A 68,831-nucleotide genomic window follows, 5' to 3' on the forward strand; every position below is an offset into this window, starting at 1 on the left:
TTGTAGCTTCAGTTGTGGTTGGTTCTGGTGTAGTTGATTGTTCTAAAGTAGTAGTTTCCGATGTGGTTGGTTCTGTTGTTTTTGATGTTTCCGAAGTCGTAGTTTCTTCAGTAGTTGATTCCGGTGTTGTTGATGGTTCTACAGTTGATGATTCCGCTGTGGTTGGTTCTGATGTTGTACTTTCAGCAGTGGTTGATTCCAGTGTGGTTGATGGTTCTAAAGCAGTAGTTTCAGCTGTGGTTGGTTTTGATGCCGTACTTTCAGAAGTGGTTTGTTCCAATGTGGTTGATGGTTCTATCGTAGTAGTTTCCGCTGTGGTTGGCTCTGACGTTGGACTTCCAGCCGTGGTTGGCTCCAGACTTGTAGTTTCAATTGTGGTTGGTTCTGGTGTAGTTGAATGTTCTAAAGTAGTAGTTTCCGCTGTGGTTGGTTCTGTTGTTTTTGATGTTTCCGAAGTCGTAGTTCCTTCAGTGGTTGATTCTGGTGTTGTTGATGGTTCTACAGTTAATGATTCCGCTGTGGTTGGTTCTGATGTCGTACTTTCAGCAGTGGTTGATTCCAGTGTGGTTGATGGTTCTAAAGCAGTAGTTTCAGCTGTGGTTGGTTTTGATGCCGTACTTTCAGAAGTGGTTGGTTCCAATGTGGTTGATGGTTCTATCGTAGTAGTTTTCGCTGTGGTTGGTTCTGACGTTGTACTTTCAGCAGTGGTTGGTTCCAGACTTGTAGTTTCAATTGTGGTTGGTTCTGGTGTAGTTGATTGTTCTAAAGTAGTAGTTTCCGCTGTGGTTGGTTCTGTTGTTTTTGATGTTTCCGAAGTCGTAGTTCCTTCAGTGGTTGATTCTGGTGTTGTTGATGGTTCTACAGTTGATGATTCCGCTGTGGTTGGTTCTGATGTCGTTCTTTCAGCAGTGGTTGGTTCCAGTGTGGTTGATGGTTCTAAAGTAGTAGTTTCCACTATGGTTGGTTCCGATGTCATACTTTTATCAGTGGTTGGTTTCGGTGTTGTAGTTTCCACAGTGGTTTGTTCCGATGTTGTTGATGGTTCAGAAGTAGTAATTTCTGCAAGAGTTGATTCTGATGTCGTACGGTCGGGAGTGGTTGGTTCCAGTGTGGTTGATGGTTCTACGGTTGATGATTCCGCTGTGGTTGGTTCTGATGTTGTACTTTCAGCAGTGGTTGGTACCAGTGTAGTATTTTCAGCAGCGGTGGCTTCTGGTGGAGTTGTCATTTCTGATGTCGTACCATCACCAGTACTTGGTTCCAGTGTGATTGATGGTTCTAAAGTAGTAGTTTCGGCAGTGGTTGGTACTGATGTCGTAATTTTAACAATGGTTGATTGTGGTGTAGTTGATGGTTCTGTAGTAGTCGTTTTTTCAGTGGTTGATTCTTGCGTTGTTGATGGTTCGACTGCAGTCGTTTCTGCAGTGCTTGGTTCTGATGTAGTAATTTCAGCAGTGGTTGGTTCTGATGTCGTACTTTCAGCAGTGGTTGGTTCTGGTGTAATTGATGGTTGTGACGTAGCAGTTTTGTCAGTGGTTGATTGCTGTGTTGTTGATGGTTTTACAGTAGTTTCTTCAGTGGTTGGTTCTGTTGTAGTAGTTTCAACAGTGACTGGTTCTGGTGTTGTTGATGGTTCTAAAGTCGTAATCTCCACTTCTAAAGTAGTAGTTTCCGCTGTGGTTGGTTCTGACGTTGTACTTTCAGCAGTGGTTGGTTCCACATTTGTAGTTTCAGCTGTGCTGGGTTCCAGTGTGGTTGGTGGTTCTGATGTAGTAGTTTCCGCTGTGGTTGGTTCTGATGTCGTACTTTCAGCAGTGGTTGGTTCCTGTGTGGCTGATGGTTCTAAAGTAGTAGTTTCCGCTGTGGTTGGTTCTGATGTAGTATTTTCAGAAATGGTTGCTTCCAGTGTGGTTGATGGTTCTAAAGTAGTAGTTTCCACTGTGGTTGGTTCCGATGTCATACTTTTATCAGTGGTTGCTTTCGGTGTTGTAGTTTCCACAGTGGTTTGTTCCGGTGTTGTTGATGGTTCAGAAGTAGTAGTTTCCGCTGTGGTTGGTTCTGACGTTGTACTTTCAGCAGTGGTTGGTTCCAGACTTGTAGTTTCAATTGTGGTTCGTTCCGGTGTTGTTGATGGTTCTGAAGTAGTAGTTTCTTCAGTAGTTGAGTCTGGTGTTGTTGATCGTTCCACACTTGTAGTTTCAGTAGTGGTTTGTTCCGGTGTTGCTAATGGTTCAGAAGTAGTAATTTGCACTGTGGTTGGTTCTGATGTCGTACTTTCAGCAGTGGTTGGTTCCAGTGTTGTAGTTTTAGCTGTGCTGGGTTCTAGTGTGGTTGGTGGTTTTATAGTAGCAGTTTCCGCTGTGGTTGGCTCTGATGTCGTACTTTCAGTAGAGGTTGGTTCCAGTGTGGTTGATGGTTCTGAAGTAGTAGTTTCCGCTGTGGTTGGTTCTGACGTTGTACTTTCAGTAGTGGTTGGCTCCAGACTTGTAGTTTCAATTGTGGTTGGTTCTGGTGTAGTTGATGTTTCCGAAGTCGTTGTTTCTTCAGTGGTTGATTCTGGTGTTGTTGATGGTTCTACAGTTGATGATTCTGCTGTGGTTGGTTCTGATGTTGTACTTTCAGCTGTGGTTGGTACCAGTGTAGTATTTTCAGCAGCGGTGGCTTCTGGTGGTGTTGTCATTTCTGATGTCGTACCATCACCAGTACTTGGTTCCAGTGTGATTGATGGTTCTAAAGTAGTAGTTTCAGCAGTGGTTGGTTCTGATGTCGTACTTTCAGAAGTGGTTTGTTCCAATGTGGTTGATGGTTTTATAGTAGTAGTTTCTGCTGTGGTTGGCTCTGACGTTGTACTTCCAGCAGTGGTTGGTTCCAGACTTGTAGTTTCAGTTGTGGTTGGTTCTGGTGTAGTTGATTGTTCTAAAGTAGTAGTTTCCGATGTGGTTGGTTCTGTTGTTTTTGATGTTTCTGAAGTCGTAGTTTCTGCAGTAGTTGATTCTGGTGTTGTTGATGGTTCTACAGTTGATGATTCCGCTGTGGTTGGTTCTGATGTCGTACTTTCAGCAGTGGTTGATTCCAGGGTGGTTGATGGTTCTAAAGTAGTAGTTTCCGCTGTGGTTGGTTCTGACGTTGTACTTTCAGCAGTGGTTGGTTCCAGACTTGTAGTTTCAGTTGTGGTTGGTTCTGGTGCAGTTGATTGTTCTAAAGTAGTAGTTACCGATGCGGTTGTTTCTGTTGTTTTTGATGTTTCCGAAGTCGTAGTTTCTTCAGTGGTTGATTCTGGTGTTGTTGATGGTTCTACAGTTGATGATTCCGCTGTGGTTGGTTCTGATGTCGTACTTTCAGCAGTGGTTGGTTCCAGTGTGGGTGATGGTTCTAAAGCAGTAGTTTCAGCTGTGGTTGGTGTTGATGCCGTACTTTCAGAAGTGGTTTGTTCCAATGTGGTTGATGGTTCTATAGTAGCAGTTTCCGCTGTGGTTTGTTCTGATGTAGTATTTTCAGAAGTGGTTGCTTCCAGTGTGGTTGATTGTTCTAAAGTAGTAGTGTCCACTGTGGTTGGTTCCGATGTCATACTTTTGTCAGTGGTTGTTTTCGGTGTTGTAGTTTCCACAGTGGTTTGTTCCGGTGTTGTTGATGGTTCAGAAGTAGTAATTTCTGCAAGAGTTGATTCTGATGTTGTACGGTCGGGAGTGGTTGGTTCCAGTGTGGTTGATGGTTCTGAAGTAGTAGTTTCCGCTGTGGTTGGTTCTGACGTTGTACTTTGAGCAGTGGTTGGTTCCACACTTGTAGTTTCAGTAGTGGTTTGTTCTGGTGTTGCTAATGGTTCAGAAGTAGTAATTTCCACTGTGATTGGTTCTGATGTCGTACTTTTAGCAGTGGTTGGTTCCAGTGTCGTAGTTTCAGCTGTGCTGGGTTCCACTGTGGTTGATGGTTCTGATGTAGTAGTTTCCCCTGTGGTTGGTTCTGATGTCGTACTTTCAGCAGTGGTTGGTTCCTGTGTGGCTGATGGTTCTAAAGTAGTAGTTTCCGCTGTGGTTGGTTCTGATGTCGTACTTTCTGTAGCGGTTGGTTCCAGTGTGGTTGATGGTTCTGAAGTAGTAGTTTCCGTTGTGGTTGGTTCTGACGTTGTACTTTCAGCAGTGGTTGGCTCCAGACTTGTAGTTTCAATTGTGGTTGGTTCTGGTGTAGTTGATGGTTCTAAAGTAGTAGTTACCGATGTGGTTGGTACTGGTGTTTTTGATGTTTCCGAAGTCGTTGTTTCTTCAGTGGTTGATTCTGGTGTTGTTAATGGTTCTACAGTTGATGATTCTGCTGTGGTTGGTTCTGATGTTGTACTTTCAGCTGTGGTTGGTACCAGTGTAGTATTTTCAGCAGCGGTGGCTTCTGGTGGTGTTGTCATTTCTGATGTCGTACCATCATCAGTACTTGGTTCCAGTGTGATTGATGGTTCTAAAGTAGTAGTTTCCGCAGTGGCTGGTTCTGATGTAGTAATTTCAGCAGTGGTTGGCTCAAGTGTTGTAGTTTCAGCTGTGCTGGGTTCCAGTGTGGTTGGTGGTTCTGATGTAGTAGTTTCCGCCGTGGTTGGTTCTGATGTCGTACTTTCAGCAGTGGTTGGTTCTAATGTAGTATCTTCATCCGTGGTTTGTTCCGGTCTTGTAGTTTCAGCAGTAGTTGATTCTGATGTCGTACTTTCAGCAGTGGTTGGTTCTGGTGTTATTGATGGTTGTGACGTAGCAGTTTTGTCAGTGGTTGATTGCTGTGTTGTTGATGGTTCTACAGTAGTTTCTTCAGTGGTTGGTTCTGTTGTAGTAGTTTCAACAGTGACTGGTTCTGGTGTTGTTGATGGTTCTAAAGTCGTAATCTCCACAGTAGTTGGTTCTCGGGTTGTTGAGTCCTCTTTAGTAGACGTTTCAACAGTGGTTGATTGTGATGTAGAACTTTGAACCGTGGTTGGTTCTGGTGTTGTAGTTTCCACAGTGGTTGGTTCTGGTGCTGTTGATGGTTGTGAAGTAGTAGTTTTAGCAGTGGTTGATTCTGGTGTAGTATTTGCAGTGTTTGGTTCTGATGTAGTACTTTTGATAATCGTTGATTCTGATGTTGAACTTTCAGTCGAGGTTGGTTCCAGTGTGGTTGATGGTTCTAAAGCGGTAGTTTCAGCTGTGGTTGGTTTTGATGCCGTACTTTCAGAAGTGGTTTGTTCCAATGTGGTTGATGGTTCTATCGTAGTAGTTTCCGATGTGGTTGATTCTGTTGTTTTTGATGTTTCCGAAGTCGTAGTTTCTTCAGTGGTTGATTCTGGTGTTGTTGATGGTTCTACTGTTGATGATTCCGCTGTGGTTGGTTCTGATGTCGTACTTTCAGCAGTGGTTGATTCCAGTGTGGTTGATGGTTCTAAAGCAGTAGTTTCCGCTGTGGTTGGTTTTGATGTCGTACTTTCAGAAGTGGTTTGTTCCAATGTGGTTGATGGTTCTATAGTAGTTGTTTCCGCTGTGGTTGGTTCTGACGTTGTACTTCCAGCAGTGGTTGGTTCCAGACTTGTAGTTTCAGTTGTGGTTGGTTCTGGTGTAGTTGATTGTTCTAAAGTAGTAGTTTCCGATGTGGTTGGTTCTGTTGTTTTTGATGTTTCCGCAGTCGTAGTTTCTTCAGTAGTTGATTCCAGTGTTGTTGATTGTTCTACAGTTGATGATTCCGCTGTGGTTGGTTCTGATGTTGTATTTTCAGCAGTGGTTGATTCCAGTGTGGTTGATGGTTCTAAAGCAGTAGTTTCCGCTGTGGTTGGCTCTGACGTTGTACTTCCAGCAGTGGTTGGTTCTAGACTTGTAGTTTCAGTTGTGGTTGGTTCTGGTGTAGTTGATTGTCCTAAAGTACTAGTTTCCGATGTGGTTGGTTCTGTTGTTTTTGATGTTTCCGAAGTCGTAGTTCCTTCAGTGGTTGATTCTGGTGTAGTTGATGGTTCTACAGTTGATGATTCCGCTGTGGTTGGCTCTGATGCCGTACTTTCAGCAGTGGTTGGTTCCAGTGTTGAAGTTTCAGCTGTGGTTGGTTCTGATGTACTTTCAACAGTGGTCGATCCCAGTGTTGTTGATGGTTCTGAAGTAGTAGTTTCAGCAGTGGTTTGTTCCGGTGTTGCTAATGGTTCAGATGTGGTCATTTCAGCCGTGGTTGGTTCTAATGTAGTACTTTCAGTTGTGGTTTGTTCCGGTGTTGTCAATGGTTCCGAAGTAGAAATTTCAGCAGTGGTTGGTTCTGATGTTGTAATTTCAGCAGTGTTTGGTTCCAGTGTTGTCGTTTCAGCTGTGGTTGTTTCCAGTGTGGTTGACTGTTCTAAAGTAGTAGTTTCTGTTGTGGTTGGTTCTGATGTCGTACTTTCTGTAGTGGTTTGCTCCAGTGTTGTTGATGGTTCAGAAGTAGTAATTTTTTCAGCGGTTGGTTCTGATGTCAATCTTTCAGAAGTTGTTTGTTCCAGTGTTGTTGATGGTTCTAAAGTCGTAATCTCCACAGTAGTTAGTTCTCGGGTTGTTGAGTCCTCTTTAGTAGACGTTTCAACAGTGGTTGATTGTGATGTAGAACTTTGAACCGTGGTTGGTTCTGGTGTTGTAGTTTCCACAGTGGTTGGTTCTGGTGCTGTTGATGGTTGTGAAGTAGTAGTTTTAGCAGTGGTTGATTCTGGTGTAGTATTTGCAGTGTTTGGTTCTGATGTAGTACTTTTGATAATCGTTGATTCTGATGTTGAACTTTCAGTCGAGGTTGGTTCCAGTGTGGTTGATGGTTCTAAAGCGGTAGTTTCAGCTGTGGTTGGTTTTGATGCCGTACTTTCAGAAGTGGTTTGTTCCAATGTGGTTGATGGTTCTATCGTAGTAGTTTCCGATGTGGTTGATTCTGTTGTTTTTGATGTTTCCGAAGTCGTAGTTTCTTCAGTGGTTGATTCTGGTGTTGTTGATGGTTCTACTGTTGATGATTCCGCTGTGGTTGGTTCTGATGTCGTACTTTCAGCAGTGGTTGATTCCAGTGTGGTTGATGGTTCTAAAGCAGTAGTTTCCGCTGTGGTTGGTTTTGATGTCGTACTTTCAGAAGTGGTTTGTTCCAATGTGGTTGATGGTTCTATAGTAGTTGTTTCCGCTGTGGTTGGTTCTGACGTTGTACTTCCAGCAGTGGTTGGTTCCAGACTTGTAGTTTCAGTTGTGGTTGGTTCTGGTGTAGTTGATTGTTCTAAAGTAGTAGTTTCCGATGTGGTTGGTTCTGTTGTTTTTGATGTTTCCGAAGTCGTAGTTCCTTCAGTGGTTGATTCTGGTGTAGTTGATGGTTCTACAGTTGATGATTCCGCTGTGGTTGGTTCTGATGCCGTACTTTCAGCAGTGGTTGGTTCCAGTGTTGAAGTTTCAGCAGTGGTTGGTTCTGATGTACTTTCAACAGTGGTCGATCCCAGTGTTGTTGATGGTTCTGAAGTAGTAGTTTCAGCAGTGGTTTGTTCCGGTGTTGCTAATGGTTCAGATGTGGTCATTTCAGCCGTGGTTGGTTCTAATGTAGTACTTTCAGTTGTGGTTTGTTCCGGTTTTGTCAATGGTTCCGAAGTAGAAATTTCAGCAGTGGTTGGTTCTGATGTTGTAATTTCAGCAGTGGTTGGTTCCAGTGTTGTCGTTTCAGCTGTGGTTGTTTCCAGTGTGGTTGACTGTTCTAAAGTAGTAGTTTCTGTTGTGGTTGGTTCTGATGTCGTACTTTCTGTAGTGGTTTGCTCCAGTGTTGTTGATGGTTCAGAAGTAGTAATTTTTTCAGCGGTTGGTTCTGATGTCAATCTTTCAGAAGTTGTTTGTTCCAGTGTTGTTGATGGTTCTACAGTAGTAGTTTCAGAGGTGGTTTGTTGTGGATTTGTAGTTTCAGCAGGAGTTGATTCTGATGTTGTATGGTCAGCAGTGGTTGGTTCTAGTGTAGTTGATTGTTCTGAAATAGTAGTTTCTTCAGTGGTGGTTTGTTCCAGTGTTGTTGATGGTTCAGAAGTAGAAATCTCCACAGTGGTTGGTTCTAATGTAGTGCCTTCATCTGTGGTTTGTTCTGGTGTTGTAGTTTCCACTGTGGTTGGTTCTGATGTCGTACTTTCAGCAGTGGTTGTTTGTGGTGTAGTTGATGGTTCTGAAGTTGTAGTTTTTTCATGAGTAGTTTGTTCCAGTATTGTTGATGGTTCAGAAGTAGAAATTTCCACAGTGGTTGGTTCAAATGTAATACGCTCATCCGTGGTTTGTACCGCTGTTGCAGTTTCAGCAGTAGTTGATTCTGATGTTGTCTGGTCAGCAGTGGTTGGTTCCTGTGTGATTGATGGTTCTAAAGCAGTAGTTTCCGTGGTTTGTTCTGGTGTTTTTGATGCTTCTTCAGTAGTAGTTTCAGCAGTGGTCGATTCTGATGTTGTAATTTCAGCAGTGGTTGGTTCCAGTTTTGCAGTTTCAGCAGTGGTTATTTCCAGTGTGCTTGATGGTTCTAAAGAAGTAGTTTCCGCTGTGGTTGTTTCTGATGTCATACTTTCTTCAGTGGTTGGTTGTTGTGTAGTTGATGGTTCCAAAGCAGTAGTTTCTTCTGTAGTTAATTCAGGTGTTGTTGATGGTTTTACAGTTGTAGTTTCACCAGTGGTTTGTTCTAGTGTTGTTAATGGTTCTGAAGTAGTTGTTTCTTCTGTGGTTGATTCTGGTGTCGTTGATGGTTCTGTAGTAGCAGTTTCCGCTGTGGTTTGTTCTGATGTCATACTTTTTTCAGTCGTTGGTTTCGGTGTTGTAGTTTCCACAGTGGTTTGTTCCGGTGTTGTTAATGGTTCTGAAGTAGTTGTTTCTTCTGTGGTTGGTTCCAGTGTGGTTGATGGTTCTGAAGTAGTAGTTTCCGCTGTGATTGGTTCTGATGTCATACTTTCAGCAGTGGTTGTTTCCTGTGTTGCAGTTTCAGCTGTGCTGGGTTCCAGTGTGGTTGGTGGTTCTGATGTAGTAGTTTCCGCTGTGGTTGGTTCTGGTGTCGTACTTTCAGCAGTGGTTGGTTCCTGTGTGGCTGATGGTTCTAAGGTAGTAGTTTCCGCTGTGGTTGGTTCTGATGTAGTATTTTCAGAAGTGGTTGCTTCCAGTGTGGTTGATGGTTCTAAAGTAGTAGTTTCCACTGTGGTTTGTTCCGATGTCATACTTTTATCAGTGGTTGGTTTCGGTGTTGTAGTTTCCACAGTGGTTTGTTCCGGTGTTGTTGATGGTTCAGAAGTAGTAATTTCTGCAAGAGTCGATTCTGATGTCGTACGGTCGGGAGTGGTTGGTTCCAGTGTGGTTGATGGTTCTACAGTAGTAGTTTCAGCTGTGGTTGGTTTTGATGCTGTACTTTCAGAAGTGGTTTGTTCCAATGTGGTTGATGGTTCTATCGTAGTAGTTTCCGCTGTGGTTGGTTCTGACGTTGTACTTTCAACAGTGGTTGGTTCCAGACTTGTAGTTTCAGTGGTGGTTGGTTCTGGTGTAGTTGATTGTTCTAAAGTAGTAGTTTCCGATGTGGTTGGTTCTGTTGTTTTTGATGTTTCCGAAGTCGTAGTTTCTTCAGTCGGTGATTCTGGTGTTGTTGATGATTCTACAGTTGATGATTCCGCTGTGGTTGGTTCTGATGTCGTACTTTCAGAAGTGGTTTGTTCCAATGTGGTTGATGGTTCTATAGTAGCAGTTTCCGCTGTGGTTTGTTCTGATGTCGTACTTTCAGCAGTGGTTGGTTCTAATGTAGTATCTTCATTCGTGGTTTGTTCCGGTCTTGTAGTGTCAGCAGTAGTTGATTCTGATGTCGTACTTTCAGCAGTGGTTGATTCCTGTGTGGCTGATGGTTCTAAAGTAGTAGTTTCCGCTGTGGTTGGTTCTGAAGTACTTTCAGCAGTGGTCGATCCCAGTGTGGTTGATGGTTCTAAAGTAGTAGTTTCAGCAGTGGTTTGTTCCTGTGTTGTTGATAATTCAGAAGTAGTAATTTCCCCAGTGGTTGATTCTGATGTAGTACTTATATCCGTGGTTTGTTCCGGTGTTGTCGTTTCAGTAGTAGTTGATTCTGATGTCGTACTTTCAGCAGTGGTTGGTTCCACACTTGTAGTTTCAGTAGTGGTTTGTTCTGGTGTTGCTAATGGTTCAGAAGTAGTAATTTCCACTGTGATTGGTTCTGATGTCGTACTTTCAGCAGTGGTTGGTTCCTGTGTGGCTGATGGTTCTAAAGTAGTAGTTTCCGCTGTGGTTGGTTCTGATGTAGTATTTTCAGAAGTGGTTGCTTCCTGTGTGGTTGATGGTTCTAAAGTAGTAGTTTCCACTGTGGTTGGTTCCGATGTCATACTTTTATTAGTGGTTGGTTTCGGTGTTGTAGTTTCCACAGTGGTTTGTTCTGGTGTTGTTGATGGTTCAGAAGTAGTAATTTCTGCAAGAGTTGATTCTGATGTTGTACGGTCGGGAGTGGTTGGTTCCAGTGTGGTTGATGGTTCTGAAGTAGTAGTTTCCGCTGTGGTTGGTTCTGACGTTGTACTTTCAGCAGTGGTTGGTTCCAGACTTGTAGTTTCAATTGTGGTTTGTTCCGGTGTTGTTGATGGTTTTGAAGTAGTAGTTTCTTCAGTAGTTGAGTCTGGTGTTGTTGATGGTTCCACACTTGTAGTTTCAGTAGTGGTTTGTTCTGGTGTTGCTAATGGTTCAGAAGTAGTAATTTCCACTGTGATTGGTTCTGATGTCTTACTTTCAGCAGTGGTTGGTTCCAGTGTCGTAGTTTCAGCTGTGCTGGGTTCCAGTGTGGTTGGTGGTTCTGATGTAGTAGTTTCCGCTGTGGTTGGTTCTGATGTCGTACTTTCAGCAGTGGTTGGTTCCTGTGTGGCTGATGGTTCTAAAGTAGTAGTTTCCGCTGTGTTTGGTTCTGATGTAGTATTTTCAGAAGTGGTTGCTTCCTGTGTGGTTGATGGTTCTAAAGTAGTAGTTTCCACTGTGGTTGGTTCCGATGTCATACTTTTATCAGTGGTTGGTTTCGGTGTTGTAGTTTCCACAGTGGTTTGTTCTGGTGTTGTTGATGGTTCAGAAGTAGTAATTTCTGCAAGAGTTGATTCTGATGTTGTACGGTCGGGAGTGGTTGGTTCCAGTGTGGTTGATGGTTCTGAAGTAGTAGTTTCCGCTGTGGTTGGTTCTGACGTTGTACTTTCAGCAGTGGTTGGTTCCAGACTTGTAGTTTCAATTGTGGTTTGTTCCGGTGTTGTTGATGGTTTTGAAGTAGTAGTTTCTTCAGTAGTTGAGTCTGGTGTTGTTGATGGTTCCACACTTGTAGTTTCAGTAGTGGTTTGTTCCGGTGTTGCTAATGGTTCAGAAGTAGTAATTTCCACTGTGGTTGGTTCTGATGTCGTACTTTCAGCAGTGGTTGGTTCTAATGTAGTATCTTCATTTGTGGTTTGTTCCGGTCTTGTCGTTTCAGCAGTAGTTGATTCTGATGTCGTACTTTCAGCAGTGGTTGGTTCGTGTGTGGCTGATGGTTCTAAAGTAGTACTTTCAGCAGTGGTTGGTTCCAGTGTTGTAGTTTGAGCTGTGCTGGGTTCTAGTGTGGATGGTGGTTCTATAGTAGCAGTTTCCGCTGTGGTTGGTTCTGATGTCGTACTTTCAGTAGCGGTTGGTTCCAGTGTGGTTGATGGTTCTGAAGTAGTAGTTTCCGCTGTGGTTGGTTCTGACGTTGTACTTTCAGCAGTGGTTGGCTCCAGACTTGTAGTTTCAATTGTGGTTGGTTCTGGTGTAGTTGATGGTTCTAAAGTAGTAGTTACCGATGTGGTTGGTACTGGTGTTTTTGATGTTTCCGAAGTCGTTGTTTTTTCAGTGGTTGATTCTGGTGTTGTTGATGGTTCTACAGTTGATGATTCTGCTGTGGTTGGTTCTGATGTTGTACTTTCAGCAGTGGTTGGTACCAGTGTAGTATTTTCAGCAGCGGTGGCTTCTGGTGGAGTTGCCATTTCTGATGTCGTACCATCATCAGTACTTGGTTCCAGTGTGATTGATGGTTCTAAAGTAGTAGTTTCGGCAGTGGTTGGTACTGATGTCGTAATTTTAACAATGGTTGATTGTGGTGTAGTTGATGGTTCTGTAGTAGTCGTTTCTTCAGTGTATGATTTTTGCGTTGTTGATGGTTCGACTGCAGTCGTTTCCGCAGTGGTTGGTTCTGATGTAGTAATTTCAGCAGTGGTTGGCTCAAGTGTTGTAGTTTCAGCTCTGCTGGGTTCCAGTGTGGTTGGTGGTTCTGATGTAGTAGTTTCCGCTGTGGTTGGTTCTGATGTCGTACTTTCAGCAGTGGTTCGTTCTAATGTAGTATCTTCATCCGTGGTTTGTTCCGGTCTTGTAGTTTCAGCAGTAGTTGATTCTGATGTCGTACTTTCAGCAGTGGTTGGTTCTGGTGTTATTGATGGTTGTGACGTAGCAGTTTTGTCAGTGGTTGATTGCTGTGTTGCTGATGGTTCTACAGTAGTTTCTTCAGTGGTTGGTTCTGTTGTAGTAGTTTCAACAGTGACTGGTTCTGGTGTTGTTGATGGTTCTAAAGTCTTAATCTCCACAGTAGTTGGTTCTCGGGTTGTTGAGTGCTCTTTAGTAGACGTTTCAACAGTGGTTGATTGTGATGTAGAACTTTGAACCGTGGTTGGTTCTGGTGTTGTAGTTTCCACAGTGGTTGGTTCTGGTGTTGATGGTTGTGAAGTAGTAGTTTTAGCAGTGGTTGATTCTGGTGTAGTAATTGCAGTGTTTGGTTCTGATGTAGTACTTTTGATAATCGTTGATTCTGATGTTGTACTTTCAGTCGAGGTTGGTTCCAGTGTGGTTGATGGTTCTAAAGCGGTAGTTTCAGCTGTGGTTGGTTTTGATGCCGTACTTTCAGAAGTGGTTTGTTCCAATGTGGTTGATGGTTCTATCGTAGTAGTTTCCGCTGTGGTTGGTTCTGACGTTGTACTTTCAACAGTGGTTGGTTCCAGACTTGTAGTTTCAGTTGTGGTTGGTTCTGGTGTAGTTGATTGTTCTAAAGTAGTAGTTTCCGATGTGGTTGGTTCTGTTGTTTTTGATGTTTCCGAAGTCGTAGTTTCTTCAGTGGTTGATTCTGGTGTTGTTGATGGTTTTACTGTTGATGATTCCGATGTGGTTGGTTCTGATGTCGTACTTTCAGCAGTGGTTGATTCCAGTGTGGTTGATGGGTCTAAAGCAGTAGTTTCCGCTGTGTTTGGTTCTGACGTTGTACTTTCAGCAGTGGTTGGTTCCAGACTTGTCATTACAGTTGTGGTTGGTTCTGGTGTAGTTGATTGTTCTAAAGTAGTAGTTTCCGGTGTGGTTGGTTCTGTTGTTTTTGATGTTTCCGAAGTCGTAGTTTCTTCAGTAGTTGATTCCGGTATTGTTGATGGTTCTACAGTTGATGATTCCGCTGTGGTTGGTTCTGATGTTGTACTTTCAGCAGTGGTTGATTCCAGTGTGGTTGATGGTTCTAAAGCGGTAGTTTCAGCTGTGGTTGGTTTTGATGCTGTACTTTCAGAAGTGGTTTGTTCCAATGTGGTTGATGGTTCTATCGTAGTAGTTTCCGCTGTGGTCGGTTCTGACGTTGTACTTTCAACAGTGGTTGGTTCCAGACTTGTAGTTTCAGTGGTGGTTGGTTCTGGTGTAGTTGATTGTTCTAAAGAAGTAGTTTCCGATGTGGTTGGTTCTGTTGTTTTTGATGTTTCCGAAGTCGTAGTTTCTTCAGTAGTTGATTCTGGTGTTGTTGATGATTCTACAGTTGATGATTCCGCTGTGGTTGGTTCTGATGTCGTACTTTCAGAAGTGGTTTGTTCCAATGTGGTTGATGGTTCTATAGTAGCAGTTTCCGCTGTGGTTTGTTCTGATGTCGTACTTTCAGCAGTGGTTGGTTCTAATGTAGTATCTTCATTCGTGGTTTGTTCCGGTCTTGTAGTGTCAGCAGTTGTTGATTCTGATGTTGTACTTTCAGCAGTGGTTGGTTCCTGTGTGGCTGATGGTTCTAAAGTAGTAGTTTCCGCTGTGGTTGGTTCTGAAGTACTTTCAGCAGTGGTCGATCCCAGTGTGGTTGATGGTTCTAAAGTAGTAGTTTCAGCAGTGGTTTGTTCCTGTGTTGTTGATAATTCAGAGGTAGTAATTTCCCCAGTGGTTGATTCTGATGTAGTAGTTATATCCGTGGTTTGTTCCGGTGTTGTCGTTTCAGTAGTAGTTGATTCTGATGTCGTACTTTCAGCAGTGCTTGGTTCCAGTTTGGTTGATGGTTCTGAAGTAGTAGTTTCTTCAGTGGTTGGTTCCAGTGTGGTTGATGGTCCAAAGGTTGTGGTTTCCATTGTGGTTGGTTCTGATGTCGAAATTTCAGCAGTGGTTGGTTGTGGTGTAATTGATGGTTCTGTAGTAGTAGTTTCTTCAGTGGTGGTTTGTTCCAGTGTTGTTGACGGTCCAGAAATAGAAATTTCCGCAGTGGTTGGTTCTAATGTAGTGCCTTCATCTGTGGTCTGTTCCGGTGTTGTAGTTTCCGCAGTAGTAGATTCTGATGTTGTGTGGTCAGCAGTGGTTGCTTCCAGTGTGATTGATGGTTCTGAAGTTGAAGTTTCTGCTGTAGTTGGGTTTGATGTCGCACTTTCAGCAGTGGTTGGTTCTGATGTCGCACTTTCAGCAGTGGTTCGTTCTGATGGAGTACTTTCGGCAGTGGTTGGTTCTGATGTTGTACTTTCGGCAGTGGTTGGTACCAGTGTTGTTGATGGTTCAGAAGTAGTAATTTTTTCAGTTGTTGATTCTGGTGTTGTTGATGGTTCAGAAGTAATAAATTCTGCAGTGGTTGGTTCTGATTTTACACTTTCATCTGTGGTTTGTTCCAGTGTTGTAGTTTCAGCAGTGGTTGGTTCTGATGTCGTGATTTCAGAACTTGTTGGTTCCAGTGTTGTTGATGGTTCTGAAATTGTAGTTTCGTCTGTGGTTGATTCAGGTGTTGTTGATGGTTCGACAGTAGTAGTTTTAGCAGTGGTTGGTTCTGAGGTCGTAATTTCAGTAGTGGTTTGTTCCGTTGTTGTTGATAGTTCAGAAGTAGTCATTTCTGCATGAGTTGATTCTGATGTTGTACTATCAGTCGTGGTTTGTTCCGTTGTTGTAGTTTCCGCAGTTGTAGATTCTGATGTTGTGTGGTCAACAGTGGTTGGTTTCATTGTGATTGATGATTCTGAAGTACTACTTTCCCCTGTGGTTGGATCTGATGCCGTACTTTCAGCAGTGGTTGGTTCCAGTGTTGTAGTTTCAGCTGTGGATGGTTCCAGTGTTGTAGTTTCAGCTGTGGTTGGTTCTGATGTACTTTCAACAGTGGTCGATCCCAGTGTTGTTGATGGTTCTGAAGTAGTAGTTTCTTCAGTAGTTGATTCTGGTGTTGTTGATGGTTCCACAGTTGTAGTTTCAGCAGTGGTTTGTTCCGGTGTTGCTAATGGTTCAGATGTGGTCATTTCAGCCGTGGTTGGTTCTAATGTAGTACTTTCAGTTGTGGTTTGTTCCGGTGTTGTCAATGGTTCCGAAGTAGAAATTTCAGCAGTGGTTGGTTCTGATGTTGTAATTTCAGCAGTGGTTGGTTTCAGTGTTGTCGTTTCAGCAGTGGTTGTTTCCAGTGTGGTTGAATGTTCTAAAGTAGTAGTTTCTGTTGTGGTTGGTTCTGATGTCGTACTTTCTGTAGTGGTTTGCTCCAGTGTTGTTGATGGTTCAGAAGTAGTAATTTTTTCAGCGGTTGGTTCTGATGTCAATCTTTCAGAAGTTGTTGGTTCCAGTGTTGTTGATGGTTCTACAGTAGTAGTTTCAGAGGTGGTTTGTTCTGGATTTGTAGTTTCAGCAGGAGTTGATTCTGATGTTGTATGGTCAGCAGTGGTTGGTTCTAGTGTAGTTGATCGTTCTGAAATAGTAGTTTCTTCAGTGGTGGTTTGTTCCAGTGTTGTTGATGGTTCAGAAGTAGAAATTTCCGCAGTGGTTGGTTCTAATGTAGTGCCTTCATCTGTGGTTTGTTCTGGTGTTGTAGTTTCCACTGTGGTTGGTTCTGATGTCGTACTTTCAGCAGTGGTTGTTTGTGGTGTAGTTGATGGTTCTGAAGCAATATTTTTTTCATTAGTAGTTTGTTCCAGTATTGTTGATGGTTCAGAAGTAGAAATTTCCGCAGTGGTTGGTTCAAATGTAATACGCTCATCCGTGGTTTGTGCCGCTGTTGCAGTTTCAGCAGTAGTTGATTCTGATGTTGTCTGGTCAGCAGTGGTTGGTTCCTGTGTGATTGATGGTTCTAAAGCAGTAGTTTCCGTGGTTTGTTCAGGTGTTTTTGATGCTTCTTCAGTAGTAGTTTCAGCAGTGGTCGATTCTGATGTTGTAATTTCAGCAGTGGTTGGTTCCAGTTTTGTAGTTTCAGCAGTGGTTATTTCCAGTGTGTTTGATGGTTCTAAAGAAGTAGTTTCCGCTGTGGTTGTTTCTGATGTCATACTTTCTTCAGTGGTTGGTTGTGGTGTAGTTGATGGTTCTAAAGCAGTAGTTTCTTCTGTAGTTAATTCTGGTGTTGTTGATGGTTTTACAGTTGTAGTTTCACCAGTGGTTTGTTCCAGTGTTGTTAATGGTTCTGAAGTCGTTGTTTCTTCTGTGGTTGATTCTGGTGTGGTTGATGGTTCTATAGTAGCAGTTTCTGCTGTGGTTTGTTCTGATGTAGTATTTTCAGAAGTGGTTGCTTCCAGGGTGGTTGATGGTTCTAAAGTAGTAGTTTCCACTGTGGTTGGTTCCGATGTCATACTTTTTTCAGTGGTTGGTTTCGGTGTTGTAGTTTCCACAGTGGTTTGTTCCGGTGTTGTTGATGGTTCAGAAGTAGTAATTTCTGCAAGAGTCGATTCTGACGTCGTACGGTCGGGAGTGGTTGGTTCCAGTGTGGTTGATGGTTCTGAAGTAGTAGTTTCCGCTGTGGTTGGTTCTGACGTTGTACTTTCAGCAGTGGTTGGTTCCAGACTTGTAGTTTCAATTGTGGTTTGTTCCGGTGTTGTTGATGGTTCTGAAGTAGTAGTTTCTTCAGTAGTTGAGTCTGGTGTTGTTGATGGTTCCACACTTGTAGTTTCAGTAGTGGTTTGTTCCGGTGTTGCTAATGGTTCAGAAGTAGTAATTTCCACTGTGGTTGGTTCTGATGTCGTTCTTTCAGCAGTGGTTGGTTCCAGACTTGTAGTTTCAGTTGTGGTTGGTTCTGGTGTAGTTGATTGTTCTAAAGTAGTAGTTTCCGATGTGGTTGGTTCTGTTGTTTTTGATGTTTCCGAAGTCGTAGTTCCTTCAGTGGTTGATTCTGGTGTTGTTGATGGTTCTACAGTTGATGATTCCGCTGTGGTTGGTTCTGATGTCGTACTTTCAGCAGTGGTTGATTCCAGTGTGGTTGATGGTTCTAAAGCAGTAGTTTCAGCTGTGGTTGGTTTTGATGTCGTACTTTCAGAACTGGTTTGTTCCAATGTGGTTGATGGTTCTATAGTAGTTGTTTCCGCTGTGGTTGGTTCTGACGTTGTACTTCCAGCAGTGGTTGGTTCCAGACTTGTAGTTTCAGTTGTGGTTGGTTCTGGTGTAGTTGATTGTTCTAAAGTAGTAGTTTCCGATGTGGTTGGTTCTGTTGTTTTTGATGTTTCCGAAGTCATAGTTCCTTCAGTGGTTGATTCTGGTGTAGTTGATGGTTCTACAGTTGATGATTCCGCTGTGGTTGGTTCTGATGCCGTACTTTCAGCAGTGGTTGGTTCCAGTGTTGTAGTTTCAGTTGTGGTTGGTTCTGATGTACTTTCAACAGTGGTCGATCCCAGTGTTGTTGATGGTTCTGAAGTAGTAGTTTCAGCAGTGGTTTGTTCCGGTGTTGCTAATGGTTCAGATGTGGTCATTTCACCCGTGGTTGGTTCTAATGTAGTACTTTCAGTTGTGGTTTGTTCCGGTGTTGTCAATGGTTCCGAAGTAGAAATTTCAGCAGTGGTTGGTTCTGATGTTGTAATTTCCGCAGTGGTTGGTTCTAATGTAGTACTTTCATCTGTGGTTTGTTCTGAAGTAGTAGTTTCAGCAGTAGGTGATTCTGATGTTGTGTGGTCAGCAGTGGTTGGTTCCAGTGTGGTTGATGGTTCTGAAGTAGTAGTTTCCGCTGTGGTTGGTTCTGATGTCATGCTTTCAGCAGTGGTTGGTTCCAGTGTTGTAGTTTCAGCTGTGGTTGTTTCCAGTGTGGTTGACTGTTCTAAAGTAGTAGTTTCTGTTGTGGTTGGTTCTGATGTCGTACTTTCTGTAGTGGTTTGCTCCAGTGTTGTTGATGGTTCAGAAGTAGTAATTTTTTCAGCGGTTGGTTCTGATGTCAATCTTTCAGAAGTTGTTGGTTCCAGTGTTGTTGATGGTTCTACAGTAGTAGTTTCAGAGGTGGTTTGTTCTGGATTTGTAGTTTCAGCAGGAGTTGATTCTGATGTTGTATGGTCAGCAGTGGTTGGTTCTAGTGTAGTTGATTGTTCTGAAATAGTAGTTACTTCAGTGGTGGTGTGTTCCAGTGTTGTTGATGGTTCAGAAGTAGAAATTTCCACAGTGGTTGGTTCTAATGTAGTGCCTTCATCTGTGGTTTGTTCTGGTGTTGTAGTTTCCACTGTGGTTGGTTCTGATGTCGTACTTTCAGCAGTGGTTGTTTGTGGTGTAGTTGATGGTTCTGAAGTTGTAGTTTTTTCATTAGTACTTTGTTCCAGTATTGTTGATGGTTCAGAAGTAGACATTTCCACAGTGGTTGGTTCAAATGTAATACTCTCATCCGTGGTTTGTACCGCTGTTGCAGTTTCAGCAGTAGTTGATTCTGATGTTGTCTGGTCAGCAGTGGTTGGTTCCTGTGTGATTGATGGTTCTGAAGCAGTAGTTTCCGTGGTTTGTTCAGGTGTTTTTGATGCTTCTTTAGTAGTAGTTTCAGCAGTGGTCGATTCTGATGTTGTAATTTCAGCAGTGGTTGGTTCCAGTTTTGTAGTTTCAGCAGTGGTTATTTCCAGTGTGTTTGATGGTTCTAAAGAAGTAGTTTCCGCTGTGGTTGTTTCTGATGTCATACTTTCTTCAGTGGTTGGTTGTTGTGTAGTTGATGGTTCCAAAGCAGTAGTTTCTTCTGTAGTTAATTCTGGTGTTGTTGATGGTTTTACAGTTGTAGTTTCACCAGTGGTTTGTTCCAGTGTTGTTAATGGTTCTGAAGTAGTTGTTTCTTCTGTGGTTGATTCTGGTGTGGTTGATGGTTCTGTAGTAGCAGTTTCTGCTGTGGTTTGTTCTGATGTAGTATTTTCAGAAGTGGTTGCTTCCAGTGTGGTTGATGGTTCTAAAGTAGTAGTTTCCACTGTGGTTGGTTCCGATGTCATACTTTTTTCAGTCGTTGGTTTCGGTGTTGTAGTTTCCACAGTGGTTTGTTCCGGTGTTGTTGATGGTTCAGAAGTAGTAATTTCTGCAAGAGTCGATTCTGATGTCGTACGGTCGGGAGTGGTTGGTTCCAGTGTGGTTGATGATTCTGAAGTAGTAGTTTCAGCTGTGGTTGGTTTTGATGCTGTACTTTCAGAAGTGGTTTGTTCCAATGTGGTTGATGGTTCTATCGTAGTAGTTTCCGCTGTGGTTGGTTCTGACGTTGTACTTTCAACAGTGGTTGGTTCCTGACTTGTAGTTTTAGTGGTGGTTGGTTCTGGTGTAGTTGATTGTTCTAAAGTAGTAGTTTCCGATGTGGTTGGTTCTGTTGTTTTTGATGTTTCCGAAGTCGTAGTTTCTTCAGTAGTTGATTCTGGTGTTGTTGATGATTCTACAGTTGATGATTCCGCTGTGGTTGGTTCTGATGTCGTACTTTCAGAAGTGGTTTGTTCCAATGTGGTTGATGGTTCTATAGTAGCAGTTTCCGCTGTGGTTTGTTCTGATGTCGTACTTTCAGCAGTGGTTGGTTCTATTGTAGTATCTTCATTCGTGGTTTGTTCCGGTCTTGTAGTGTCAGCAGTTGTTGATTCTGATGTCGTACTTTCAGCAGTGGTTGGTTCCTGTGTGGCTGATGGTTCTAAAGTAGTAGTTTCCTCTGTGGTTGGTTCTGAAGTACTTTCAGCAGTGGTCGATCCCAGTGTGGTTGATGGTTCTAAAGTAGTAGTTTCAGCAGTGGTTTGTTCCTGTGTTGTTGATAATTCAGAAGTAGTAATTTCCCCAGTGGTTGATTCTGATGTAGTAGTTATATCCGTGGTTTGTTCCGGTGTTGTCGTTTCAGTAGTAGTTGATTCTGATGTCGTACTTTCAGCAGTGCTTGGTTCCAGTTTGGTTGATGGTTCTGAACTAGTAGTTTCTTCAGTGGTTGGTTCCAGTGTGGTTGATGGTCCAAAGGTAGTGGTTTCCATTGTGGTTGGTTCTGATGTCGAAATTTCAGCAGTGGTTGGTTGTGGTGTAATTGATGGTTCTGTAGTAGTAGTTTCTTCAGTGGTGGTTTGTTCCAGTGTTGTTGACGGTCCAGAAATAGAAATTTCCGCAGTGGTTGGTTCTAATGTAGTGCCTTCATCTGTGGTCTGTTCCGGTGTTGTAGTTTCCGCAGTAGTAGATTCTGATGTTGTGTGGTCAGCAGTGGTTGCTTCCAGTGTGATTGATGGTTCTGAAGTAGAAGTTTCTGCTGTAGTTGGGTTTGATGTCGCACTTTCAGCAGTGGTTGGTTCTGATGTCGCACTTTCAGCAGTGGTTCGTTCTGATGGAGTACTTTCGGCAGTGGTTGGTTCTGATGTTGTACTTTCGGCAGTGGTTGGTACCAGTGTTGTTGATGGTTCAGAAGTAGTAATTTTTTCAGTTGTTGATTCTGGTGTTGTTGATGGTTCAGAAGTAATAAATTCCGCAGTGGTTGGTTCTGATTTTACACTTTCATCTGTGGTTTGTTCCAGTGTTGTAGTTTCAGCAGTGGTTGGTTCTGATGTCGTGATTTCAGAACTGGTTGGTTCCAGTGTTGTTGATGGTTCTGAAATTGTAGTTTCGTCTGTGGTTGATTCAGGTGTTGTTGATGGTTCGACAGTAGTAGTTTTAGCAGTGGTTGGTTCTGAGGTCGTAATTTCAGTAGTGGTTTGTTCCGTTGTTGTTGATAGTTCAGAAGTAGTCATTTCTGCATGAGTTGATTCTGATGTTGTACTATCAGTCGTGGTTTGTTCTGTTGTTGTAGTTTCCGCAGTTGTAGATTCTGATGTTGTGTGGTCAACAGTGGTTGGTTTCATTGTGATTGATGATTCTGAAGTACTACTTTCCCCTGTGGTTGGATCTGATGCCGTACTTTCAGCAGTGGTTGGTTCCAGTGTTGTAGTTTCAGCTGTGGATGGTTCCAGTGTTGTAGTTTCAGCTGTGGTTGGTTCTGATGTACTTTCAACAGTGGTCGATCCCAGTGTTGTTGATGGTTCTGAAGTAGTAGTTTCTTCAGTAGTTGATTCTGGTGTTGTTGATGGTTCCACAGTTGTAGTTTCAGCAGTGGTTTGTTCCGGTGTTGCTAATGGTTCAGATGTGGTCATTTCAGCCGTGGTTGGTTCTAATGTAGTACTTTCAGTTGTGGTTTGTTCCGGTGTTGTCAATGGTTCCGAAGTAGAAATTTCAGCAGTGGTTGGTTCTGATGTTGTACTTCCAGCAGTGGTTGGTTCTAGACTTGTAGTTTCAGTTGTGGTTGGTTCTGGTGTAGTTGATTGTCCTAAAGTACTAGTTTCCGATGTGGTTGGTTCTGTTGTTTTTGATGTTTCCGAAGTCGTAGTTCCTTCAGTGGTTGATTCTGGTGTAGCTGATGGTTCTACAGTTGATGATTCCGCTGTGGTTGGTTCTGATGCCGTACTTTCAGCAGTGGTTGGTTCCAGTGTTGAAGTTTCAGCTGTGGTTGGTTCTGATGTACTTTCAACAGTGGTCGATCCCAGTGTTGTTGATGGTTCTGAAGTAGTAGTTTCAGCAGTGGTTTGTTCCGGTGTTGCTAATGGTTCAGATGTGGTCATTTCAGCCGTGGTTGGTTCTAATGTAGTACTTTCAGTTGTGGTTTGTTCCGGTGTTGTCAATGGTTCCGAAGTAGAAATTTCAGCAGTGGTTGGTTCTGATGTTGTAATTTCCGCAGTGGTTGGTTCCAGTGTTGTCGTTTCAGCTGTGGTTGTTTCCAGTGTGGTTGACTGTTCTAAAGTAGTAGTTTCTGTTGTGGTTGGTTCTGATGTCGTACTTTCTGTAGTGGTTTGCTCCAGTGTTGTTGATGGTTCAGAAGTAGTAATTTTTTCTGCGGTTGGTTCTGATGTCAATCTTTCAGAAGTTGTTGGTTCCAGTGTTGTTGATGGTTCTACAGTAGTAGTTTCAGAGGTGGTTTGTTCTGGATTTGTAGTTTCAGCAGGAGTTGATTCTGATGATGTATGGTCAGCAGTGGTTGGTTCTAGTGTAGTTGATTGTTCTGAAATAGTAGTTTCTTCAGTGGTGGTTTGTTCCAGTGTTGTTGATGGTTCAGAAGTAGAAATTTCCACAGTGGTTGGTTCAAATGTAATACGCTCATCCGTGGTTTGTACCGCTGTTGCAGTTTCAGCAGTAGTTGATTCTGATGTTGTCTGGTCAGCAGTGGTTGGTTCCTGTGTGATTGATGGTTCTAAAGCAGTAGTTTCCGTGGTTTGTTCTGGTGTTTTTGATGCTTCTTCAGTAGTAGTTTCAGCAGTGGTCGATTCTGATGTTGTAATTTCAGCAGTGGTTGGTTCCAGTTTTGCAGTTTCAGCAGTGGTTATTTCCAGTGTGTTTGATGGTTCTAAATAAGTAGTTTCCGCTGTGGTTGTTTCTGATGTCATACTTTCTTCAGTGGTTGGTTGTTGTGTAGTTGATGGTTCCAAAGCAGTAGTTTCTTCTGTAGTTAATTCTGGTGTTGTTGATGGTTTTACAGTTGTAGTTTCACCAGTGGTTTGTTCCAGTGTTGTTAATGGTTCTGAAGTAGTTGTTTCTTCTGTGGTTGATTCTGGTGTGGTTGATGGTTCTGTAGTAGCAGTTTCCGCTGTGGTTTGTTCTGATGTAGTATTTTCAGAAGTGGTTGCTTCCAGTGTGGTTGATGGTTCTGTAGTAGCAGTTTCCGCTGTGGTTTGTTCTGATGTAGTATTTTCAGAAGTGGTTGCTTCCAGTGTGGTTGATGGTTCTAAAGTAGTAGTTTCCGCTGTGGTTGGTTCTGAAGTACTTTCAGCAGTGGTGGATCCCAGTGTGGTTGATGGTTCTAAAGTAGTATTTTCAGCAGTGGTTTGTTCCGGTGTTGATAATTCAGAAGTAGTAATTTCCCCAGTGGTTGATTCTGATGTAGTACTTATATTCGTGGTTTGTTCCGGTGTTGTTGTTTCAGTAGTAGTTGATTCTGATGTCGTACTTTCAGCAGTGGTTGGTTCCAGTTTGGTTGATGGTTCTGAAGTAGTAGTTTCTTCAGTGGTTGGTTCCAGTGTGGTTGATGGTCCAAAGGCAGTGGTTTCCATTGTGGTTGGTTCTGATGTCGAAATTTCAGCAGTGGTTGGTTGTGGTGTAATTGATGGTTCTGTAGTAGTAGTTTCTTCAGTGGTGGTTTGTTCCAGTGTTGTTGACGGTCCAGAAATAGAAATTTCCGCAGTGGTTGGTTCTAATGTAGTGCCTTCATCTGTGGTCTGTTCCGGTGTTGTAGTTTCCGCAGTAGTAGATTCTGATGTTGTGTGGTCAGCAGTGGTTGCTTCCAGTGTGATTGATGGTTCTGAAGTAGAAGTTTCTGCTGTACTTGGGTCTGATGTCGCACTTTCAGCAGTGGTTGGTTCTGATGTAGTACTTTCAGCAGTGGTTGATTCCAGTGTGGTTGATGGTTCTAACGCAGTAGTTTCAGCTGTGGTTGGTTTTGATGCCGTACTTTCAGAAGTGGTTTGTTCCAATGTGGTTGATGGTTCGATAGTAGCAGTTTCCGCTGTAGTTTGTTCTGATGTAGTATTTTCAGAAGTGGTTGCTTCCAGTGTGGTTGATGGTTCTAAAGTAGTAGTTTCCACTGTGGTTGGTTCCGATGTCATACTTTTATCAGTGGTTGGTTTCAGTGTTGTAGTTTCCACAGTGGTTTGTTCCGGTGTTGTCGATGGTTCAGAAGTAGTAATTTCTGCAAGAGTTGATTCTGATGTCGTACGGTCGGGAGTGGTTGGTTCCAGTGTGGTTGATGGTTCTGAAGTAGTAGTTTCCGCTGTGGTTGGTTCTGACGTTGTACTTTCAGCAGTGGTTGGTTCCACACTTGTAGTTTCAGTAGTGGTTTGTTCCGTTGTTGTTGATCGTTCAGAAGTAGTCATTTCTGTATGAGTTGATTCTGATGTTGTACTATCAGTTGTGGTTTGTTCCGGTGTTGTTGTTTCCGCAGTTGTAGATTCTGATGTTGTGTGGTCAGCAGTGGTTGGTTCCATTGTGATTGATGATTCTGAAGTAGTAGTTTCCCCTGTGGTTGGATCTGATGTCGTACTTTCAGCAGTGGTTGGGTCCAGTGTTGTAGTTTCAGCTGTGGTTGGTTCTGATGTACTTTCAACTGTGGTTGATCCCAGTGTTGTTGATGGTTCTGAAGTAGTAGTATCTTCGGTAGTTGATTCTGGTGTTCTTGATGGTTCCACAGTTGTAGTTTCAGCAGTGGTTTGTTCCGGTGTTGCTAATGGTTCAGATGTGGTCATTTCAGCCGTGGTTGGTTCTAATGTAGTGCTTTCAGTTGTGGTTTGTTCCGGTGTTGTCAATGGTTCCGAAGTAGAAATTTCCGCAGTGGTTGGTTCTAATGTAGTACTTTCATCTGTGGTTTGTTCTGAAGTAGTAGTTTCAGCAGTAGGTGATTCTGATGTTGTGTGGTCAGCAGTGGTTGGTTCCAGTGTGGTTGATGGTTCTGAAGTAGTAGTTTCCGCTGTGGTTGGTTCTGATGTCATGCTTTCAGCAGTGGTTGGTTCCAGTGTTGTAGTTTCAGCTGTGGTTGTTTCCAGTGTGGTTGACTGTTCTAAAGTCGTAGTTTCTGTTGTGGTTGGTTCTGATGTCGTACTTTCTGTAGTGGTTTGCTCCAGTGTTGTTGATGGTTCAGAAGTAGTAATTTTTTCAGCGGTTGGTTCTGATGTCAATCTTTCAGAAGTTGTTGGTTCCAGTGTTGTTGATGGTTCTACAGTAGTAGTTTCAGAGGTGGTTTGTTCTGGATTTGTAATTTCAGCAGGAGTTGATTCTGATGTTGTATGGTCAGCAGTGGTTGGTTCTAGTGTAGTTGATCGTTCTGAAATAGTAGTTACTTCAGTGGTGGTTTGTTCCAGTGTTGTTGATGGTTCAGACGTAGAAATTTCCGCAGTGGTTGGTTCTAATGTAGTGCCTTCATCTGTGGTTTGTTCTGGTGTTGTAGTTTCCACTGTGGTTGGTTTTGATGTCGTACTTTCAGCAGTGGTTGTTTGTGGTGTAGTTGATGGTTCTGAAGTAGTAGTTTTTTCATTAGTAGTTTGTTCCAGTATTGTTGATGGTTCAGAAGTAGAAATTTCCGCAGTGGTTGGTTGAAATGTAGTATGCTCATCCGTGGTTTGTACCGCTGTTGCAGTTTCAGCAGTAGTTGATTCTGATGTTGTCTGGTCAGCAGTGGTTGGTTCCTGTGTGTTTGATGGTTCTAAAGAAGTAGTTTCCGCTGTGGTTGTTTCTGATGTCATATTTTCTTCAGTGGTTGGTTGTGGTGTAGTTGATGGTTCTAAAGCAGTAGTTTCTTCTGTAGTTAATTCTGGTGTTGTTGATGGTTTTACAGTTGTAGTTTCACCAGTGGTTTGTTCCAGTGTTGTTAATGGTTCTGAAGTAGTTGTTTCTTCTGTGGTTGATTCTGGTGTGGTTGATGGTTCTATAGTTGCAGTTTCCGCTGTGGTTTGTTCTGATGTAGTATTTTCAGAAGTGGTTGCTTCCAGTGTGGTTGATGGTTCTAAAGTAGTAGTTTCCACTGTGGTTGGTTCCGATGTCATACTTTTTTCAGTGGTTGGTTTCGGTGTTGTAGTTTCCACAGTGGTTTGTTCCGGTGTTGTTGATGGTTCGGAAGTAGTAATTTCTGCAAGAGTTGATTCTGATGTCATAGGGTCGGTAGTGGTTGCTTCCAGTGTTGTTGTTTCAGCTATGGTTGTTTCCAGTGTTGTAGTTTCAGTAGTGGTTGGTTCTTGTGTGGTTGATGGTTCTGAAGTAGTAGTTTCCGCTGTGGTTGGCTCTGATATCGTACTTTCAGCAGTGGTTGGTTCCAGTGTTGTAGTTTCTGTTGTGGTTGTTCTTTCTGTGGTTGACGGTTCCAATGTAGATGTTTTCGTTGTGGTTGGTTCTGATGTCGTAATTTCAGTAATGCTTTGTTCCAGTGTTGTTGGTGGTTCAGAAGTAGTAGTTTCTTCAGTTGTTGATTCTGTCGTTGTTGATGGTTCTACAGTTGTAGTTTCAGCTGTGGTTGTTTCAAGTGTTGTAGTTTCAGCAGTAGTTGGTTCCAGTGTGGTTGATGGTTCTGAAGTAGTAGTTTCCGCTGCGGTTGGTTCTGATGTCGTACTTTCAGCAGTGGTTGGTTCCAGTGTTGTAGTTTCAGCTGTGGTTAGTTCCAGTGTGGTTGACGGTTCTAACGTCGCAGTTTCCGTTGTGGTTAGTTCTGATGTCATACTTTCAGTAGTGGTTAGTTCCAGAGTGGTTGATGGTTCTTCAGTTGTACTTTCCATTGTGGTTGGTTCTAGTGTAGTGGTTTCAGCAGTGGTTGCTTCCAGGGTTGTAGTTTCAGCTGTGGTTGGTTCCGACGTGGTTGATGTTTCTAAAGTAGTAGTTTCCACTGTGGTTGGTTCTGTCGTACTTTCATCAGTACTTGATTCTTGTGTTGTAGTTTCAGCTGTGGATGGTTCCGGTGTAGCTCTTTCAGTAGTGGTTGGTTCTGATGTAGTTCTTTCAGAAGTGGTTGGTTCCAGTGTTGTAGTTTCAGCTGTGCTGGGTTCCAGTGTTGTAGTTTCAGCTGTGGTTGATTCTGGTGTTGTTGATAGTTCGACTGTTGTTGTTTCAGCAGTTGTTGTTTTCTGTTCTGTTGTTGGTTTGAAAATTGTAGTTTTAGTTGTTGTTGGTTTTGATGTAGTACTTGCAGCTGTGGTTTGATCTGGTGTTGTACTTTCAGTAGTGGTTAGTTCCAGAGTGGTTGATGCGTCTTCAGTTGTACTTTCCATTGTGGTTGGTTCTAATGTCGTGGTTTCAGCAGTGGTTGGTTGTGATGTAGTCATTTCAGCAGTGGTTGGTTCCGATATCGTAATTTCTGCAGTGGTTGCTTCCAGTGTTGTTGTTTCAGCTCTGGTTGGTTCCAGTGTTGTAGTTTCAGTAGTGGTTGGTTCTTGTGTGGTTGATGGTTCTGAAGTAGTAGTTTTCGCTGTGGTTGGTTCTGATGTCGTACTTTCAGCAATGGTTGGTTCTGTTGTCGTACTTTCAGCAATGGTTGCTTCTGTTGTCGTACTTTCAGCAGTGGTTGGTTCCAGTGTTGTAGTTTCAGCTGTGGTTGGTTCCAGTGTGGTTGACGGTTCTAACGTCGCAGTTTCCGTTGTGGTTAGTTCTGATGTCATACTTTCAAAAGTGGTTAGTTCCAGAGTGGTTGATGGTTCTTCAGTTGTACTTTTCATTGTGGTTGGTTCTAATGTAGTGGTTTCAGCAGTGGTTGGTTCCAGGGTTGTAGTTTCAGCTGTGGTTTGTTCCGATGTGGTTGATGTTTCTAAAGTAGTAGTTTCCACTGTGGTTGGTTCTGTCATACTTTCATCAGTACTTGATTCTTGTGTTGTAGTTTCAGCTGTGGATGGTTCCGGTGTCGCTCTTTCAGCAGTGGTTGGTTCTGATGTTGTTCTTTCAGAAGTGGTTGGTTCCAGTGTTGTAGTTTCAGCTGTGCTGGGTTCCAGTGTTGTAGTTTCAGCTGTGGTTGATTCTGGTGTTGTTGATAGTTCGACTGTTGTTGTTTCAGCAGTTGTTGTTTTCTGTTTTGTTGTTGGTTTGAAAGTTGTAGTTTTAGTTGCTGTTGGTTTTGATGTAGTACTTGCAGCTGTGGTTTGATCTGGTGTTGTACTTTCAGTAGTGGTTAGTTCCAGAGTGGTTGATGCGTCTTCAGTTGTACTTTCCATTGTGGTTGGTTCTAATATCGTGGTTTCAGCAGTGGTTGGTTGTGATGTAGTCATTTCAGCAGTGGTTGGTTCCGATATCGTAATTTCTGCAGTGGTTGCTTCCAGTGTTGTTGTTTCAGCTATGGTTGGTTCCAGTGTTGTAGTTTCAGTAGTGGTTGGTTCTTGTGTGGTTGATGGTTCTGAAGTAGTAGTTTTCGCTGCGGTTGGTTCTGATGTCGTACTTTCAGCAATGGTTGGTTCTGATGTCGTACTTTCAGCAGTGGTTGGTTCCAGTGTTGTAGTTTCAGCTGTGGTTGGTTCCAGTGTGGTTGACGGTTCTAACGTCGCAGTTTCCGTTGTGGTTAGTTCTGATGTCATACTTTCAGTCGTGGTTTGTTCCAGAGTGGTTGATGGTTCTTCAGTTGTACTTTTCATTGTGGTTGGTTCTAATGTAGTGGTTTCAGCAGTGGTTGGTTCCAGGGTTGTAGTTTCAGATGTGGTTTGTTCCGATGTGGTTGATGTTTCTAAAGTAGTAGTTTCCACTGTGGTTGGTTCTGTCGTACTTTCATCAGTGCTTGATTCTTGTGTTGTAGTTTCAGCTGTGGATGGTTCCGGTGTAGCTCTTTCAGCAGTGGTTGGTTCTGATGTCGTACTTTCTGAAGTGGTTCGTTCCAATGTTGTAGTTTCAGCTGTGCTGGGTTCCAGTGTTGTAGTTTCCGCTGTGGTTGATTCTGGTGTTGTTGATAGTTCGACTGTTGTTGTTTCAGCAGTTGTTGTTTTCTGTTCTGTTGTTGGTTTGAAAGCTGTAGTTTTAGTTGTTGTTGGTTTTGATGTAGTACTTGCAGCTGTGGTTTGATCTGGTGTTGTACTTTCAGTAGTGGTTAGTTCCAGAGTGGTTGATGCGTCTTCAGTTGTACTTTCCATTGTGGTTGGTTCTAATGTCGTGGTTTCAGCAGTGGTTGGTTGTGATGTAGTCATTTCAGCTATGGTTGGTTCCAGTGTTGTAGTTTCAGTAGTGGTTGGTTCTTGTGTGGTTGATGGTTCTGAAGTAGTAGTTTTCGCTGCGGTTGGTTCTGATGTCGTACTTTCAGCAATGGTTGGTTCTGTTGTCGTACTTTCAGCAGTGGTTGGTTCCAGTGTTGTAGTTTCAGCTGTGGTTGGTTCCAGTGTGGTTGACGGTTCTAACGTCGCAGTTTCCGTTGTGGTTAGTTCTGATGTCATACTTTCAGAAGTGGTTAGTTCCAGAGTGGTTGATGGTTGTTCAGTTGTACTTTCCATTGTGGTTGGTTCTAGTGTAGTGGTTTCAGCAGTGGTTGGTTCCAGGGTTGTAGTTTCAGATGTGGTTTGTTCCGACGTGGTTGATGTTTCTAAAGTAGTAGTTTCCACTGTGGTTGGTTCTGTCGTACTTTCATCAGTGCTTGATTCTTGTGTTGTAGTTTCAGCTGCGGATGGTTCCGGTGTAGCTCTTTCAGCCGTGGTTGGTTCTGATGTCGTACTTTCAGAAGTGGTTGGTTCCAGTGTTGTAGTTTCAGCTGTGCTGGGTTCCAGTGTTGTAGTTTCCGCTGTGGTTGATTCTGGTGTTGTTGATAGTTCGACTGTTGTTGTTTCAGCAGTTGTTGTTTTCTGTTTTGTTGTTGGTTTGAAAGTTGTAGTTTTAGTTGTTGTTGGTTTTGATGTAGTACTTGCAGCTGTGGTTTGATCTGGTGTTGTACTTTCAGTAGTGGTTAGTTCCAGAGTGGTCGATGCGTCTTCAGTTGTACTTTCCATTGTGGTTGGTTCTAATGTCGTGGTTTCAGCAGTGGTTGGTTGTGATGTAGTCATTTCAGCAGTGGTTGGTTCCGATATCGTAATTTCTGCAGTGGTTGCTTCCACTGTTGTTGTTTCAGCTGTGGTTGGTTCCAGTGTTGTAGTTTCAGTAGTGGTTGGTTCTTGTGTGGTTGATGGTTCTGATGCAGTAGTTTTCGCTGCGGTTGGTTCTGTTGTCGTACTTTCAGCAATGGTTGCTTCTGTTGTCGTACTTTCAGCAGTGGTTGGTTCCAGTGTTGTAGTTTCAGCTGTGGTTGGTTCCAGTGTGGTTGACGGTTCTAACGTCGCAGTTTCCGTTGTGGTTAGTTCTGATGTCATACTTTCAGAAGTGGTTAGTTCCAGAGTGGTTGATGGTTCTTCAGTTGTACTTTTCATTGTGGTTGGTTCTAATGTAGTGGTTTCAGCAGTGGTTGGTTCCAGGGTTGTAGTTTCAGCTGTGGTTTGTTCCGATGTGGTTGATGGTTCTAAAGTATTAGTTTCCACTGTGGTTGGTTCTGTCGTACTTTCATCAGTACTTGATTCTTGTGTTGTAGTTTCAGCTGCGGATGGTTCCGGTGTAGCTCTTTCAGCAGTGGTTGGTTCTGATGTTGTTCTTTCAGAAGTGGTTGGTTCCAGTGTTGTAGTTTCAGCTGTGCTGGGTTCCAGTGTTGTAGTTTCAGCTGTGGTTGATTCTGGTGTTGCTGATAGTTCGACTGTTGTTGTTTCAGCAGTTGTTGTTTTCTGTTTTGTTGTTGGTTTGAAAGTTGTAGTTTTAGTTGTTGTTGGTTTTGATGTAGTACTTGCAGCAGTGGTTTGATCTGGTGTTGTACTTTCAGTAGTGGTTAGTTCCAGAGTGGTTGATGCGTCTTCAGTTGTACTTTTCATTGTGGTTGGTTCTAATATAGTGGTTTCAGCAGTGGTTGCTTCCAGGGTTGTAGTTTCAGATGTGGTTTGTTCCGATGTGGTTGATGCTTCTAAAGTAGTAGTTTCCACTGTGGTTGGTTCTGTCGTACTTTCATTAGTACTTGATTCTTGTGTTGTAGTTTCAGCTGTGGATGGTTCCGGTGTAGCTCTTTCAGCAGTGGTTGGTTCTGATGTTGTTCTTTCAGAAGTGGTTGGTTCCAGTGTTGTAGTTTCAGCTGTGCTGGGTTCCAGTGTTGTAGTTTCAGCTGTGGTTGATTCTGGTGTTGTTGATAGTTCGACTGTTGTTGTTTCAGCAGTTGTTGTTTTCTGTTTTGTTGTTGGTTTGAAAGTTGTAGTTTTAGTTGTTGTTGGTTTTGATGTAGTACTTGCAGCTGTGGTTTGATCTGGTGTTGTACTTTCAGTAGTGGTTAGTTCCAGAGTGGTTGATGCATCTTCAGTTGTACTTTCCATTGTGGTTGGTTCTAATGTCGTGGTTTCAGCAGTGGTTGGTTCCGGTGTTGTAATTTCGGCCGTAGATGTTTCCTGTGATAGCGTTTCTGCATTTGTTGGTTCCAGTGTTGTAGTTTCAGCAGTGTTTTGTTCCTGCGTTTTTGATGGTTCAGAAGTAGTAACTTCTTCAGTAGTTTCCCCTATGGTTGGTTCCGATATCGTAATTTCTGCAGTGGTTGCTTCCAGTGTTGTTGTTTCAGCTATGGTTGGTTCCAGTGTGGTTGATGGTTCTGAAGTAGTAGTTTTCGCTGCGGTTGGTTCTGACGTCATACTTTCAGCTGTGGTTGGTTCCAGTGTGGTTGACGGTTCTAACGTCGCAGTTTTCGTTGTGGTTAGTTCTGATGTCATACTTTCAGTAGTGGTTTGTTCCAGAGTGGTTGATGGTTCTTCAGTTGTACTTTTCATTGTGGTTGGTTCTAATGTAGTGGTTTCAGCAGTGGTTGGTTCCAGGGTTGTCGTTTCAGATGTGGTTTGTTCCGATGTGGTTGATGTTTCTAAAGTAGTAGTTTCCACTGTGGTTGGTTCTGTCGTACTTTCATCAGTGCTTGATTCTTGTGTTGTAGTTTCAGCTGTGGATGGTTCCGGTGTAGCTCTTTCAGCAGTGGTTGGTTCTGATGTCATACTTTCAGAAGTGGTTGGTTCCAGTGTTGTAGTTTCAGCTGTGCTGGGTTCCAGTGTTGTAGTTTCCGCTGTGGTTGATTCTGGTGTTTTTGATAGTTCGACTGTTGTTGTTTCAGCAGTTGTTGTTTTCTGTTTTGTTGTTGGTTTGAAAGTTGTGGTTTTAGTTGTTGTTGGTTTTGATGTAGTACTTGCAGCTGTGGTTTGATCTGGTGTTGTACTTTCAGTCGTGGTTAGTTCCAGAGTGGTTGATGCGTCTTCAGTTGTACTTTCCATTGTGGTTGGTTCTAATGTCGTGGTTTCAGCAGTGGTTGGTTCCGGTGTTGTAATTTCGGCCGTAGATGTTTCCTGTGATAGCGTTTCTGCATTTGTTGGTTCCAGTGTTGTAGTTTCAGCAGTGTTTTGTTCCTGCGTTTTTGATGGTTCAGAAGTAGTAACTTCTTCAGTAGTTTCCCCTATGGTTGGTTCCAATATCGTAATTTCTGCAGTGGTTGCTTCCAGTGTTGTTGTTTCAGCTATGGTTGGTTCCAGTGTGGTTGATGGTTCTAACGTCGCAGTTTCTCTTGTGGTTAGTTCTGATGTCATACTTTCAGTAGTGGTTAGTTCCAGAGTGGTTGATGGGTCTTCAGTTGTACTTTCCATTGTGGTTGGTTCCAATGTCGTGGTTTCAGCAGTGGTTGGTTGTGATGTAGTAATTTCAGCAGTGGCTGGTTCCAGGGTTGTAGTTTCCAGTGTGGATGATGGTTGTAAAGTAGTAGTTTTTTTAGTAGTAATAGTAGTAGTAGTAGTTAGTAATTCTGGCATTGTGGCTGGTTCTTCAGTCGTAGTTCCACCAGTGGTTGGTTCTGGCTTCGTACTTTCAGCAGTGGTTGTTTCTAGTGTTGTTGATCGTTCAATAGTAGTAGTTTCAGTAGCGGTTGGTTCTGATGTTGTTTGGTCTAACGTAGTAGCTCCAGCAGTTGCTGGTTTCGGTGTTGCTGGTTTTGATGTAGTCGTTCCAGAAGTTGTTGCTTCCATTTCAGCTGTTGTTGGTTCTGATGACGTTGTTTCAGCAGTTGTTGATTCCAATCTAGCTGTTTCTGTTCTTGTTTGTCCTGTTGGTGTTTCACCATTTGTCGTTTCTGAAGTGGTAACATCATCAGTAATTTCTTTGGCAGTTGGTTCTGATGATGGAGTATTTGGTGGTTCAGGTATAGTTGGATCTAAATGTGTTGATCCATTACTTGTTGCCTCTGACCCGGTTGTGTCATCTTCATCTCTGCGTGGTGCAGCAAACAAGCTGGATCCTGAAATGTTCTTTTCCTTATCATTTGACTCAGCTGGATCAAATGAACCTGTGGATCGATAAGATCCACTGACGTTCTTTGAGACACCATAAATGTCAGTTTTTTTCCCGAATGTAGGCCAATCCTCTGCTCCCAAAGGTTCTGAAAAGTAAGACGGTTTCAAGATGAACTTCCCCTCTCACAGTGATGTTCAGTCCCTCTCTCTGACATCTTCACTTTGCGTATGGACCAATAAAGAAACTCACAATTGTAAATGAACATTTTTCTGCAGCACTTCAAACTATCAGATTAAAATTGTATTCCCGGCCGCTGTGAATTACCATTTCTGTCAGTTTCTTCAGCATGAGGGCAGTTTATGTGCCAAGTAGCCAGCGACACCTGAATTTCAATGGAGTCTATGAGTCTGCTCCAGATGACTGTATTAACCCTTCAGCGTCCCAGGAAACGCAGAAGTGACCAAAAAAAGACCTTGATAAAAGGCAGACTCACAAAATGTCCATTGGTGTTGAAAGTAGATTTATAATAACTGAAACAATCCATGTTTCCTCGCGATTTCTGTCACATTTGGTGCTGGCAAGTTAAAGATAAATGGCTGTGGAGAGGCGACTGTGTCCAGCAATGGCTGTGTGCAGGCAGGACAACAGGAGACTTGACACACCTTGGCCTGTGAGCTCCCTCTGTCCTGTGGTGGACACGAACTGCGTTCTGATTGTCACGTTTTGTAAAGAATTATACGAAGATCACCCAAGCGTTTCCTACATTTTAGGATAAGTTGTTCTGCATGACCTTTTTGTAATCTGCGCATATGTTGTTTAAACATATTGGTGGCTCTCAGTAAGAGATTGCTTTTTCTTTTTTCACATTCAGATTTGATGTTTTCTGTGTGATTTAAGGTCCAGTGTGTCAATACAGAACATTAAAATGAAGTATAAACAGTTCATGTGTGAAAAATGATGCAGATCAAGGCCAGCTATACAGTTATATAAAAGTCCAGTTGAATTTCTTGTCATGTCACCAGACGTGGAGATCCGTCATTGTTAAGTATTCATTTTAGATGGAATTGAGAGATAGAATGAGATACATATATTATAGATTATTCTCACACTTAAAACTTGAGTCATTGCCATGAATATGAAAACTCTTTTTTCATGTGAATAATTCATTACTTACGCTCAGAGAAGGCCATTTTATAGCAGAAGGTTTTATAAGGTTGACTAGATACCCTGACTGCCACTCACCAAGGAAGAGCAAAGGGCGTCTATATGTATAGAGTATGACCTAGATCTGACTGCAATACTGTGATGAAAGTTTAGCTTTTAGATGAAAATTGAAATTGAAATTTTACAAGCATTTTGATTTATGAATGAATGAATGTTTATTTCAATCTCCGCTGATATTTTAGAATTACATTTAGCATTTATTACACATTATATTACTTTTCTTCCGGCCCACTACATATGGTGCACCTTTCCCTGTTTATTTAATCCTCAAGTTTTGTCATCGTTTAGAGTTTGTTTAAACTTACCATTCGCTGAACAAAAGCAGCACAGTGAAGTCCCCACAATGAACACATTGAAAGAAAGAGCCATCGCCCGGCTACATCCCTGGCACCGGGCGGCAACGAGCGTTCCAAAAAAAAGTCTCCAATCCAGATTGTGGATGTGGACGTGGACACCCAGACCTGGTTAGTGGCAGAGCACACTTGACACTGAGGTTGCGGTCTCTGACTTCTGCATCACCATATGTCAAGAAGGCGTCACTGATAGACGAAGATAAGAAATGTTTACTGCACAGCTCGAGAGCAAATTCCAGTACTTTGCGCTCACTGGAGTTTTCCGCCATGTTGTGACTTCATGATGGTTTTGTATTTCACCTGTTTTTCATCACTGATCTTAGTAAAGACACTTAAATTCGCCGAACACTCGCTGCTCGGTGATGTTACACTGTAGGATTATGAATGGGAGCCCGTAATAATTAGCTATTAATATGAGTCTGATGTAACAAACAAAAATATTGTACATGAGACGATAACTGGTTTACTGCAGAGGGATCTGTCCATTGACATCACACACAGACGAACAAGGGGTATGAAATCAATTTATTCAATCAGTATTTAAACACAAAAATCAGTCTCAAAAATATAATTCAGTGAAAAAAATCTTTTTGGAGACAGGATGCCCCCTCCCCACTTTCTCGATGTTGAGCACCCAAAAAAAGCTTTTGAGTCAATCATCCCAATTCCAGTAATACAGCATGCGCAGTAGCGCTGAACGAGGCATTACTATTTACTTTTTAAAAATATTTTTCTTACTATATTTTTTGTAACTTCTTTTGACCACTGCAATGTTGCTCTCAACTGCTGTCTCAGCGGCATTCTGTCAATGTACACTACATTTATACTGTGCAAGTGAGGGTAAAATAAATAAAATATAAGCACACAGAAGGAAAGGAAACAACCATATTTTAATTTCCCTAAAAAAAAATAATTAACAAATATTTTTGTCATACATTTATCTCATTGGCATTTTTTAAAAACATCATTATCGACAGTCAAACCAGAAGATTTCAATGGGACAGTAGGTGGCAGCAGAGTCCAGATGATGATCTGGAACGCCACCAAAAACGTCATTGTGCGGAACCGTTTGGTCATAACTTCGACGTCTACCAAGTACTACATTTTTGAAGGGAGAAGTCAACTGAAATGTGTGTTACACAAAGTAGCATATGGTTGGCTACTTTCAGTTTGTTGTCTTAATCTCCTTATCTGTAGTACACATGCTATACATAAGGTTACATTCATAATTTGTGATGAGTAATAGTTAAATGAAAGGAGAAAAAAGTATTGTTCCTTATCACTTATTATACTTGCATTTATGTAGAGGAACTTCAGCTCAAACAGAAATAGTTAAGTAATTGATACTCATGAAATACATTTCGTTTTTTTAGGCAGTTATAATTTTACTTGCACTAAGAAATGAATATAAAAAAAGGCTAATGATAGAATAAAAAAACCCCAATGCATTAATCAAATGCAATAAATGTACAATTACACAAACCCAGTTACACGTTGAATAGTCAGCAATGACATTCAATAAATGAAGGTTTTATTAATTTCTTCAAGCAGTTATTTCGCCACAACCACTCAACAACCTGACAACAGCAGGATATCCGGAATGCAATGGATGGAATAACTGAGACATTGTGGTACATTGTAAGTGTAAGACAAATGCAAAACATTTTTTAAACATAATAATAAAAGTATGGCGCTAAGTCCACATTTGTATAAAGATGTCTTTAATAAACATAACATTTCAATATACAGTGACTTGACTCATCACTGTGCTATTCATGGTGGCCAGTGTAGAGAGCAGGCTGAATTGCTCTGCTTTGCATTGCTCTGCTTATGTTTTTTTATTTTTTTTTATCTGTGTAACATTGTCAGTCCAAAATTTCCAAAATTATATCTAACAGCATCCTGAACAAAATATAGGCATGGCGATCTTGGCAGCGAGCTGAGCGCCTTTGTTTACATCATGGCAGAAGGATGGAATGACAGATCAAGATCTCGGATAAGTGTCAGTCTCGGAGGTGCATTTACAGCCTGGCAGTAACTGAGCTACGAAAGGCTTTTCATCTGATCCTGAAGTGGCGATGTTTCTACTCGACTTGTGAGTCGATTTTGTGTTCACTGCTGCCTCTGTTGTTGCCAAATCATTGTCTAAGGGAAACGAATGTGCAGCGCCATCGCACACGGTGCATTCACAAGCTGTTTAGTCATAAACAGCAGCATCTTCTTACATTTTTTTGCTGTTTAGCCACGGCCTTTCCCCATAAACAAAGGAACATGGGATGGGATCAGTTGATATCATCAACTGATAGAGTGATGGCTCCAAAGGATTTAAACATGGACCTCCGTGTGCAACATACCTGGCCACAAGTTTTCCCCCTGTAAAATACTTTCCCTGGTACAAAGCTGCTTGACCATAAGCAAAAAAAATGGCTGTCCAGCCTTCCCTTCAAAAATTCTGAAAAAGAAGTCTGTGCCTCTATCATCATCATCTTCAATTATATTTCTTTATATATTTTTATTTCATTGACATCCCGTTTGTAGAAAACTGTTTTCACTTTGTCATGAAAGAGCTTTTTCCAATAAATGTTTGTGTTAAAAAAGCCAAATTTTATTGACCATGATTGATTTATGAAAGCACTAAAAGGGTAAAACATCCAAGGGAGTGAATACTTATGACAGGCACTGTATGTTATTATTCAGTTTATGTATGTTTCAATATGTCATAATGTATACATTGATGATTTGATGGGGACTTTACACTGTAACTCTCTGTAAGTGGAATCCTCCGTTATCACAATATCCATTTGGGAGATGGTTGCTGATATGAACTTTGCCAAAAAACAAGTCTATGAGTGGCTTTTCATGCATGTTCATGGCATGACATGTTTATGTTCGTTGAGGCAATAAGCAAGTGTTTGGGGAAGTCGGAGGCAGCTTTTACTGAGCTGAGCAAGGCTGCATCAGGCATCTTGCCACTGCAGCCTTTGTAGAGTGTTTATCTGGAAACAACCAAGGAAATGGAAAACACTGTGAAGTATGTATTATGAGAAATAATGACACACGAATGAAACGATGAAAGATTAGTATCAAGATATACATAACATATCAAAATGTGATGTTGCACTTTCTGTGGTGTTTTTAGATGTAGCATTTACTCTTAACATACGGATTGTACTTTTGTTAATGATCCATGGTCCAACTCAGAAACGCCCCAAATAAGTCCATGCCTTGTTTCCATTAAAAGTTCATTCAGCCGTCATTCGTGCTTGAGAAATCATGAGTGGGTTCTCAGCCGGCAACAGCATGACATCAGTGTTGCAGACCAAGCTCAACTGGTGCAAGTGCGGCACCACAAGGTGACATCATATCTCATATTATACCAGAAGTACCTGTTTTGATGAGTCCTCTCTGCTCCAAAGTGGCCACCATCCGGTCCATTGTGCAACCTTCACTTGGTTGCGGCATGAATGGCATGAATTCCTTCTCTCAAATATAGTATTTTCCATTGCACCCAGTAGGCTTTAGTGGTTCGACAGCAGGATGCCATGTCGACCCAAGGTGGCCCAATGCTTCCCTTCTTCAGCCACTTGAACACCGGCGTTTTGTCTGGTTCTGTCTTCTGTGCTGTGCAGTGCCGCTCGCATTTCCATCCTCAGCAGTTCAGTATAAACTACTTATATTGTAGGAGGGACACCTGAAGGGAGGAGCGGCCGTGTGCTCACTGTCACTCGCCAAGTCATCACGAGCTGACTGTGACCTCAGCAAAGAGGAGCACCAGATCCTCCTCGACAAAAAAGTGAAACTCGCTTCCTGGTTGTACCCAGGCTTCATTTTGGGTCCTTTTCCCTTGGACCGAGACGTTTCTGGTGCAGGCTCCCTGGTCTACCCAACAGGGCAGCCAACCAACGGGGTGGGTCTAATGGTTCAAATGTTGCAATGAGTGCATAGTGACTTTCCAATATTACACTGAGATACACAGCTTATCAGGTTGTTCTGCTTGCCGATAGAAAGACAGCTAAACCCAAACAAATTGACTCGCCACTGTGAAGGTCGAGGTAACAATGCACCCCACCCATCTCTACTACACAATGTTGACATTATAATGGATAAAGTAGCTTCTCTGGTTTTGTCAGCTCTAATTTTCCCTAGTGACCTGCTGCTTAACCTTTCACCAGTTTTCACAACCACAAAGTGAATGGATTTCATGCACTTAAATGTCAGATTTCATGAGCATTTATTGAAAATCAGTTTTACAAAATATTGCAAGTTCATTTCTGATATGTGACAGAATTGCTGAGTGATAACATCAGTTCAACGTGTTTGAGACAATTGACTTTAATACAGGAATTACAGAACATTGATCCAAGATAGTTTTCTTGCCTTATTGCCATGAAGAACATTTGTTCGAAGGGTGGCTGTGAAATCAGGCAGAGGTAGATAGAGCTGCAATCTATTTTCCATAAAACTTAAATAGAGATGTGCTTTTTCTGTGCTACAGCAATACATTCAACACTGAATGATGGGCAGAAGTGCAAACTAATGGTTCTGCCACTCAAAGTCTCTAGATGATGAAGATCTTCATCACTGACGACAACATCAGGACTGTTCCGTCGAGAAAGGTGCTGTTTTGTGTTCACAAATATCAACCAGCTCAAGTTTATTTATGTTCATAAGCAAATACCAAAATTCGATGATCCGGGAAAAACAAGAATGAGGATCACATAAAATACGTTAAAACACTCAATATATACACAGGTAAAGATATACTGTAAATATATAACAGGAATAAAAAACAAAGTCAGAAGCAGCACATAGCGGGTTGGCAGGCAGCATAAACAGTTGTCTTTTATCCTTCAAAAAGAGTTCATTTGTCCTGAGGCGTTCTGACCTGAGGCCGGGCGATTCTCATCTAGGGAGGGAAACAAGGCAGCAATAAGTAAACACCTTTCAACTTCAATTGTACTTTTCTATGTCATGTCCAGTCGAGTAGCCGTTGAACTTTGGTACCTGATCTCAGGAGGCTTTGATATAGAGGATCAAAAATGAAACCTTGCCAGAAGATTTATTTGGCATGAATGTGCCTTTTTAATGCAGCATTTATTGCATCAGCCCTAAATTCCAAATCAAGCCAATTTTTTTTTTTTTCATCCAGGATCAGGTGAAAATAAAACGCTACGTTCAGAGCTTCAGAGTTCTGTGATAGCTTACTGACCGGTGGGTTGGAGGGAGTCACCCTCGAATTGGAGTTGACGGAGTTCCCAGTGGAGCGAGGAGAATGTCCATCAGAGCCAGGCCTGCTGTCCCAACCAGGGCTGGGCTGTCGGTTGTTGGAGTACAGAGGTGCTGAATTCACCCTGTAGACAGGCGTGGGTCGCTGGCTCATCTGCTCCTCTGTGCTTGTGCTCCATTCATCATGTATGTACGTGGGGTTTCTATAATCATCTGCTGGGAAAACATCTCAAGGTCACAAACAAGTCTCCACCAACACTCACTTGGTCCGACCTCTTCAGTTTCACGGCACCATCTGACCCAACATGGGCATCTCAAAGATAAATCCTTCATGAGGATTTGAAAAACCTGAACAATGGAAGACAAACTCGACAAAGCTATGACTGAAAAAAGATTTAGAATTCCATGGGTTTGCAGAACATTTACTTATATGGTACTTAAAGAGCCTATATCGCACAGGTTTTGTTGATTGAGAACCACAAGATTGAGGAAGGCTTAGCAGGAGGAATTTGGCCATCCACCAAGACTTGTTGATGAGCACCCATGGATGTAGTCTGGGGATCATTCACCACATTCACCTCATGGATGTCTTGCTAGCTATGCGAAACAACTGAGACCAGGAAACAGAGCATCACGTCACCTTTTTAAAGAATAGATTTCCTGTAAACCCAGCACTTACCTGAGTTGTTTGGCCCAGTGGAGCTGTTTGAGCGCGACCACTGGAAGTCCTCTTTCAGACACTGGTTCACCAGCTTCTCCTTCAGGTCTCGTTTCCTAAAAAGGGCAACAGTGTCCAGTCATGAAACATACTTAGGGAAAAAGATTGTTTTCAAACTTAGAGAAATACAATACATCAAGTATGGATGAAGGTACACAGTTTGTCTTGACTATCATGAGAACAGGGCCAGAAGATGGAGCTCCTTACCATTCCAGCCTTTGTTTCTTGATTATTTTGTATGACGTCAGGCCAGCCACAGTCAGTACGAGGCCAACAAGGGTGGCACCAAACCCTGCACCAAATGCAGTCTTGTGCACTGGATATGCACAGTCTGCAGCCAAGTACCACATGTGGTCCAAGCAACTGAAATAATGGAGGGCAGCAATTCAATGACAGCAATCGCTCACTTCAGCCACACACATAAAGGCCACATGGAGCAAAACAAAAACTTGGGAAAGGAACAGAAATCTTGGATTCAAATACTCTGACATAAAATGATGCGTCCAACCTGAGCAAAACTTGGATTTTTAAAATCATAAACAGACGTAGTTAGCATGTAAAACATCGAGAGTCAAGTGTTGACCCCTTTATCTGGGCTGCTGACTGTGTAGGGCGACATCCATGTTTGAGTTGAGGACAATAAATAGACCCTTGAACAGAAACAATTGTTGGCTTCAATAAATGTTCACAATGATTATTGAATATGACACAAGTATCAGGTCAGGTACAGGTTTGCTATTCCACTTTTTGTATTTCCAGTCACTTACTCGCAGTAAGCGCCGTCTGCTCTGATCTGGCAGAGTGACCTGCTGTAGCATTTTTTAAATGTTGAATGACGCTCGGAGCATGGCGTCACACACACGATGCCTCCTGTCCCAGTTTCCTTTGCTTCATAGAGATGAGTCAAATTTTTATTCTCCACAAAGGTATCACAGATCTCTGGAGGAGAGATAGAAAGCTGTGTTAGACTTTGACATCCCTTCATCAAATGCATCAAGTTATGTTTAAGAATTCTTTCATGGTTTGAAGTGAACCAAATCCTGTGTCCACATTCTGTACGTTCGAAGTACTCTGGTCGTTATTCGTGCTGGATTGGCTCTGTGAGAATGATCTTTGAGATCTAACAATAGCATTCACTTGCAGGAAAATTCAACGTCTACATGATGATAAAAGCGGCTCCTTCAGAAATAAGAGGAAATCTGCTCTGGAGCAAAACTGGTGATATTCGACAGGCAAACCCACGGTTATTCAAAAGCTCCTCTTCACTGTCGACATCGAAGGTAGGTTCACCTGTGACGTTGAATGGACACCCTGCAAGCAACAAAAAAATCAAGATACAGCATGAAGAGCCAATAGTGATTGAGCACATGACATGACATTGTGACATTGTGGTCATACTTTTTGTACAGTTGTACAGCTGATTAACAGCAATGATGACTGAGTCAGCGTCCGTCAGATACTCTTCCACAAAGGAGCTGTTGTTGGGAATCTCCAACACAACGTCGTGGGTGACGTTCACACTAGGGTTGGAAAAAAAATCAAGAAATTTATCAGACACTTTAAATGCCATTTCTAAATATGTCTTCCAACTGACTATATATATATATATATATATATATATATATATATATATATATGTATATATGTATATATATATAATTTTTGCAGGAAAAGAATGCAGGAATTGAATGTAATTTTTGTTCACACGTGACAAACATATATCCCCCTCCTGCCAAAAAAAACTGAAAACTAAGCAAGCATTTTCTGAGTAAGAATATTAGACAAATTAGTTTTCACAATCTATGATCATTACCCAGCGACAGGAGCTGGTGGGCGACTGGTGGCAGCCATGACCTGGGCTTCCATTCTCACCTAGAATCATCACATTGACATCCAGTTATAGTGCATCAGTCATCATGCTGGAGAATGAATTCCCTTACCGCAGCCAAAATGTTGCCTGACAGACGGATCGGAAGATAACCAGGGCTGTCAGTGTCATGAAAAAGAAGAGACAATGTCAATGGTCCTGCGGCTGTGATGTGACCAGGATTATTGGCAGATAAAAATCCATTACCTGACGCTGGTGACCTCTAATGTTTTAAAATAGGAAATGTTGGTGCTCCTGTAATAAATCTCCATCTGAAATGGTCACAAAAAGTCAAATTGCCAAGCTGTGCCAAGAGAGAAGAACAATCCACAATTGACAGCGTGTACCAGATGAGTGAAGTTGCCGACAAAGGCTTTGTACTGCATTGAGGACGTGTCGTCATAACGCTCGTCATACTTGTCTTCGACCACCAGACTGACCCGGACGGTTGCGTTTAGTGTTGCTGGAATGGACAATGAAAATGAAAACGGGTTCATGAGATATGAATGAATTGGGGGGTGAGTTTTGACAGGAATGTCCAGGAATCATGGTAGAACTATGACAGAATACATGCAAGTAAATGAGAGAGGCAGGAGGAATGTTGAAGATGACAAAGGTGTAGAGGTTTTGAAAATGCACAAGTTGAAGAGTTTTGAATCTGACATGCAAAATCAGAATCAGAATCAAGTTTATTGCCATGGTCAGTGGGGATCCCACCAACTAGGAAAGTGCTTCGGAATAAACAGCTATCAACAAAATAAAATAAAATAACCCACAAACAACAAAGACTGATCACAAACTCAACAGTCTGACGGCCGAGGGGAAGAAGCTGTCTGGATCGACCGATTCTGAGAGGCGAAGAGGAGAACGCTGCCGGTGTTGGATCTGGTGGATCCAACTTTGCTTTAAAGGACACCAGTGAGACCTGCCATGATGCATAGTTTAGAGCAGTGGTTGGCAGCCACTTGCTCCGAAGCCAAATGTGGCTCTTCTGACCTCTGAGTTGCAGCTCCCTTCAGCGGAGACTAGTGATGGAAGACTTTTGCATCAACGAAATTTCAACTCTCTTTCGTCATTCATTATCTGGTCTTGTCTTCCTCACTCACACATACAAGGAATTCACTCACTGCATTCGACTGACAACCTCTAGAACGCTCATCTACACTTATGTTAGCTCTCGTTTCTTTGCACAATGCAGGTGTGCTTGAGTGTTCCGTGGCTCCCATGTCTTTACCGGTGGCAAAACCCAAGGCTTTCCCACAACCAAAACATGCCGTTGAACCTTGGCGAGTGCACAGACACAGTCATTTTCAATAATAACAAAAGAACCTTCCTTGTTCAGGCCGGTTTCGTTGCCCACTATTGGATTATAGCCATGCATATCTTGCTCACGCCTAATTGTTCATGGAGAAAATGATTTTACTACAGCCCTAGTCTGTTGTAACTCCAAATGCAACAATTTTTTCGATAAAATGATCTGCTGGGAATCATCTGAGGCGGAATCTCAGTCACTTTTGTCCCTGTCAGCTAGGGCAACTCTGAATATTGCCAAAATGGACTTTTTGTTATTATGATCATTAAATGGGAGCAATAGAGGCGCAGAACTGGCCAGCAGGAGACATGCTTCTCTTTCTTTGATCACGCGGTGTTGATGTAACTTTGATGTTAATATTTTCAGTATTTTTGGTTTACTTTGTTTGTGCTTCTTTTGAAGTTTGTGGCTGTTCTTACAACAATGTTTGTTTCTAGTTTTGGAAAATGTAGGAAGAGACCAGGAAGGACGACAGTGAGTCAGAGGTACTGCTCATGGAGAAGTGTGAGAAGTGTGAGAACAACTTTAGGGATGCCAGACTTAGGTGGTTGTGGCCGTGTGGAGGGGGAGAGACAGGGAACACGACAATTACTGGGTAAAAGCAGTAGAAGAAGACAACCCAGACAGAACAATATGAAAGGATGGGTTGGATAGACGTGAAGGTTAATACTTAGGAGGATGCACAAGAAAGGTTAATGTGGAGGAGACTGACTTCCTGTTGCAAACCACGATGGGCCAGTGGGGTGGAAAAGAAAGAGGAATGAAGACAGGCAAATTAAAATATGGAGGAGTTGCGAACATGCTTGTTTACCTGGCTGAATTTCTACCACAAATTCACAGATGCGCCCAGAGAATCCAGGTGGACACAAACAGTTCTCTCCATTCAAAGTTCCTCCGTTCAGACACACTACAGAAGGAATGGTGGTCGAAAGAGTGGTCCTTGGAGTGACTACAGGGGTAGTAGTTTGAGAGGGAGTGACTACAGGAGGAGTGGTCACAGCTGGAGTAACATTAGGCTGAGTGGTTTTAGAAGAGGAACTCTCTGGTGTGGAAATCTCAGACGGTGTTGATCCTGGTGAATCAGAAGTAGGGGGCTTGGACAGAGTACTTTTAGATGTCGTTGACACCGATATCGCGGTTGGTTGAAATGTAGTGGCTTCAACTGTTGTTCTGGAAAATGCAGTAGTTTCAGAAGGTGTTGGTTCTGATGTGGTAGATTCAGCAGTAAATGGTTTTGATGTAGTAGATTGAGCAGTAATCTGTTCTGATGTAGTCCTTCCAGAGGTAATGAATCCTGCTGTCGTAGTTCCAGCAGTGGCTGCTTCTGATGTAGTACTTGCATTAGAAGCTGTTTCTGATGAGGTAGTATCAGAACTAGAGGGCGTAGGTGAAATTGCAGTAGTAACTCTTTCTGGTGTAGTACTTGCATCAGTAGCTGGTACAGATGAGATTCCCAGAGTGGTTGGTTCAGGTGGAGGTGGTTCTGATGTACTACTCTCAGCTGTAGTTTGTTCTGATGTAGTAGTTTTAGTAGTATTGGTTTCCATTGTACTACTGTCTGCAGTTGTCGATTCCAAAGTTGTGCTCTTAGTAGTTATTTCCAAAGCTGTAGTTTCTGTGGTTGTTGGTTCAGAAGTAGTGCTTTCAGGTGTTACTGGTTGCGGTGTTGTTTTAGAAGAGGTTGGATCTCGGGTAGTCATTTCTGCTGATGTAGTGTTTTCAGATATAGTTGGTTCTAATGTAGTATTTCCAGCAGTTGTCTGTTCCAAAGTGGAACTGTCAGCAGTCGTTTTCAAAGCTGCAGTTTCCATAGTTGTTGGTAGTGGTGTCATTGGTGATAAAGTAGTGGTTTCTGTAGTGCTTGGTTCCGGTGTGGTTGTTTCTGCTGAGATTGATTCTGATGTTGTAGATTGTTCTAAAGTAATAGATTCTGGAGTGGTTGGCTCCGGTGATGATGATGGTGCTAAAGTAGTAGTTTCTGCAATCGTTGTTTCCAAAGCTGTTGTGCCAGCCGCGGTTAGTTCTGATCTAGTAGTTTTGGCAGTGGTTGGTTCTGGTGTTTTAATTTCAGCAGTGATTGGTTTTGATGTAGAACTTTCAGTAGTCCTTGTTGCTGTTGTTTCAGCAGTTATAGTTATAGTGGTTACCGCTGTGGTTGATTGCGATGTAGTAGTTTCAATGGTAGTTATTTCCGTTGTATTGGTTTCAGCAGTGGTTTGTTCCTGTGTTGTAGTTTCGCCTGTTGTAGGTTCCAGTGTTGTTGATGGTTCTGAATTAGTAGTTTCTACAGTGGTAAATTCTGGTGTTGTTGATGGTTTTAGAGTAGTGTTTTCCGCTGTGTTTGGATCTGATGTATTACTTTCAGAGGTTGCAGGTTCGACAGTAGTAGTTTCCGCAGTGATTGGTTCTGATGTTGTTGATGGTTTTAGAGTAGCAGTTTCTGCTGTGGTTGGATCCGATGCAGTATTTTCTGCAGTGGTTGGTTCTGCTGTTGTTGGTTCTAAGGTTCCCAGGGTGGTTGATTCTGATGGAGTACTTTCGGCCGTGGTTGGTTGCAGTTTCGTAGTTTCAGCAGTGGTTGGTTCCTTTGTTGTTGTTTCCACAGTTGTTGGTTGGTCTGGTGTTATTGATGGTTTCAAAGTGGTAGTATCCACTGTGGTTGGTTCCGGTGTTGTAGTTTGGGTAGTGGTGGGTTCTGATGTAGTTTCAGCAGTTGTTGGTGTTGTTGATGGATTTCGTGTAGTAGTTTCAGCAGTGGTGGGTTCCAGTGTTATTGAGGGTTGCGAAGAAGCATTTTCCTCTGTGGTTGGTCCTGGTGTGGTAGTTTCTGCAGTGGTTGGTTCTGGTGTTCTGGATGGATTTAGTGTAGCAGTTTCCGCTGTGGTTGGTTCAGTTGTAGAAGTTTCTGCAGTGGTTGGTTCCAGTGTTAATGATGGTTGTGAAGTAGCATTTTCCTGAGTGGTTGGTTCCGTTGTTTTTGGTTCCAAAGTAGTAGTTCTCATGGTGGTTTGTTCTGATATAGTATATTCAGCAGTTGTTGATTCTGGTGTTGTTGTTGGTTCCAAAGGGGTTGTATCCACTGTGGTCAGTTCCGGTGTTGTAGTATTGGTGGTGGTTGGTTTTGATGTAGTTTCATCAGTTGGTTTTGGTGTTATTGATGGTTGTGAAGAAGCAGTTTCCGCAGTAGTTGGTTGTGACGTCGTACTTTCAACGGTGGTTGATTCTGATGTGGTACTTTCAGCCGAGGTTGGTTCCGGTGTTGTAGACTCTGCAGTGGTTGATGGTGTTGTTGATGGATTTAGTGTAGTAGTTTCAGCAGTGATTGGTTCTGGTGTTATTAATGGTTGTGACGTAGCAGTTTTGTCAGTGGTTGATTGCTGTGTTGTTGATCGTTCTACAGTAGTTTCTTCAGTGGTTGGTTCTGTTGTAGTAGTTTCAACAGTGGCTGGTTCTGGTGTTGTTGATGGTTCTAAAGTCGTAAACTCCACAGTAGTTGGTTCTCGGGTTGTTGAGTGTTCCTTAGTAGACGTTTCAACAGTGGTTGATTGTGATGTAGAACTTTGAACCGTGGTTGGTTCTGGTGTTGTAGTTTCCACAGTGGTTGGTTCTGGTGCTGTTGATGGTTGTGAAGTAGTAGTTTTAGCAGTGGTTGATTCTGGTGTAGTATTTGCAGTGTTTGGTTCTGATGTAGTACTTTTGATAATCGTTGATTCTGATGTAGTAATTTCAGTCGAGGTTGGTTCCGGTGTTGTAGATTTGGCTGTGATTGGTTCCAGTGTGGTTGATGGTTCTAAAGTAGTAGTTTCCGCTGTGGTTGGTTCTGACGTTGTACTTTCAGCAGTGATTGGTTCCAGACTTGTAGTTTCAGTTGTGGTTGGTTCTGGTGTAGTTGATTGTTCTAAAGTAGTAGTTTCCGATGTGGTTGGTTCTGTTGTTTTTGATGTTTCCGAAGTCGTAGTTTCTACAGTTGTTGATTCTGGTGTTGTTGATGGTTCTACAGTTGATGATTCCGCTGTGGTTGGTTCTGATGTCGTACTTTCAGCAGTGGTTGGTTCCAGTGTGGTTGATGGTTCTAAAGCAGTAGTTTCAGCTGTGGTTGGTTTTGATGCCGTACTTTCAGAAGTGGTTTGTTCCAATGTGGTTGATGGTTCTATAGTAGTAGTTTCTGCTGTGGTTGGTTCTGACGTTGTACTTCCAGCAGTGGTTGGTTTCAGACTTGTCGTTTCAGTTGTGGTTGGTTCTGGTGTAGTTGATTGTTCTAAAGTAGTAGTTTCCGATGTGGTTGGTTCTGTTGTTTTTGATGTTTCCGAAGTCGTAGTTTCTTTAGTGGTTGATTCTGGTGTTGTTGATGGTTCTACAGTCGATGATTCCGCTGTGGTTGGTTCTGATGTCGTACTTTCAGCAGTGGTTGATTCCAGTGTGGTTGATGGCTCTAAAGCAGTAGTTTCAGCTGTGGTTGGTTTTGATGCCGTAATTTCAGCAGTGGTTGGTTCCAGACTTGTAGTTTCAGTTGTGGTTGGTTCTGGTGTAGTTGATTGTTCTAAAGTAGTAGTTTCCGATGTGGTTGGTTCTGTTGTTTTTGATTTTTCCGAAGTCGTAGTTTCTTCAGTGGTTGATTCTGGTGTTGTTGTTAGTTCTACAGTTGATGATTCCGCTGTGGTTGGTTCTGATGTCGTACTTTCAGCAGTGGTTGATTCCAGTGTGGTTGGTTTTGATGCCGTACTTTCAGAAGTGGTTTGTTCCAATGTGGTAGATGGTTCTATAGTAGTAGTTTCCGCTGTGGTTGGTTCTGACGTTGTACTTTCAGCAGTGGTTGGTTCCAGACTTGTAGTTTCAGTTGTGGTTGGTTCTGGTGTAGTTGATTGTTCTAAAGTAGTAGTTTCCGATGTGGTTGGTTCTGTTGTTTTTGATGTTTCCGAAGTCGTAGTTTCTTCAGTGGTTGATTCTGGTGTTGTTGATGGTTCTACAGTTGATGATTCCGCTGTGGTTGGTTCTGATGTCGTACTTTCAGAAGTGGTTTGTTCCAATGTGGTTGATGGTTCTATAGTAGCAGTTTCCGCTGTGGTTTGTTCTGATGTAGTATTTTCAGAAGTGGTTGCTTCCAGTGTGGTTGATGGTTCGAAAGTAGTAGTTTCCACTGTGGTTGGTTCCGATGTCATACTTTTATCAGTGGTTGGTTTCGGTGTTGCAGTTTCCACAGTGGTTTGTTCCGGTGTTGTTGATGTTTCAGAAGTAGTAATTTCTGCAAGAGTTGATTCTGATGTCGTACGGTCGGGAGTGGTTGGTTCCAGTGTGGTTGATGGTTCTGAAGTAGTAGTTTCCGCTGTGGTTGGTTCTGATGTCGTACTTTCAGCAGTGGTTGGTTCTAATGTAGTATCTTCATTCGTGGTTTGTTCCGGTCTTGTCGTTTCAGCAGTAGTTGATTCTGATGTCGTACTTTCAGCAGTGGTTGGTTCGTGTGTGGCTGATGGTTCTAAAGTAGTAGTTTCAGCAGTGGTTTGTTCCGGTGTTGTTGATAATTCAGAAGTAGTAATTTCCCCAGTGGTTGATTTTGCTGTAGTACTTTTATCTGTGGTTTGTTCCGGTGTTGTCGTTTCAGTAGTAGTTGATTCTGATGTAGTACTTTCAGCAGTGGTTGGTTCTGATGTTGTACTTTCAGCAGTGGTTGGTTCCAGTGTTGTAGTTTCTGCTATGGTTGGTTGCAGTGTGGTTGACTCTTCTAACGTAGTAGTTTCCGTTGTGGTTGGTTCTGATATCGTACTTTCAGTAGTGGTTGATTCCAGTGTTGTTGATGGTTCAGAAGTAGTAAATTCCGCAGTGGTTGGTTCTGATTTTACACTTTCATCTGTGGTTTGTTCCAGTGTGGTTGATGATTCTGAAGTTGTAGTTTCAGCAGTGGTTGGTTCTGATGTGGTGATTTCAGAACTCGTTGGTTCCAGTGTTGTTGATGGTTCTGAAATTGCAGTTTCTTCTGTGGTTGATTCAGGTGTTGTTGATGGTTTGACAGTAGTAGTTTTAGCAGTGGTTGGTTCTGAGGTCGTAATTTCAGTAGTGGTTTGTTCCGTTGTTGTTGATAGTTCAGAAGTAGTAATTTCTGCATGAGTTGATTCTGATGTTGTACTATCAGTCGTGGTTTGTTCTGGTGTTGTTGTTTCCGCAGTTGTAGATTCTGATGTTGTGTGGTCAGCAGTGGTTGGTTCCAGTGTTGTAGTTTCTGCTGTGGTTGGTTCTGATGTACTTTCAACAGTGGTCGATCCCAGTGTTGTTGATGGTTCTGAAGTAGTAGTTTCTTCAGTAGTTGATTCTGGTGTTGTTGATGGTTCCACAGTTGTAGTTTCAGCAGTGGTTTGTTCCGGTGTGGTTGATGGTTCTGAAGTAGTAGTGTCTGCTGTGGTTGGTTCTGATGTCATGCTTTCAGCAGTGGTTGTTTCCAGTGTGGTTGACGGTTCTAAAGTAGTCGTTTCTGTTGTGGTTGGTTCTGATGTTGTACTTTCAGCAGTGGTTGTTTGTGGTGTAGTTGATGGTTCTGAAGTAGTAGTTTTTTCATTAGTAGTTTGTTCCAGTATTGTTGATGGTTCAGAAGTAGAAATTTCCGCAGTGGTTGGTTCAAATGTAGTCCGCTCATCCGTGGTTTGTACCGCTGTCGCAGTTTCAGCAGTAGTTGATTCTGATGTTGTCTGGTCAGCAGTGGTTGGTTCCTGTGTGATTGATGGTTCTAAAGCAGTAGTTTCCGTGGTTTGTTCTGGTGTGTTTGATGCTTCTTCAGTAGTAGTTTCAGCAGTGGTCGATTCTGATGTTGTAATTTCAGCAGTAGTTGGTTGTGGTGTAGTTGATGGTTCTAAAGCAGTAGTTTCTTCTGTAGTTAATTCTGGTGTTGTTGATGGTTTTACAGTTGTAGTTTCACCAGTGGTTTGTTCCAGTGTTGTTAATGGTTCTGAAGTAGTTGTTTCTTCTGTGGTTGGCTCTGATGTCGTACTTTCAGCAGTGGTTGGTTCCAGTGTTGTAGTTTCAGTTGTGGTTGTTCTTTCTGTGGTTGACGGTTCCAATGTAGATGTTTTCGTTGTGGTTGGTTCTGATGTCGTAATTTCAGTAATGCTTTGTTCCAGTGTTGTTGGTGGTTCAGAAGTAGTAGTTTCTTCAGTTGTTGATTCTGTTGTTGTTGATGGTTCTACAGTTGTAGTTTCAGCTGTGGTTGTTTCAAGTGTTGTAGTTTCAGCAGTAGTTGGTTCCAGTGTGGTTGATGTTTCTGAAGTAGTAGTTTCCGGTGTGATTGGTTCTGATGTTGTACTTTCATCTGTGGTTTGTTCTGGTGTTGTAGTTTCAGTAGTGGTTGGTTCTTGTGTGGTTGATGGTTCTGAAGTAGTAGTTTTCGCTGCGGATGGTTCTGATGTCGTACTTTCAGCAATGGTTGGTTCTGTTGTCGTACTTTCAGCAGTGGTTGGTTCCAGTGTTGTAGTTTCAGCTGTGGTTGGTTCCAGTGTGGTTGACGGTTCTAACGTCGCAGTTTCCGTTGTGGTTAGTTCTGATGTCATACTTTCAGTAGTGGTTTGTTCCAGAGTGGTTGATGGTTCTTCAGTTGTACTTTTCATTGTGGTTGGTTCTAATGTAGTGGTTTCAGCAGTGGTTGGTTCCAGGGTTGTAGTTTCAGATGTGGTTTGTTCCGATGTGGTTGATGTTTCTAAAGTAGTAGTTTCCACTGTGGTTGGTTCTGTCGTACTTTCATCAGTGCTTGATTCTTGTGTTGTAGTTTCAGCTGCGGATGGTTCCGGTGTAGCTCTTTCAGCAGTGGTTGGTTCTGATGTCGTACTTTCAGAAGTGGTTGGTTGCATTGTTGTAGTTTCCGCTGTGGTTGATTCTGGTGTTGTTGATAGTTCGACTGTTGTTGTTTCAGCAGTTGTTGTTTTCTGTTTTGTTGTTGGTTTGAAAGTTGTAGTTTTAGTTGTTGTTGGTTTTGATGTAGTACTTGCAGCTGTGGTTTGATCTGGTGTTGTACTTTCAGTAGTGGTTAGTTCCAGAGTGGTTGATGGGTCTTCAGTTGTACTTTCCATTGTGGTTGGTTCTAATGTCGTGGTTTCAGCAGTGGTTGGTTCCGGTGTTGTAATTTCGGCCGTAGTTGTTTCCTGTGATATCGTGTCTGCAGTTGTTGGTTCCAGTGTTATAGTTTCAGCAGTGGTCATGTCCAGTGTTGTAGTTTCAGCAGTGTTTTGTTCCGGCGTTTTTGATGGTTCAGAAGTAGTAATTTCTTCAGTAGTTTCCCCTATGGTTGGTTCCGATATCGTAATTTCTCCAGTGGTTGCTTCCAGTGTTGTTGTTTCAGTAGTGGTTGGTTCTTGTGTGGTTGATGGTTCTGAAGTAGTAGTTTTCGCTGCGGTTGGTTCTGATGTCGTACTTTCAGCAATGGTTGGTTCTGTTGTCGTACTTTCAGCAGTGGTTGGTTCCAGTGTTGTAGTTTCAGCTGTGGTTGGTTCCAGTGTGTTTGACGGTTCTAACGTCGCAGTTTCCGTTGTGGTTAGTTCTGATGTCATACTTTCAGAAGTGGTTAGTTCCAGAGTGGTTGATGGTTCTTCAGTTGTACTTTTCATTGTGGTTGGTTCTAATGTAGTGGTTTCATCAGTACTTGATTCTTGTGTTGTAGTTTCAGCTGTGGATGGTTCCGGTGTAGCTCTTTCAGCAGTGGTTGGTTCTGATGTTGTTCTTTCAGAAGTGGTTGGTTCCAGTGTTGTAGTTTCAGCTGTGCTGGGTTCCAGTGTTGTAGTTTCCGCTGTGGTTGATTCTGGTGTTGTTGATAGTTCGACTGTTGTTGTTTCAGCAGTTGTTGTTTTCTGTTTTGTTGTTGGTTTGAAAGTTGTAGTTTTAGTTGTTGTTGGTTTTGATGTAGTACTTGCAGCTGTGGTTTGATCTGGTGTTGTACTTTCAGTAGTGGTTAGTTCCAGAGTGGTTGATGCGTCTTCAGTTGTACTTTCCATTGTGGTTGGTTCTAATGTCGTGGTTTCAGCAGTGGTTGGTTCCGATATCGTAATTTCTGCAGTGGTTGCTTCCAGTGTTGTTGTTTCAGCCATGGTTGTTTCCAGTGTTGTAGTTTCAGTAGTGGTTGGTTCTTGTGTGGTTGATGGTTCTGAAGTAGTAGTTTTCGCTGCGGTTGGTTCTGATGTCGTACTTTCAGCAATGGTTGGTTCTGTTGTCGTACTTTCAGCAGTGGTTGCTTCTGTTGTCGTACTTTCAGCAGTGGTTGGTTCCAGTGTTGTAGTTTCAGCTGTGGTTGGTTCCAGTGTGGTTGACGGTTCTAACGTCGCAGTTTCCGTTGTGGTTAGTTCTGATGTCATACTTTCAAAAGTGGTTAGTTCCAGAGTGGTTGATGGTTCTTCAGTTGTACTTTTCATTGTGGTTGGTTCTAATGTAGTGGTTTCAGCAGTGGTTGGTTCCAGGGTTGTAGTTTCAGCTGTGGTTTGTTCCGATGTGGTTGATGTTTCTAAAGTAGTAGTTTCCACTGTGGTTGGTTCTGTCATACTTTCATCAGTACTTGATTCTTGTGTTGTAGTTTCAGCTGTGGATGGTTCCGGTGTAGCTCTTTCAGCAGTGGTTGGTTCTGATGTTGTTCTTTCAGAAGTGGTTGGTTCCAGTGTTGTAGTTTCAGCTGTGCTGGGTTCCAGTGTTGTTGTTTCAGCAGTTGTTGTTTTCTGTTTTGTTGTTGGTTTGAAAGTTGTAGTTTTAGTTGTTGTTGGTTTTGATGTAGTACTTGCAGCTGTGGTTTGATCTGGTGTTGTACTTTCAGTAGTGGTTAGTTCCAGAGTGGTTGATGCGTCTTCAGTTGTACTTTCCATTGTGGTTGGTTCTAATGTTGTGGTTTCAGCAGTGGTTGGTTCCGGTGTTGTAATTTCGGCCGTAGATGTTTCCTGTGATAGCGTTTCTGCATTTGTTGGTTCCAGTGTTTTAGTTTCAGCAGTGGTCATGGTCAGTGTTGTAGTTTCAGCAGTGTTTTGTTCCGGCGTTTTTGATGGTTCAGAAGTAGTAACTTTTTCAGTAGTTTCCCCGATGGTTGGTTCCGATATCGTCATTTCTGCAGTGGTTGGTTCCAGTGTTGTAGTTTCAGTCGTGGTTGGTTCTTGTGTGGTTGATGGTTCTGAAGTAGTAGTTTTCGCTGCGGTTGGTTCTGATGTCATACTTTCAGCAGTGGTTGGTTCCAGTGTGGTTGACGGTTCTAACGTCGCAGTTTCTCTTGTGGTTAGTTCTGATGTCGTACTTTCAGTAGTGGTTAGTTCCAGAGTGGTTGATGGGTCTTCAGTTGTACTTTCCATTGTGGTTGGTTCTAATGTCGTGGTTTCAGCAGTGGTTGGTTCCGGTGTTGTAATTTCGGCCGTAGATGTTTCCTGTGATAGCGTTTCTGCATTTGTTGGTTCCAGTGTTATAGTTTCAGCAGTGGTCATGGTCAGTGTTGTAGTTTCAGCAGTGTTTTGTTCCTGCGTTTTTGATGGTTCAGAAGTAGTAACTTCTTCAGTAGTTTCCCCTATGGTTGGTTCCGATATCGTAATTTCTGCAGTGGTTGCTTCCAGTGTTGTTGTTTCAGCTATGGTTGGTTCCAGTGTGGTTGATCGTTCTAACGTCGCAGTTTCTCTTGTGGTTAGTTCTGATGTCATACTTTCAGTAGTGGTTAGTTCCAGAGTGGTTGATGGGTCTTCAGTTGTACTTTCCATTGTGGTTGGTTCCAATGTCGTGGTTTCAGCAGTGGTTGGTTGTGATGTAGTAATTTCAGCAGTGGTTGGTTCCAGGGTTGTAGTTTCCAGTGTGGATGATGGTTGTAAAGTAGTAGTTTTTTTAGTAGTAATAGTAGTAGTAGTAGTTAGTAATTCTGGCATTGTGGCTGGTTCTTCAGTCGTAGTTCCACCAGTGGTTGGTTCTGGCTTCGTACTTTCAGCAGTGGTTGTTTCTAGTGTTGTTGATCGTTCAATAGTAGTAGTTTCAGCAGCGGTTGGTTCTGATGTTGTTTGGTCTAACGTAGTAGCTCCAGCAGTTGCTGGTTTCGGTGTTGCTGGTTTTGATGTAGTCGTTCCAGAAGTTGTTGCTTCCATTTCAGCTGTTGTTGGTTCTGATGACGTTGTTTCAGCAGTTGTTGATTCCAATCTAGCTGTTTCTGTTCTTGTTTGTCCTGTTGGTGTTTCACCATTTGTCGTTTCTGAAGTGGTAACATCATCAGTAATTTCTTTGGCAGTTGGTTCTGATGATGGAGTATTTAGTGGTTCAGGTATAGTTGGATCTAAATGTGTTGATCCATTACTTGTTGCCTCTGACCCGGTTGTGTCATCTTCATCTCTGCGTGGTGCAGCAAACAAGCTGGATCCTGAAATGTTCTTTTCCTTATCATTTGACTCAGCTGGATCAAATGAACCTGTGGATCGATAAGATCCACTGACGTTCTTTGAGACACCATAAATGTCAGTTTTTTTCCCGAATGTAGGCCAATCCTCTGCTCCCAAAGGTTCTGAAAAGTAAGACGGTTTCAAGATGAACTTCCCCTCTCACAGTGATGTTCAGTCCCTCTCTCTGACATCTTCACTTTGCGTATGGACCAATAAAGAAACTCACAATTGTAAATGAACATTTTTCTGCAGCACTTCAAACTATCAGATTAAAATTGTATTCCCGGCCGCTGTGGATTACCATTTCTGTCAGTTTCTTCAGCATGAGGGCAGTTTATGTGCCAAGTAGCCAGCGACACCTGAATTTCAATGGAGTCTATGAGTCTGCTCCAGATGACTGTATTAACCCTTCAGCGTCCCAGGAAACGCAGAAGTGACCAAAAAAAGACCTTGATAAAAGGCAGACTCACAAAATGTCCATTGGTGTTGAAAGTAGATTTATAATAACTGAAACAATCCATGTTTCCTCGCGATTTCTGTCACATTTGGTGCTGGCAAGTTAAAGATAAATGGCTGTGGAGAGGCGACTGTGTCCAGCAATGGCTGTGTGCAGGCAGGACAACAGGAGACTTGACACACCTTGGCCTGTGAGCTCCCTCTGTCCTGTGGTGGACACGAACTGCGTTCTGATTGTCACGTTTTGTAAAGAATTATACGAAGATCACCCAAGCGTTTCCTACATTTTAGGATAAGTTGTTCTGCATGACCTTTTTGTAATCTGCGCATATGTTGTTTAAACATATTGGTGGCTCTCAGTAAGAGATTGCTTTTTCTTTTTTCACATTCAGATTTGATGTTTTCTGTGTGATTTAAGGTCCAGTGTGTCAATACAGAACATTAAAATGAAGTATAAACAGTTCATGTGTGAAAAATGATGCAGATCAAGGCCAGCTATACAGTTATATAAAAGTCCAGTTGAATTTCTTGTCATGTCACCAGACGTGGAGATCCGTCATTGTTAAGTATTCATTTTAGATGGAATTGAGAGATAGAATGAGATACATATATTATAGATTATTCTCACACTTAAAACTTGAGTCATTGCCATGAATATGAAAACTCTTTTTTCATGTGAATAATTCATAACTTACGCTCAGAGAAGGCCATTTTATAGCAGAAGGTTTTATAGGTTTTTTTAGGACTGCCACTCACCAAGGAAGAGCAAAGGGCGTCTATATGTATAGAGTATGACCTAGATCTGACTGCAATACTGTGATGAAAGTTTAGCTTTTAGATGAAAATTGAAATTGAAATTTTACAAGCATTTTGATTTATGAATGAATGAATGTTTATTTCAATCTCCGCTGATACTTTAGAATTACATTTAGCATTTATTACACATTATATTACTTTTCTTCCGGCCCACTACATATGGTGCACCTTTCCCTGGTTATTTAATCCTCAAGTTTTGTCATCGTTTAGAGTTTGTTTAAACTTACCATTCGCTGAACAAAAGCAGCACAGTAAAGTCCCCACAATGAACACATTGAAAGAAAGAGCCATCGCCCGGCTACATCCCTGGCACCGGGCGGCAACGAGCGTTCCAAAAAAAAGTCTCCAATCCAGATTGTGGATGTGGACGTGGACACCCAGACCTGGTTAGTGGCAGAGCACACTTGACACTGAGGTTGCGGTCTCTGACTTCTGCATCACCATGAGTCAAGAAGGCGTCACTGATAGACAAAGATAAGAAATGTTTACTGCACACCTCGTGAGCAAATTCCAGAACTTTGTGCTCACTGGAGTTTTCCGCCATGTTGTGACTTCATGATGGTTTTGTATTTCACCTGTTTTTCATCACTGATCTTAGTAAAGACACTTAAATTCGCCGAACACTCGCTGCTCGGTGATGTTACACTGTAGGATTATGAATGGGAGCCCGTAATAATTAGCTATTAATATGAGTCTGATGTAACAAACAAAAATATTGTACATGAGACGATAACTGGTTTACTGCAGAGGGATCTGTCCATTGACATCACACACAGACGAACAAGGGGTATGAAATCAATTTATTCAATCAGTATTTAAACACAAAAATCAGTCTCAAAAATATAATTCAGTGAAAAAAATCTTTTTGGAGACAGGATGCCCCCTCCCCACTTTCTCGATGTTGAGCACCCAAAAAAAGCTTTTGAGTCAATCATCCCAATTCCAGTAATACAGCATGCGCAGTAGGGCTGAACGAGGCATTACTATTTACTTTTTAAAAATGTTTTTCTTACTATATTTTTTGTAACTTCTTTTGACCACTGCAATGTTGCTCTCAACTGCTGTCTCAGCGGCATTCTGTCAATGTACACTACATTTATACTGTGCAAGTGCGGTTAAAATAAATAAAATATAAGCACACAGAAGGAAAGGAAACAACCATATTTTAATTTCCCTAAAAAAAAATAATTAACAAATATTTTTGTCATACATTTATCTCATTGGCATTTTTTAAAAACATCATTATCGACAGTCAAACCAGAAGATTTCAATGGGACAGTAGGTGGCAGCAGAGTCCAGATGATGATCTGGAACGCCACCAAAAACGTCATTGTGGGGAACCGTTTGGTCATAACTTCGACGTCTACCAAGTACTACATTTTTGAAGGGAGAAGTCAACTGAAATGTGTGTTACACAAAGTAGCATATGGTTGGCTACTTTCAGTTTGTTGTCTTAATCTCCTTATCTGTAGTACACATGCTATACATAAGGTTACATTCATAATTTGTGATGAGTAATAGTTAAATGAAAGGAGAAAAAAGTATTGTTCCTTATCACTTATTATACTTGCATTTATGTAGAGGAACTTCAGCTCAAACAGAAATAGTTAAGTAATTGATACTCATGAAATACATTTCGTTTTTTTAGGCAGTTATAATTTTACTTGCACTAAGAAATGAATATAAAAAAAAGGCTAATGATAGAATAAAAAACCCCAATGCATTAATCAAATGCAATAAATGTACAATTACACAAACCCAGTTACACGTTGAATAGTCAGCAATGACATTCAATAAATGAAGGTTTTATTAATTTCTTAAAGCACTTATTTCGCCACAACCACTCAACAACCTGACAACAGCAGGATATCCGGAATGCAATGGATGGAATAACTGAGACATTGTGGTACATTGTAAGTGTAAGACAAATGCAAAACATTTTTTAAACATAATAATAAAAGTATGGCGCTAAGTCCACATTTGTATAAAGATGTCTTTAATAAACATAACATTTCAATATACAGTGACTTGACTCATCACTGTGCTATTCATGGTGGCCAGTGTAGAGAGCAGGCTGAATTGCTCTGCTTTGCATTGCTCTGCTTATGTTTTTTTTTTTTTTTAATCTGTGTAACATTGTCAGTCCAAAATTTCCAAAACTATATCTAACAGCATCCTGAACAAAATATAGGCATGGCGATCTTGGCAGCGAGCTGAGCGCCTTTGTTTACATCATGGCAGAAGGATGGAATGACAGATCAAGATCTCGGATAAGTGTCAGTCTCGGAGGTGCATTTACAGCCTGGCAGTAACTGAGCTACGAAAGGCTTTTCATCTGATCCTGAAGTCGCGATGTTTCTACTCGACTTGTGAGTCAATTTTGTGTTCACTGCTGCCTCTGTTGTTGCAAATCATTGTCTAAGGGAAACGAATGTGCAGCGCCATCGCACACGGTGCATTCACAAGCTGTTTAGTCTTAAACAGCAGCATCTTGTTACATTTCTTGCTGTTTAGCCACGGCCTTTCCCCATAAACAAAGGAACATGGGATGGGATCAGTTGATATCATCAACTGATAGAGTGGTGGCTCCAAAGGATTTAAACATGGACCTCCTTGTGCAACATACCTGGCCACAAGTTTTCCCCCTGTAAAATACTTTCCCTGGTACAAAGCTGCTTGACCATAAGCAAAAAAAATGGCTGTCCAGCCTTCCCTTCAAAAATTCTGAAAAAGAAGTCTGTGCCTCTATCATCATCATCTTCAATTATATTTCTTTATATATTTTTATTTCATTGACATCCCGTTTGTAGAAAACTGTTTTCACTTTGTCATGAAAGAGCTTTTTCCAATAAATGTTTGTGTTAAAAAAGCCAAATTTTATTGACCATGATTGATTTATGAAAGCACTAAAAGGGTAAAACATCCAAGGGAGTGAATACTTATGACAGGCACTGTATGTTATTATTCAGTTTATGTATGTTTCAATATGTCATAATGTATACATTGATGATTTGATGGGGACTTTACACTGTAACTCTCTGTAAGTGGAATCCTCCGTTATCACAATATCCATTTGGGAGATGGTTGCTGATATGAACTTTGCCAAAAAACAAGTCTATGAGTGGCTTTTCATGCATGTTCATGGCATGACATGTTTATGTTCGTTGAGGCAATAAGCAAGTATTTGGGGAAGTCAGAGGCAGCTTTTACTGAGCTGAGCAAGGCTGCATCAGGCATCTTGCCACTGCAGCCTTTGTAGAGTGTTTATCTGGAAACAACCAAGGAAATGGAAAACACTGTGAAGTATGTATTATGAGAAATAATGACACACGAATGAAACGATGAAAGATTAGTATCAAGATATACATAACATATCAAAATGTGATGTTGCACTTTCTGTGGTGTTTTTAGATGTAGCATTTAGGATTGTACTTTTGTTAATGATCCATGGTCCAACTCAGAAACGCCCCAAATAAGTCCATGCCTTGTTTCCATTAAAAGTTCATTCAGCCGTCATTCATGCTTGAGAAATTATGAGTGGGTTGTCAGCCGGCAACAGCATGACATCAGTGTTGCAGACCAAGCACAACTGGTGCAAGTGCGGCACCACAAGGTGACATCATATCTCATATTATACCAGAAGTACCTGTTTTGATGAGTCCTCTCTGCTCCAAAGTGGCCACCATCCGGTCCATTGTGCAACCTTCACTTGGTTGCGGCACGAATGGCATGAATTCCTTCTCTCAAATATAGTATTTTCCATTGCACCCAGTAGGCTTTAGTGGTGGGACAGCAGGATGCCATGTCGACCCAAGGTGGCCCAATGCTTCCCTTCTTCAGCCACTTGAACACCGGTGTTTTGTCTGGTCCTGTCTTCTGTGCTGTGCAGTGCCGCTCGCATTTCCATCCTCAGCAGTTCAGTATAAACTACTTATATTGTAGGAAGGACACCTGAAGGGAGGAGCGGCCGTGTGCTCACTGTCACTCGCCAAGTCATCACGAGCTGACTGTGACCTCAGCAAAGAGGAGCACCAGATCCTCCTCGACAAAAAAGTGAAACTCGCTTCCTGGTTATACCCACTTGTACTTCATTTTGGGTCCTTTTCCCTTGGACCGAGACGTTTCTGGTGCAGGCTCCCTGGTCTACCCAACAGGGCAGCCAACCAGCGGGGTGGTTCAAATGGTTCAAATGTTGCAATGAGTGCATAGTGACTTTCCAATATTACACTGAGATACACAGCTTATCAGGTTGTTCTGCTTGCCGATAGAAAGACAGCTAAACCCAAACAAATTGACTCGCCACTGTGAAGGTCGAGGTAACAATGCACCCCACCCATCTCTACTACACAATGTTGACATTATAATGGATAAAGTAGCTTCTCTGGTTTTGTCAGCTCTAATTTTCCCTAGTGACCTGCTGCTTAACCTTTCACCAGTTTTCACAACCACAAAGTGAATGGATTTCATGCACTTAAATGTCAGATTTCATGAGCATTTATTGAAAATCAGTTTTACAAAATATTGCAAGTTCATTTCTGATATGTGACAGAATTGCTGAGTGATAACATCAGTTCAACGTGTTTGAGACAATTGACTTTAATACAGGAATTACAGAACATTGATCCAAGATAGTTTTCTTGCCTTATTGCCATGAAGAACATTTGTTCGAAGGGTGGCTGTGAAATCAGGCAGAGGTAGATAGAGCTACAATCTATTTTCCATAAAACTTAAATAGAGATGTGCTTTTTCTGTGCTACAGCAATACATTCAACACTGAATGATAGGCAGAAGTGCAAACTAATGGTTCTGCCACTCAAAGTCTCTAGATGATGAAGATCTTCATCACTGACGACAACATCAGGACTGTTCCGTCGAGAAAGGTGCTGTTTTGTGTTCACAAATATCAACCAGCTCAAGTTTATTTATGTTCATAAGCAAATACCAAAATTCGATGATCCAGGAAAAACAAGAATGAGGATCAAATAAAATACGTTAAAACACTCAATATATACACAGGTAAAGGTATACTGTAAATATATAACAGGAATAAAAAACAAAGTCAGAAGCAGCACATAGCGGGTTGGCAGGCAGCATAAACAGTTGTCTTTTATCCTTCAAAAAGAGTTCATTTGTCCTGAGGCGTTCTGACCTGAGGCCGGGCGATTCTCATCTAGGGAGGGAAACAAGGCAGCAATAAGTAAACACCTTTCAACTTCAATTGTACTTTTCTATGTCATGTCCAGTTGAGTAGCAGTTGAACTTTGGTACCTGATCTCAGGAGGCTTTGATATAGAGGATCAAAAATGAAACCTTGCCAGAGGATTTATTTGGCATGAATGTGCCTTTTTAATGCAGCATTTATTGCATCAGCCCTAAATTCCAAATCAAGCCAAATTTTTTTTTTTTTCATCCAGGATCAGGTGAAAATAAAACGCTACGTTCAGAGCTTCAGAGTTTTGTGATAGTTTACTGACCGGTGGGTTGGAGGGAGTCACCCTCGAATTGGAGTTGACGGAGTTCCCAGTGGAGCGAGGAGAATGTCCATCAGAGCCAGGCCTGCTGTCCCAACCAGGGCTGGGCTGTCGGTTGTTGGAGTACAGAGGTGCTGAATTCACCCTGTAGACAGGCGTGGGTCGCTGGCTCATCTGCTCCTCTGTGCTTGTGCTCCATTCATCATGTATGTACGTGGGGTTTCTATAATCATCTGCTGGGAAAACATCTCAAGGTCACAAACAAGTCTCCACCAACACTCACTTGGTCCGACCTCTTCAGTTTCACGGCACCATCTGACCCAACATGGGCATCTCAAAGATAAATCCTTCATGAGGATTTGAAAAACCTGAACAATGGAAGACAAACTCTACAAAGCTATGACTGAAAAAAGATTTAGAATTCCATGGGTTTGCAGAACATTTACTTATATGGTACACCGAAAGTAAGGGATGCCGTCAGGCTGAAGAAGGAGTCCTATCGGGTCTTGATGGCCTGTGGGACTCCTGAGGCAGCTGATGTGTACCGGCAGGCCAGGCGTGCCGCTTCCCGTGCAGTCTTGGAGGCAAAAACTCGGGTCTGGGAGGAGTTCGGAGAGGCCATGGAGGAGGACTATTGGTCGGCCTCGAAGAAATTCTGGCAAACCGTCCGTCGCCTCAGAAGGGGGAAGCAGTGCCTCACCAGTGCTGTTTACAGCGAGGGTGGGAGACTGCTGACCTCGACTGGTGATGTTGTCGGGCGGTGGAAAGAATACTTCGAGGGTCTCCTCAATCCCGTCGTCACGTCTTCCACTCAGGAAGCGGGGACTGAGGACTCGGATGGCTCTCTCATCACCCGGGCCGAAGTCACCGAGGTTGTTCGTAAGCTCCTCGGTGGTAGGGCCCCGGGAGTGGATGAGATCCGTGGATGTTGTAGGGCTGTCGTGGCTGACACGTCTCTGCAACATCGCGTGGCAGTCGAGGACAGTGCCTCTAGATTGGCAGACCGGGGTGGTGGTCCCCCTGTTTAAGAAAGGGGACCGGAGGGTGTGTTCCAACTATAGGGGGATCACACTCCTCAGCCTCCCTGGAAAGGTCTATTCCAGGGTACTAGAGAGGAGACTTCGGCCAATAGTCGAACCTCAGATCCAGGAGGAACAGTGTGGTTTTCGTCCCGGTCGTGGAACACTGGACCAGCTCTATACCCTCCACCGGGTGCTCGAGGGATCATGGGAGTTCGCCCAACCAGTCCACATGTGCTTTGTGGATTTGGAGAAGGCGTTCGACCGTGTCCCTCGCGATGTCCTGTGGGGGGTGCTCCGGGAATATGGGGTGCGGGACCCTCTGCTAGGGGCTGTCCGCTCCTTGTATGACCGGAGCAGGAGCATGGTTCGCATTGCCGGCAGGAAATCAGACCTGTTCCCGGTGCATGTTGGTCTCCGCCAGGGCTGCCCTTTGTCACCGGTTCTGTTCATCACTTTTATGGACAGAATTTCTAGGCGTAGCCAGGGGGCGGAGGGGATCCGGTTCGGGAACCACAGAATTTCATCTCTGCTATTTGCGGACGATGTTGTTCTGCTGGCCTCATCGGACCGGGACCTTCAGCATGCGCTGGGTCGGTTTGCAGCCGAGTGTGAAGCGGCCGGGATGAGGATCAGCACCTCCAAGTCTGAGGCCATGGTTCTCGACCGGAACACGGTGGTTTGCTCTCTCCAGGTTGGTGGAGAGTTCTTGCCTCAAGTGGCGGAGTTTAAGTATCTCGGGGTCTTGTTCTCGAGTGAGGGAAAAAGGGAGCGTGAGATTGATAGACGGGTTGGTGCAGCGGCAGCAGTGATGTGGTCGCTGTATCGGACCGTCGTGGTGAAGAGAGAGCTGAGTCACAAGACGAAGCTCTCGATTTACCGATCGATCTACGTTCCCACCCTCACCTATGGTCACGAGCTTTGGGTAGTGACCGAAAGGATGAGATCGCGGATACAAGCGGCTGAGATGAGTTTCCTCCGCAGGGTGGCTGGGCGCACCCTTAGAGATAGGGTGAGGAGTTCGGTCATCCGGGAGGAGCTCGGGGTGGAGCCGCTGCTCCTCCACATCGAGAGGAACCAGCTGAGGTGGCTCGGGCATCTGATCCGGATGCCCCCTGGACGCCTCCCTGGGGAGGTGTTCCGGGCATGTCCTACCGGGAGGAGACCCCGGGGAAGACCCAGGACTCGCTGTAGAGATTATGTCTCCGGTCTGGCCTGGGAACGCCTCGGGATCCCCCGGGAGGAGCTGGAGGAGGTTTGTGCGGACCGGGAAGTTTGGGCTTCCTTGCTCCGAATGCTGCCTCTGCGACCCGACCCCGGATAAGCGGCAGAAGAAGGTGAAAGGTGAAGGTGAAAGGTACTTAAAGAGCCTATATCGCACAGGTTTTGTTGATTGAGAACCACAAGATTGAGGAAGGCTTAGCAGGAGGAATTTGGCCATCCACCAAGACTTGTTGATGAGCACCCATGGATGTAGTCTGGGGATCATTCACCACATTCACCTCATGGAGGTCTTGCTAGCTATGCGAAACAACTGAGACCAGGAAACAGAGCATCATGTCACCTTTTTAAAGAATAGATTTCCTGTAAACCCAGCACCTACCTGAGTTGTTTGGCTCAGTGGAGCTGTTTGAGCGCGACCACTGGAAGTCCTCTTTCAGACACTGGTTCACCAGCTTCTCCTTCAGGTCTCGTTTCCTAAAAAGGGCAACAGTGTCCAGTCATGAAACATACTTAGGGAAAAAGATCGTTTTCAAACTTAGAGAAATACAATACATCAAGTATGGATGAAGGTACACAGTTTGTCTTGACTATCATGAGAACAGGGCCAGAAGATGGAGCTCCTTACCATTCCAGCCTTTGTTTCTTGATTATTTTGTATGACGTCAGGCCAGCCACAGTCAGTACGAGGCCAACAAGGGTGGCACCAAACCCTGCACCAAATGCAGTCTTGTGCACTGGATATGCACAGTCTGCAGCCAAGTACCACATGTGGTCCAAGCAACTGAAATAATGGAGGGCAGCAGTTCAATGACAGCGATCGCTCACTTCAGCCACACACATAAAGGCCACATGGAGCAAAACAAAACCTTGAGAAAGGAACAGAAATCTTAGATTCAAATACTCTGACATAAAATGATGCGTCCAACCTGAGCAAAACTTGGATTTTTAAAATCATAAACAGACGTAGTTAGCATGTAAAACATCGAGAGTCAAGTGTTGACCCCTTTATCTGGGCTGCTGACTGTGTAGGGCGACATCCATGTTTGAGTTGAGGACAATAAATAGACCCTTGAACAGAAACAATTGTTGGCTTCAATAAATGTTCACAATGATTATTGAATATGACACAAGTATCAGGTCAGGTACAGGTTTGCTATTCCACTTATTGTATTTCCAGTCACTTACTCGCAGTAAGCGCCGTCTGCTCTGATCTGGCAGAGTGACCTGCTGTAGCATTTTTTAAATGTTGAATGGCGCTCGGAGCATGGCGTCACACACACGATGCCTCCTGTCGCAGTTTCCTTTGCTTCATAGAGATGAGTCAAATTTTTATTCTCCACAAAGGAATCACAGATCTCTGGAGGAGAGATCGAAAGCTGTGTTAGACTTTGACATCCCTTCATCAAATGCATCAAGTTATGTTTAAGAATTCTTTCATGGTTTGAAGTGAACCAAATCCTGTGTCCACATTCTGTACGTTCGCAGTACTCTGGTCATTATTCGTGCTAGATTGGCTCTGTGAGAATGATCTTTGAGATCTAACAATAGCATTCACTTGCAGGAAAATTCAACATCTACATGATGATAAAAGCGGCTCCTTCAGAAATAAGAGGAAATCTGCTCTGGAGCAAAACTGGTGATATTCGACAGGCAAACCCACGGTTATTCAAAAGCTCCTCTTCACTGTCGACATCGAAGGTAGGTTCACCTGTGACGTTGAATGGACAACCTGCAAGCGACAAAAAAATCAAGATACAACATGAAGAGCCAATAGTTATTGAGCACATGACATGACATTGTGACATTGTGGTCATACTTTTTGTACAGTTGTACAGCTGATTAACAGCAATGATGACTGAGTCAGCGTCCGTCAGATACTCTTCCACAAAGGAGCTGTTGTTGGGAATCTCCAACACAACGTCGTGGGTGACGTTTACACTAGGGTTGGAAAAAAAAATCAAGAAATGTATCAGACACTGATACTGATATTTATAAATATATACAGTACAGGTCAAGAGTTTGGACACTCCTTCCCATTCAACGCTTTTTCTTTATTTGACTTGATCATGACTTCTCACGTTGTAGATTCTCAGTCAAGACATTGAAACTGTGAATGAACACGTGGAGTTATGTACTTAACAAAAGAGGTGAACTAATTGAAAACATGTTTTACATTCTAGTTTCTTCAAAACAGCCACCATTTGCTTTGACTGCTGCTTTGCTCACTCTTGGTATTCTGGCGCTGAGCTTCATGTAGCCACCTGATAAGGTTTCCACTCCACAGCTGTGCCTATGTCTAGTGGAATGCTCTACCTAATAAGTGGAATGTCTCGCTTTATCAATGGGGTGGGGACCATCAGTTGTGTTGTGCAGAAGTCAGGTCAATACACAGCCGACAGTCCTATTGGACAACAGTTAAAATTCAAAGTATGGCAAGAACCAATCAGCTGACGAAAGATAAACGAGTGGCCATCATTATTTGATGAAAGGCAGCTCAGTCAGTCCAGAAAATTGCAAAGACTGGAGTGACAAAAACCATCAAGCACTACAGCGAAACTGGCACACGAGGACTGACCCAGGAAAAGAAGACCCAGAGTCACCTCTGCTTCTTAGGATGAGTCACCAGCACCTCAGAGACCAGATGAATACCACACAGAGTTCTAGCAGAAGACCCATCTCTAGAACAACTGTCAAGAGGACACCTTCAGAGGAGGAGCCTTCATGCTCAAATGGTTGGGAAACCACTGGGAGGGAGAGGCAACAAGCAGAAGTTTTGTTGGTAACTCTGTTGGGGATTTATTCAAAATTGAAGGCACATTGAGCCAGCATGGCTACCACCGCATCCTGCAGCAACATGTCATCCCATCTTGCTTGTGTTAAGTGGGACGGTCATGTATTGTCCAACAGGACAATGACCCCAAATACACCTCCAGGCTGGGGAAAGGACCGAGTAGGAGAGTGATGGAGTGCTGTGGCAGATGACCTGGCCTCCATGGGTCACCCGCCCTGAATCCAATCAACATGGTTTGGGTTGGGCTGGACCTCAGAGTGAAGGCAAAGGAGCAAGTGCCACCTCCTCGAGCTCCTTCAAGACTGCTGGAAAACCTTGTCAGGTGGCTTCCTCTTGAAACTTGTCTTGGCAAGAGTGTGCAAAGCAGTCACCAGAGCAAAGGGTCGCTATTTTGAAAAAAATACAAAATAAATCTAGTTTCTATGTTTCTAGTTATCTGGTTTTGTTAGTTTCGATGCCTTCAGTGAGAATCTACAATGCAAATAGTCATGAAGACAAAGAAAACGCATTGAAAGAGAAGGTGTGTCCAACCTTTTGGCCTGGACTGTGTGTGATTCTGTTTCATAGTGCTGGTGTGAGTATCGATCATTGAGTGTCTTCCTCCTTTTCTTTGAAACTGGAGCCTGTATTGGATCCCTCTATTTTTATATCTGAATCACATGTGACACATCTGACCACTGTTTAGACAAATAGGACAGGACTCATGGACCAAAATGGACATATGGGACTGGAAGCTCATGTTTGGAGAGTGACACACACAAGTCATGGATCCAAACATAATGACCGTTAAAGTTTGAGGTGTGAGATCCTGCATTTTGACAATTATCAACAAAATCCTTCTTAATTTTAGCACAAATGGATCATTTGGAGGGTAAAAGTCAGTATGTTTTCATATGATGACATTTCATTACCCAGAGACAGGAGCTGGTGGGCGACTGGTGGCAGCCATGACCTGGGCTTCCATTCTCACCTAGAATCATCACATTGACATCCAGTTATAGTGCATCAGTCATCATGCTGGAGAATGAATTCCCTTACCGCAGCCAAAATGTTGCCTGACAGACGGATCGGAAGATAACCAGGGCTGTCAGTGTCATGGAAAAGAAGAGTCGATGTCAGTGGTCCTGCGGCTGTGATGTGACCAGGATTATTGGTAGATAAAAATCCATTACCTGACGCTGGTGACCTCTATTGTTTTAAAATAGGAAATGTTGGTGCTCCTGTAATAAATCTCCATCTGAAATGGTCACATGACAAAAAGTCACATACACAGTTGTTACAACAACGACACAAACAATCCACAATTGACAGCATGTACCTGCTGAGTGAAGTTGCCGACAAAGGCTTTGTACTGCACAGACGACGTGTCGTCATAACGCTCGTCATACTCCTCATCGATCACCATGCTGACCACCACAGTTGCGTTGATTGTCACTGTATTGGGTGGGAAGGATGTGGTTTGAATGATGTGAATGAACCTCTCTTGAATTTGATAGAACATGTTTGTTTACCTGGCATCACTTCATCCACGAATTCACAGAAAGTCCCGGAGAATCCAATTGGACACAAACAGACTGTCCCATTTTTAGTTCCTCCATTCAGACAGACAATAGGTTTAGGTGTGGATGCTGCTGTGGTAAATGTGGGGGTGGTAGTCTCTATAGGTGGAGTACTTTTTGCAGCAGTCGGTTTTGATGGAGTAGTTTCAGCAGTAGTCGGTCTTGATGGAGTAGTTTCAGCTGGAGTCGGTCTTGATGGAGTAGTTTCAGCAGGAGACGGTTTTGAAGGAGTACTTTCAGCAGTAGTCGGTTTTGATGCAGTCGTTTCATCAGGAGTCGATTTTGATGGAGTAGTTTCAGTTGGAGT

General features: G+C 42.7%; 4 protein-coding genes across 4 annotated transcripts; all 4 read right to left on the minus strand.

The window, feature by feature from the left end:
* Positions 1-2,428: 2,428 nt before the first annotated feature.
* Positions 2,429-3,568, minus strand: LOC128755932 (salivary glue protein Sgs-3-like; the record flags this gene model as incomplete). Its single annotated transcript, XM_053860043.1, has 2 exons — positions 3,391-3,568; positions 2,429-2,508 (listed from the first exon to the last, which is right to left on the minus strand). Coding segments are annotated over exons 1-2 (258 nt in total), but the record flags the coding sequence as incomplete, so codon positions are not given.
* A 4,062-nt stretch (positions 3,569-7,630) lies between these two features.
* Positions 7,631-9,499, minus strand: LOC128755933 (salivary glue protein Sgs-3-like; the record flags this gene model as incomplete). Its single annotated transcript, XM_053860044.1, has 2 exons — positions 7,631-7,690; positions 9,422-9,499. Coding segments are annotated over 2 exons (138 nt in total), but the record flags the coding sequence as incomplete, so codon positions are not given.
* A 3,562-nt stretch (positions 9,500-13,061) lies between these two features.
* On the minus strand, positions 13,062-38,146 carry LOC128755935 (salivary glue protein Sgs-3-like). Its single transcript, XM_053860045.1, has 7 exons — positions 38,098-38,146; positions 29,797-29,964; positions 25,915-25,995; positions 24,892-24,975; positions 22,859-23,106; positions 18,488-18,637; positions 13,062-13,133 (listed from the first exon to the last, which is right to left on the minus strand). Exons 1-7 carry the CDS (start codon positions 38,144-38,146, stop codon positions 13,062-13,064), a joined length of 852 nt encoding a protein of 283 aa, XP_053716020.1.
* Positions 38,147-48,099: 9,953 nt separating this feature from the next.
* Positions 48,100-60,155, minus strand: LOC128755936 (salivary glue protein Sgs-3-like; the record flags this gene model as incomplete). Its single annotated transcript, XM_053860046.1, has 3 exons — positions 60,107-60,155; positions 49,104-49,211; positions 48,100-48,170 (listed from the first exon to the last, which is right to left on the minus strand). Coding segments are annotated over exons 1-3 (228 nt in total), but the record flags the coding sequence as incomplete, so codon positions are not given.
* Between the last annotated feature and the right edge of the window lie 8,676 nt (positions 60,156-68,831).

Source organism: Synchiropus splendidus, chromosome 3 (assembly GCF_027744825.2).
Source record: "Synchiropus splendidus isolate RoL2022-P1 chromosome 3, RoL_Sspl_1.0, whole genome shotgun sequence".
NCBI classification, from domain to species: Eukaryota; Metazoa; Chordata; class Actinopteri; order Syngnathiformes; family Callionymidae; genus Synchiropus; species Synchiropus splendidus.

Coding starts and splice junctions, on each gene's coding strand:
- LOC128755935 (XM_053860045.1), bottom strand. CDS start 38,146: ATGGACCGGATGGTGGCCACTTTGGAGCAGAGAGGACTCATCAAAACA. Junction 24,976..25,914: donor GAAACCAACCACTGAAAAAA/GTATGACATCGG, acceptor AAACCACTACAG/AAAGTACGACATCAGAACCA. Junction 13,134..18,487: donor TGGAACACACCACCACTGAA/GTAACTACTATT, acceptor CACTGCTGAAAG/TACGACATCAGAACCAACCA.